At 37.6% G+C, this 62,559-nt stretch overlaps 3 protein-coding genes across 4 annotated transcripts; 2 read left to right on the plus strand and 1 right to left on the minus strand.

Annotated features, from left to right (window-relative positions):
- The first annotated feature begins 21,400 nt into the window (after window positions 1-21,400).
- On the plus strand, window positions 21,401-25,126 carry LOC116267755 (pentatricopeptide repeat-containing protein At1g08070, chloroplastic-like). 2 transcript variants are annotated; one of them, XM_031649645.2, is made up of 3 exons: window positions 21,401-21,447; window positions 22,352-22,606; window positions 23,344-25,126. In XM_031649645.2, the coding sequence occupies exons 2-3, from the start codon at window positions 22,604-22,606 to the stop codon at window positions 25,120-25,122; spliced, it is 1,782 nt and encodes a 593-aa protein (XP_031505505.1). In that variant the 5' UTR covers window positions 21,401-21,447; window positions 22,352-22,603; the 3' UTR covers window positions 25,123-25,126. The 2 variants fall into 2 exon arrangements, with proteins under 2 accessions (XP_031505505.1, XP_031505506.1); XM_031649646.2 differs by lacking the exons at window positions 21,401-21,447; window positions 22,352-22,606 and adding an exon at window positions 22,699-22,964.
- On the minus strand, window positions 25,127-38,642 carry LOC116267754 (pentatricopeptide repeat-containing protein At3g59040). The gene is made up of 7 exons (XM_050075163.1): window positions 38,362-38,642; window positions 37,888-38,203; window positions 32,935-33,225; window positions 31,975-32,220; window positions 27,213-27,337; window positions 26,110-26,208; window positions 25,127-26,034 (listed from the first exon to the last, which is right to left on the minus strand). The coding sequence occupies exons 1-7, from the start codon at window positions 38,409-38,411 to the stop codon at window positions 25,362-25,364; spliced, it is 1,800 nt and encodes a 599-aa protein (XP_049931120.1). The 5' UTR covers window positions 38,412-38,642; the 3' UTR covers window positions 25,127-25,361.
- LOC126409217 (uncharacterized) lies at window positions 33,232-35,675 on the plus strand. The gene is made up of 2 exons (XM_050075164.1): window positions 33,232-35,181; window positions 35,296-35,675. The coding sequence occupies exons 1-2, from the start codon at window positions 34,727-34,729 to the stop codon at window positions 35,435-35,437; spliced, it is 597 nt and encodes a 198-aa protein (XP_049931121.1). The 5' UTR covers window positions 33,232-34,726; the 3' UTR covers window positions 35,438-35,675.
- Window positions 38,643-62,559: the final 23,917 nt, after the last annotated feature.

Consider the following 62,559-nt stretch of genomic DNA (forward strand, 5'->3'; position numbering starts at 1 on the left):
GCTCAGATATGCAATCTGCTTTGCTTTGGCTCCAAATCTTAATTTTAAATCTCCAAATCTAAAATTCTCAATCTGGACTTTTGATCCAAGTCTTAGATCAAAATTCTTACTCAGAACCCATCCAAATCTCTCCAAATCCAAATAGCAATATGAACCTATATCTGAATCCAAGGTTTAGATCCAAGCTGACCAGATGCTGACACATGTCATAGTCCTATTGACCTCTCTACTCTCAATGACAGATATCATCATCCTATTAAATCTTCCACCATCCAAGGACACATGTCTCCTTCTCCCACTCTCCATGGGACACATGACATTCATGTACGACTTAGGAGAACTTGAAGGGATCTACGCTTAGAAGGGGGACACTTGTCCCTCATCTCTCATTTTCTAAGGACATGTGGTGATTTCATATACACTTAGAGTCCATTAGGGTTAGAGTTCTCTTTGTTATTTTATTTGTATTTTGTTCGATCATCTCTCTAACTTTGTGTTTTGCTTTAAGGAAACTCATGAAGACCTCTACATCCCACGTCTAACCCTAAGAAACATAGGGAACAAGAAGAGAAGCAAGGAAGAAGAAGAAGAAGAAAAAACAAATTCAAAAAGGTCAAGCGCACGATTCTTTCTTTCTTTCTTTCTTTTCTTCCTTGCTTTTGTTCATAATCTTTTCTTGTGAATACTCTACGTTCTCATCCTCTCATTTCTTCTCTTTCTCTTCTCATCTCCACATATATATAGGAGAAGCTCTGCTTAGCATCTTTATGAGAAATTGTCTCTCTTTTGCTTTCATTGTTCCGGTTTTTGTGTATGTGTATGTGATTCATGATTGTTTTCTCTTCACCTTTGGTTTAAGCATGTTTAAATTAATGGTTTGCAAGTTTTAAGTCATAACATATGGGATTTTTACATGTTCTCTAGTTTTAGAGATGTATCTTCTTGAGTTCACGCAAAATTGCGAATTGCACAAATTTTAAATTTAGTCTAACTTTGAGAAGCTATCTCCCTCTAACCATAAATCATAATTAACAATCCATAAAATGGACGTGTTTTTCTTATGTTTCTGGTTTGTTTTCCTAAAATTCATACAATTCTAGGCTCTTTTGGTCCTCCATTTGGTCATTTTTCTAAAGTTTATTTTCTGCAACTTTTAAATTGAAAAAATCAGGTCTTGAAATTTTTATAATTTTTTATTGGGAACTGTGATTTACGTTCTGTATAAGTCAGAAGTTAAATATATGTGTCTAGATTCTCCTACCAACTTTCCACCAATTTCAAGTTTATTTGTCTAGTCAATTAGGTGATTTATCCTGAACTATTTTCTTTTTACAACTTTCTAAAGAATTCTACAAAATCATTGTTTTTCATCAACTTCATGAGTTTGTTTCTCTGCCTCTATTTAATCCTTTTTGAAACCTTTAACTCAGGTTCATTCTCTTTATGCAAAGAACTTAAGACCAAAATTTAGGAAATTTAAAGTTGATTTGATACCATTTTCTTCGTTCTAAATATGGTCAAGGAGTAGTCAGTTTTGTTTCTGCTATTTTTTGTTGTTTCTATTTCTACTTTAAGTTCCTGATGTCATAACTTTTTACTTCATGTGTGGTTTCTTGATTTGTAAAGCATAATTGATTCTCTGTTATGCACAAAGTCTGCAGTCCAATTTTCACCAAGAGAAGGTGGGATGCCAAGTCCGATACCATTCGGGAGCCAAAGGTTGAGACTCAAGAGAAATGTAGGTGGATCGTTTGGGACCTTCCCCAAAGAGGATGTGATCATAAGGGAATGTGACACCACGTTGGAAAGAATACATCTTGAATGATGACTCTAAAAGATAAAGATGGAATTAATGGAAAACATTGACTATGTTGACAAAGACAATATGAGGTAGATGTGCGGAATGAGGTTGCAAATCATCACATAAGGTTTCACGCACATAAACATCTATCATTAATTTTTTTTTTTTTTTTTTTTTTTTTTAGAAAATTGGGTATAGGAACCTAATTGAGATCATTTTATATCACGATAATCCGATATCAAGTTATGCTTATATACCTTACCCAAATAGCTTAGTACGAGCATAGATTCTTCCTTAGGCAACTAAAGGTATAGCTCATCAACTTCTTCTTGATCACTCGTCGATATACCATAAATTACCACTCATGGTACTAACGAGGGGGCATTCCCGCCCAAGGTGTGGTCTAGTTGTAAGGCTTAGTCTTGTGCTACCGCCAAAGACCAAGCCCGGCAACATGATGACCGGGACAAATAGGTATGAGGAATTTTGAAATATAAGAAATCATATAAAATGAGTTGTCTCTAATGCAATGTTGCCTAAGTTTGAAGATTAAAATAGAAGAGCAAACATGGTTTTCAAACAACTCCTAAATTGAGAAGGGTGGTATGTGATCATAGATATGTGTGAACATGATTGATCCTTCTCAATTAGTCTTATGTGCAAGAAAACAATCACAATCACAATCACCAAACAATACAATGAAATGCCAATGGGGTCGAGGCCAAAAGAGGGGACATGCTTTATCATTGGCAATGTATGAGATGTTCAAATTATTGAAAATGCATCAATTATAATCATAGCCAAACGATAACGGGTCCCATCACGGTCGCCATCTGTTTGCATCCCAAAATTTTCATTGGTTTTGGAGTGCTCCAGAAAAATAAGGTTTTTGTTTTGAAAGAGGAAAGAAAGGGACTCGCCCGTCGGTACGAGGATCGACCATTCCCGGCGCCTTTACCGGGGGTAATCAACCCAAGAACTATGTTTATCATTGATGCATTTCGTTTTAACTTAAACATCTTTTTGATTCTATATGCGGTGTAGAAAATATTGAAAGTTTGGAGTTTCAAACTTTTGAAAAGGTTCTTGAAGAATTGCTTGAAAAAGTGAAATGTTTTGAGGAAAAAGTGAAACTAGTAAATATCATTTGAAAAACTTGTGAAAACATTTTGAAATCACTTTAGTGTTCTCTTAAGACTTTAAGTAGGTTTGAGATTTTGCTCTAATTCGGTTACCACCTAGCTAGAGCTCCATCCCTTCTTGCTTAAGTTCTTTTAGAGAGGTGCTTGTGATCATAAGTGAAATAAAGTGGGTGAGAATGCATGAATGCATTTACTCTATATGATTGAAAAAAAGTAAAACATTCCTACCACAACATTCATCTAATATCATTCCTACCACAACATACATCTAAGATTTCGTTGTTATAATTATTATATATTGGGTCATTACTTGATTTGTGGTCTTATTGAAGTTGGTAAATAGAAAGTTCATAAGATGAGAATGTTAAGAAGAATACAAGAGATAAAACACTCTTATGAAAGGAAAGAAAGAGATATAGAGAAAGACATGCATATTTGTGTACATATCATCACATATAAAGAGAAAAAGATGTATTGATTCGAAGAGAAAGAGAGATTTTAGTGGAAAAGAAAAATATCATATGCATATATGGGTATGAGAAATGTTATAAGAGAAGATATTTGTCTTGAAAAGAGGAATAAATATTTGAAAGAGAGGAGATGGAACACATGTACATACGTATTCATGCATATATGAAAATTTATAAAATATAAAGTGAAAGCATAGAGAGAGAAAGATGGGGGTCATCATGTTGGCATAAATGTATATAACATGTGTATACATCCATACCTTCACAAGATTAAAAAAAATCAAGGAACAACTTAAAATTACCAACTTCAAATTTAATGTGGGCCGGAGGGGAGCTTGGACTCATGCAAGAGTCTGAGCTAAGTCCCTAAGGCCATATTAGAAGGTTCTTTTTGAAAATGTTTTGGAAAATATGATTTATATAAGTATAGAATGTTATTATTTAGTTTGTTGTAAGGGCTATATTTCTTCCACCGTTGGGTATGAAAGAAAACAAGCAACATAACGAAGCACTCGTTAGGGTTCCTAATGTGATGATTAAAAAAGAATCTAGCGCAAAATGTCATGAAAATGCATATTAATATGTACATTTTCGTGAGGGTTTATCCCGGGTTGGACAAGTCCCAACCTCAAAAATTAATATGAAAATAAAGAGTCCCCAAACCACACTCTCATTCCCGCCATACATTCACATGTAAGTAAAGAACCAAGCAATCATGCGTGCATAATTTATAGATAACATTCAAGGAATGAAAGAAAGAAAGAGAATGATGGAAAAAGCAAAGTTCAATTAGGAGGGAAGACATGATGTAACTATGAATTGATATACCACTTCATCTTCTCATGTTCCCGGTGCACTTTAGTATAGCCTCTTGACTCTAAAATAGAAATTGAGAGCTATCTCTTTTGGCCATGGAGAAATGAGGAAGAGAGGAAAATAAGAGGAAACAAAAAAAAAACAATAAGAATGTATTCATGAAAAGAAAGAACATGATTAAAATGAAAGATCATCTCATCTTTCCATGCTCCCGGTGCACTTTGAGTATAGCCTCTTGTCTCTAAAAAGAGATTGAGAGCTACCTTTTTTAGCCGTGGGGAGATGAAGATGAGAAGAAAATATAGAAAGAGATACAATGTTATATTTAATAAAAGAGAAAACATGATTCAATCATGAAACGAAAGATCTTCTCATCTTTTCACACTCTCAATGCACTTGAGCATAGCCTCTTGTCTCTAAAAAGAGATTGAGGGCTATCTCCTTTGGTCATGGGAAGAGGAAGAAGAAAGAAAAAAAAAAAAGAAAATAACAAGGACAAGACTATTGAAGAAATGAAATAACAATAACAACAAAAATATATTCATTAAGGAAAAGAATAACAACAACAAGAATATATTATTGAAGAGAAGAAAGAGCAATAAGATATTAATATAGAGAAAGAACAAGAACAACAAGAATATTTGAAACAACATGATTTAATCATAAAATAAGATATCATCTCATCTTCTCATGCTCCCGGTGCATTTGAGCATAGCCTCTTGTCTCTAAAAAGAGGTTGAGTGCTATCTCCTTTGGCCATGGGGAGATGAAGATGAGAAGAGAAAATGAAAACAACAACAACACTATGTTTAAGAGAAAGAAATAACATAATAATAAGAACATTAATGAAAAGAAAGAAGAGAGAAATGAGAGAGATGAAGATTACATACCTCTAATAGGAAATGACTTAAGGAAGATGAACACCTTCACTTGAAGATCCCCTTTTGAATGAAGCTCCAAAAGTGCTTGCTCTAAGTTTGAGAAGGAAATGAAAAGAGGAAGAGGGAGAGAGAGAGAGAGCTCAAGAGAAACTCTAAGTCTTCAAGTGAGAATACACTAGAGTTTCTCCCAAGGACCAATCTTGCTCAAGAGGGGGGATATGGGGGGGTATTTATAGAGGATTTTGGAGCCAAAACCCAAAATTTGAATTTTTTGACCTAAAAAGGCTAAAATCACCCTCCAAAAGGAGATTTTTTGGCCAAAAGGAAGGGCAAATGAGTCTTGTCCACCCAAAAAGACTAAAACTACCCTCTAAAAGGATGTTTTTTTGGTCAAAAGGAGGGGTAAATTGGTCTTGTTTACCAAAAAGACTAAAATCACCCTCTAAAAGGAGGTTTTTTTGGTCAAAAAGAGAGGCAAATCGGTCTTGTTTAAAAAAGACTAAAATCACCCTCTAAAAGGAAGGTTTTTTGGTCAAAAGGAGGGGCAAATCGGTCTTGTTTGAAAAAGACTAAAATCACCCTCTAAAAGAAGGTTTTTTGGTCAAAAGGAGGGGCAAATCGGTCTTGTTTGAAAAAGACTAAAATCACCCTCTAAAGGAGGTTTTTTGGTCAAAAGGAGGGGCAAATCGGTCTTGTTTAAAAAAAAGACTAAAATCACCCTCTAAAAGAGGTTTTTTGGTCAAAAGGAGGGGCAAATCGGTCTTGTTTAAAAAAAGACTAAAATCACCCTCTAAAAGAAGGTTTTTTTGTCAAAAGAAGGGGCAAATCGGTCTTGTTTAAAAAAAACTAAAATCACCCTCTAAAAGAAGGTTTTTTGGTCAAAAGGAGGGGCAAATCGGTCTTAAATGATTGATTTGGATCTGAACTTGGGTTTTGGATCTAAAAGTAGTATTTTGGATTTAATTTGGGTCTGAGAGTTCTATTTTGGATTTAATTTGGATCTGAGAGTAGTATTTTGGAAATCTTGTGCCTAAATTTGAATTTCGCATTTGGATAAAACATCATAGTCCTTTAGAAAAATTTGGGGTGATTACAGATGCCCCTCTTTGTTAATAAGCCGGTGTTAGCCGTGCTTAGTGACAAAGATAAACGCCACAAATTTTTCAAGCAAGATATTTTCATAGAGATGTTTCAGGCTTTACCCCTTACTTGAATGGGTTGTTTGAGCTTAAATTGCAGGTTTAACCTCTTACCTGCATGGGTTTGCCGATTTCAAATTCAGGATTAACCCCCCTGAATGGGTTGCCTTGACTTGCATCACAAGTTGAACCCTTTAACTGTGTGGGTTGCTTTGGCTTGTAGCACAGGTTTAACCCCTTTGCCTGCATGGGTTGCTTTGGCTAGCATTGCAGGTTTAACCCCTTGCCTGCATGGGTTGCCCTCATATTGCGGGTTTAACCCTTTACCTGCACGGGTTGCTCTCAAGCCCTGAGCGATAAAAATAAAAATGCCCCAATGTAATTGTCATGTTTTACAACTGGGAAGAATGTAGATTGAATAGTCGATGTGGAAACACAAATGTTTGACATTGATTGGAAAATGAATACAAGAGAACTAGGCATAAAATTTCTTGAGGTGAAGGGCATTAACAGGATCGGCAAATTCCACCCCATCAGCATCAATTAGTCGGTATGAATTGTGGGGCAAAACTTCCTTAATGACATATGGGCCTTCCCAATTTGGTGCCCACTTGCCTCGTGGTCGTCCTCTCAGGTACACTACAGATCGTAGGACCGAATCATTCACTTTGAACTGTCTCTCGATAACTGACTTGGCAAATTGTCTGGCTACCCTTTGGCGATAAGCTTCAGCATGTTCAGCCGCTTTTAGCCTCTTTTCATCTAGCAAATCGAGTTGCATTAGCCTTTTTTGTTGATATTGAGTAAGAGGGAGCTCTATGAGAGAAGCGAACTTCAAAGCAGGTTTCAACACATGTAATGGTAGAACCACTTCTGTTCCATAGACTAGCTCTGCTGGAGTGGCATTTGTTGGAGTTCTCATAGTGGTGCGATATGCCCATAGAGCATTGTGCATCTTTTCATGCCAATCTCTTCCTGTTTCTACTGTCTGTTCCAAGATGCGGATCAGGATCTTGTTGGTAGCCTCTGCTTGTCCATTGCCTTGGGGGTAATAAGGAGCTGAAAAATGGTGCGTGATGTGGTATTTGCTGCACAACTGCCTCATCTTTTCATTCTTGAAATGAGTTCCATTGTCTGATACTATATCATGAGGGACTCCAAATCTGCAAAGAAGATTTTTGTGAATGAAGGACACTACATGACGTCCTTCCACCGTTCTAAGTGTGACGACTTCTACCCACTTGGTAAAATAATCTGTTGCAGCAAGAAAATACTTATGGCCGTTAGAAGCTGCAGGGGATATCGGTCCGACTACGTCAAAGGCCCACATTGAAAACGGCCAAGGAGATGTCACAGAATGCAAGTGAGATGCTGGGGCATGAATTACTAGAGCATGCAGTTGACATTCTTTGCATCTTTTGACAAATTGGTGACAATCTTTTTGCATGGTAGGCCAATAATACCCTGCTCGAATTATTTGTTTGGTGAGGGTTTAGTAACCAACATGGCCTCCACAATCTCCTCGATGTGATTCTTCGATTACTTTCTTTGCCTCATCTTCATCAAGGCACCGAGAGTATTCAGTGCTAAATCCACGTCTGTATAATACCCCTGCTAGGATAAAGTACCTTGCTGACATACGTTGTATTGCTTTTTGTTCATTTTTAGACATTTCAGTCGGGAATTCTCCGCTTTCAATATACCTTTTGATGTCATGGTACCAAGGCGTATCCCCCCCTTGAATATGATGAACATGCGCCATCGTTTCAAAAGCAGGGTGTTCTAATCTTCCAATCTCAAAAGAGCGGATTGCTTCATTGGTTCGAAAAGTGATGATTGATCCTAAGCTCGCGAGGCCATCCGCAATAGGGTTACCTTCTCTCTTTACGTGAGCCAATTGTACTTCTTCGAATTGACAGATTAAGGAGGTAGCAATTTCTTGATATGGCACCAACTTTTCATCTTTGACTTGTCATTCTCCATTCACTTGGTTTATAATAAGCTGAGAGTCGCCGAAGGCATGCACTCTTTTCACTTGAAAACTCAATAAAAAACGAAGTCCTTGTATGAGGGCTTCATATTCAGCCATGTTATGGGTACATGGAAAATCAAGTTTCAAAGAGTACGGGATCATTTCGCATTCTGGAGTGATGAGTAAGATGCCTATGCCTGCTCCCATCACATTTCTGGACCCATCAAAGTACATCTTCCATGTCGAAACCGTTTCCAATCTTAGTACATGTTCATCTGGAAACTCATCATTTGTTCTGATTTCTTCGTACTGAGGGAAGTCTGCTAACTGATCCGCAATTGTTTGTCTTTTGATTGACTTTTGAGACACATATTCAAGATCATATTGCATCAACAGAACTTGCCATTTTGCGATACGCCCATTAAGGAATGGTTGTTCCAAGATGTACTTGAGAGGATTTAGTTTGGAGAGTATCTTGACCTCACAAGCCAATAAGTAATGTCTCAACTTCTGACACATCCAAACCAATGCCAGACAAGTTTTCTCTATTGGAGAGTACTTCTTTTCGTACTGAACAAAAGTCTTGCTAATGTAATAGATTGCATATTCGATGCAACTTCCTTCCTCATATTGTGCCAAAAAGCCGCCACATGCTGACTCATTCACTGTGATGTAAAGCAGCAGTGGTCTTCCCAACGTTGGTGGTTTTAGAATTGGTGGATTTAGAAGGTATTTCTTGATCCTTTCGAATGACTGTTGGCATTCAAAACCCCATTCAAACTTGACACCTTTCCTCAGTAGCTGGTTGAATGGCTCGCATCTCATGGCCAGATTGGAAATGAATCATCTGATGGATTGGATTCGTCCTTGCAAGCTTCGCAACTCCTTGATATTGGTAGGTGGTGGCATATCGATTATTGCCTTGGCTTTTGTAAGATCCATTTCAATTCCCTTCTTACTGACCATGAAACCCAACAGTTTGCCTGACTCAACCCCAAACACACATTTTTGAGGATTCAGGCGAAGCTTGTACTGTAAAAGCCTCTCGAATACTTGGGCAAGAGTTTCAATGTGATCTTCTCTTGTCTTGGATTTGATCAATATGTCATCGATATATGCATCCATGATTTTATGCATCTGGTCATGGAAGATGGCGGCCATGGCTCTTTGATAGGTTGCTCCAGCATTCTTCAACCCAAATGGCATTACCGTGTAACAAAAAGTACCCCATGGTGTAGTAAAAGCGGTCTTAGGTTGATCTTTGACTGCTAATTTGATTTGATTATATCCCGAATATCCATCCATGAAAGAAAACATTGCATGGCCTGCAGTACTGTCTACCAATAGATCAATGTTTGGAAGAGGATAATCATCCTTCGGTGTGGCTTTGTTCAAGTCTCGAAAGTCGATGCACAACCTAACTTTGCCATTTTTCTTGGGGACCACCACGATGTTCGCCAACCATTCGGGGTAATCGATGGCACGAATGAATTTTGCCTTTAGCAAGTCCTCTAGTCCTTCTTTTACAGGGCCTTCTAGTCGAGGGTCAAGCTTGCGCAATTTTTGCTTAATCGGCTTGCAATTAGGATTTAAGGGCAAACGATGTTCAACCAATTGGGGGTCTAAGCCTGGCATATCTTCATAAGTCCAAGCAAAAGCTTCTTGGTTACTTATAAGAAAGTCCACCAATCTTTTCTTCTCATTCGCTGACAAACTGGTGCCAATTTGAAGAATTTTAGGATCTTCACTGGTTCCAATATTAATTTCTTCAATTGGATCATTCACCAAAGATGAGGGATGCTCTTGTTTCTGAATCTGAGTGAATTCTGGTAATTCTGACTCGGGTATTGCCATAGGTTCCATTTCACCGACTGCTTGTTCGATAAATGCTTTCTGGGGGGACTTTCGTGGAAAAAGAATAAATTGAGACATATTGAGTTCTGACATCCTGTAAAGAGGATAAAGGAAAGAGTTGGACGAAATTGACAACAAAAAAATTACTTGCATTTGCATATATATAAAAAAAAGTTCTTAGTTCATAGAATGGGTTCTCTCATGAGACGAGACAAAAAGATGTTCAAAATTACAAAATTCATGGGAGGATTTTGAAACAAAATTGAATACTATCAGCCCCCAAGATCTTCTTCAAATTCCTTCATGATATCCCAGTCCTCTCATGTTCATCTGAAAAGATATGCTAATTGGTTGCAAGATGCCATCTTCATTTTTCCCAAGGCCAGTGAATGGACGGTAGCCACCTTTCAGAAGCAACTGAAAACCCTTGGGGTTTTTCATGAAATGAACATACAATAGGTGTTCTTGGTAACTTGCACGATTGCTTGCAATAGCATAAGCATTCCCGGATGGTTCCTCTATCTCCATGTTCTGCATCCATTCTTCCAAAGGTCTGTCCTTTGTTGTTCTTATGCTCGGTACATCTACCGGATCAATTGGCCTAGGGAGCATAGGTTGCATCAACCTCTTGACCGGATCCTCAGCACGGACAGTGATGACTGATGGACCAAAATTCCATTTTAGGCATTGATGAAGAGTGGATGGGATCGCTCGTACTTGATGGATCCAAGGTCGTCCCAAAAGCAGGTTGTATGATGGTGGTACGTCTACCACATGAAATACAATGCAATGGCTAGTATTTTCAATGATCACATTCATGTCGAGGGTACCTTTGCTGTTCATGCCTCGGCCATCGTATCCGTAGATCTTGGTATTATCAGAACGATATTCGTTTTCACGAAACCCCAATGTTTTAGCCGTGAGATCAGGACAAATATTCAAACCACTTCCTCCATCAATCAAAACATGTGGCACCGTCATCCCATTGACCTGAACAACGATGTAAAGAGCATCTTCATGGAAATATCCCCATTTTGAGAGGTCTTTTTCTGAGAAGGTAATTGACTGATTTTTAGAAGCTTGAATCGAGTCTCCCTCATCCATACGCTCTTCCAAGGGGAGAACGTCCAAATAGCATGGATCTTCATCTGAGGAGTCATTTGATGATTCGTCGCCTTGTAAGATAAAAGTCTTTGGAATCATAGGAAGTTTCTTGGGCAAACTTTCTATCCTGCCTTTCATCATAGCAATGAAATCTAGAGGTTCCTTACCTTGGTCTACCACCATGATTTTGTGTGAGCTGCTCCCAATATAAGGTCGAATGTGCTCTTGTGGATGGTACGGAAGTGGAGTGACTGTAGTGATCATGGCTACTACCGCCTTTCCGTGGTCAGGGAATGGATTCCTTAGTATTTCAGGGGTACTATCATCACAAATCTTGAGATCTTTGTTGATGAAGTCTTGAATAATATTTTTGAGAACAAAACAATCCTCAGTGTCATGACCAGGGGTACGATGAAACTTGCACAGTTTTTCTTTATTTCCTCCCATCATTTTCAGAGGCTCTGACACTTTTGGCAAGACGATAGTTCCTTTGGCGAGAAGGTATTCCAGGATCTTCTCCCGAGACTGGCTCAGAGGAGTGAATTTTCGGTCGTAGCTCCAACCTGGGTGTTTGTTCTTCCTTTCATCGTCGCCTTTGAGAATCTGTGTGTTCTTCTTGAAACTGACTCCCTTGTCATGCTTGTAGTTATTATCATGGTCCTTTCTAATGCCAGCATTGGCTATGAATTGTGCAGGCAGTTGTGTCCTTCCTCCTTTCTTTCCATCTTCTTTGTACTTAGGAGCAATAATTCCATCAAAATCTCCTTCATCAATCCCTTCTTCTATCGAGTTTGCTTGTTCAATTAACTCAGCAAAGGTTTTGATCGGGGCATTGCGGATGAGACTTTTCAAGGGTTGGGCAAGATTTTTTCTAATGAGTGACAAGGCTTGTGTCTCAGAAATGGGCTCCTTCATCTTATTGCATTGCATTCTCCATTTTTGGATGAATTCTCGAGCCTTTTCTCCTTGTTTCTGACGAAGACTGCAAATGGTACTGAGGGTTGGAGCCATGGGAGCATTTTGTTCAAATCTTTCAACAAACATGTTAATCAACTTGTCAAACTCCTTTAGCTCGATTGGATTGATATTTTCTTTATACCATTGTGCGGCAATGCCTTCAAGACTTCTTGAAAAATATCGGAACAAACCTCTGTTATTTGTCCGAATTTTGTAGCAATCATTGAAAAAGGTTGAAAGATGAACGTGTGGACAGGTGGTTCCATCATATCTGATGAATTCTCTGGGCAAGCCTTTCACGTCTTCGTCTCCTTCAATGCCAAGGTAGTAGTCCTCACATGAGTATGAACGTTTCCCCTTCCCCCTAAGCTCAAGATTGTTCATTCTTTTCTCCATTTCGTAGAATCTGCGCTTAGTCGGACTTTCATCATCACTTGATTCGACCAATTCTGGCTTGGTCTTTTTCTTTTTGCCCTTGATCTCCTTTACTTTTTCTTCAGAACTCTCACTGTCTGAGCTGCTGCTAGTGATGTATTTCTTTGTCTTTTTTACTTTCTTGGTAGGTTTTCTCTTCCTTTTGGGCTTCTCTTCCGAACTTTCAGTGGTGATAGGACTGGGTGAGCTGTTTTTTATCATAACATCTTTTCCCTTTTTATTTTTCTTTGTTGTCTTTTTCTTTTTGAGAGAAGACAGTTCGGGTTTTTCTTCCTTACTAGTTGTCGAATCTGAACTCAAATGGCCTTCATCCTCAACAAAAGACTTGTTTTTCTTCTTTCTTTTCTGCTTGGCAGTCTTTTCATTATCCGTCTCTGGAGTAACCATCAAAGCCTTTTGCTCTTCTTGCTCCTTCATAAATCGCTCCATGAACAAACGAAACATATAGTAAGCTTCTGGCTCGATTGCTGGGAGGCCAAGTGTTTCTGGACGGAGTTCAGAGGATGAAGCCTCGTTTTGAGGAGTCTGCTTAGCTTGCGATCTAGTTTCAACCATCTTGTTGGCTTTCAAGTATTCACCTTATGACATAAGAAAATAGAGTTATTGGATGGAAATGATGACAAAATGAAGGTTCATATTGCATTACAAGTTTTAAAAGTTACATCCATAGACACTAATAAAGATGACAACGACAGAAGGAATACAAAGTTGACAACATAAAACTTTTAGGGAAGGATGGATGGTGGTCGGTTGGCATCCCACCACTCAGCATATTCCTTCTTCACCACTGGGCCTATGAACCAAGTGTATGATATTTGTGTCTTCCATTCTTGTCGAGCTACTGCAAACAATGCCGTCCATTGAGGAGAACTAAGGTCAAATTCAGGAATAGCTCCAATTGGTGCATGCACAGAGACCATCTTTTGCCTTTGAGAGAACTGTCTCATACATCTATCAGCACAATAATCAACTATGAAGTAAGGGCCCAAGAGTGTGGTACGCCCATGATGATGGTGAGTGTATCGAGGTAGGCTCTACCGACGATCACAATAATCCCAAATGATCTCTCCTTCATTCAATTGCTCGATCAAACGACGGTATTGCTCCAAGGTTGTTAATGATCCATCAGTGTTTCTGAATAGACTGGCTTGGGGTCCCGCATGCTTGAGGAACCACAATTGTAAAGCATATGTGCATCCTTCTATGAAGTCGATATCTCCAATGGTAAAGCGAGTGAGTCCTCGGTAAAGGAAGGCTAAAGCTGTCATTGCTACTGACAAGTGTCGGGTCCCTCTATGCCCCCATACTCGAAAAAGTTGGGCAATACGGACATCTAAAAGGTCACTTCCATTGGTAAAAAGGGTCACTCCTACTGTGCAGAGTATCATACAATGTTTAATTCTCCCTATGGCTTTTCGAGGTAGGGTAGAAGGTTCAACATAGGTTCCAAATTCTTCATACAAATTTTTCATGTTGATGCTTTGATTTTCATGGTTTTCTACTAAAGGCCAAGTTCTCCGTCCAGTAAAGTGAGCAATGAGGTCATTTGCATTGACCTTGGTTGGGTTCATAAGGAATTGTTTTTCCAATAGATCATTTGGGTCATAAGTTGGGGTAGGGAGGTCTAGTATTTCGGCAAATTCATCTAGTAATATTGTCATTTCTCCCCATGGAAACCAAAAAGAGGAGGTCCTTGGGTTCCAACGCTCGGCGATTGCATGTACCAAATTTCCATCAACTGACTGCATTCCTCCAGCTGCCACTGTCTCTAGCCCACATTCTTCAAAGTAAGAAGGAAACATCCGAGAGAAGGTGGGATGCCAAGTCCGATACCATTCGGGAGCCAAAGGTTGAGACTCAAGAGAAATGTAGGTGGATCGTTTGGGACCTTCCCCAAAGAGGATGTGATCATAAGGGAATGTGACACCACGTTGGAAAGAATACATCTTGAATGATGACTCTAAAAGATAAAGATGGAATTAATGGAAAACATTGACTATGTTGACAAAGACAATATGAGGTAGATGTGCGGAATGAGGTTGCAAATCATCACATAAGGTTTCACGCACATAAACATCTATCATTAATTTTTTTTTTTTTTTTTTTTTTTTTTTAGAAAATTGGGTATAGGAACCTAATTGAGATCATTTTATATCACGATAATCTGATATCAAGTTATGCTTATATACCTTACCCAAATGGCTTAGTACGAGCATAGATTCTTCCTTAGGCAACTAAAGGTATAGCTCATCAACTTATTCTTGATCACTCGTCGATATACCATAAATTACCACTCATGGTACTAACGAGGGGGCATTCCCGCCTAAGGTGTGGTCTAGTTTTAAGGCTTAGTCTTGTGCTACCGCCAAAGACCAAGCCCGGCAACATGATGACCGGGACAAATAGGTATGAGGAATTTTGAAATATAAGAAATCATATAAAATGAGTTGTCTCTAATGCAATGTTGCCTAAGTTTGAAGATTAAAATAGAAGAGCAAACATGGTTTTCAAACAACTCCTAAATTGAGAAGGGTGGTATGTGATCATAGATATGTGTGAACATGATTGATCCTTCTCAATTAGTCTTATGTGCAAGAAAACAATCACAATCACAATCACCAAACAATACAATGAAATGCCAATGGGGTCGAAGCCAAAAGAGGGGACATGCTTTATCATTAGCAATGTATGAGATGTTCAAATTATTGAAAATGCATCAATTATAATCATAGCCAAACGATAACGGGTCCCATCACGGTCGCCATCTGTTTGCATCCCAAAATTTTCATTGGTTTTGGAGTGCTCCAGAAAAATAAGGTTTTTGTTTTGAAAGAGGAAAGAAAGGGACTCGCCCGTCGGTACGAGGATCGACCATTCCCGGCGCCTTTACCGGGGGTAATCAACCCAATGACTATGTTTATCATTGATGCATTTCGTTTTAACTTAAACATCTTTTTGATTCTATATGCGGTGTAGAAAATATTGAAAGTTTGGAGTTTCAAACTTTTGAAAAGGTTCTTGAAGAATTGCTTGAAAAAGTGAAATGTTTTGAGGAAAAAGTGAAACTAGTAAATATCATTTGAAAAACTTGTGAAAACATTTTGAAATCACTTTAGTGTTCGCTTAAGACTTTAAGTAGGTTTGAGATTTTGCTCTAATTCGGTTACCACCTAGCTAGAGCTCCATCCCTTCTTGCTTAAGTTCTTTTAGAGAGGTGCTTGTGATCATAAGTGAAATAAAGTGGGTGAGAATGCATGAATGCATTTACCCTATATGATTGAAAAAAAGTAAAACATTCCTACCACAACATTCATCTAATATCATTCCTACCACAACATACATCTAAGATTTCGTTGTTATAATTATTATATATTGGGTCATTACTTGATTTGTGGTCTTATTGAAGTTGGTAAATAGAAAGTTCATAAGATGAGAATGTTAAGAAGAATACAAGAGATAAAACACTCTTATGAAAGGAAAGAGAGAGATATAGAGAAAGACATGCATATTTGTGTACATATCATCACATATAAAGAGAAAAAGATGTATTGATTCGAAGAGAAAGAGAGATTTTAGAGGAAAAGAAAAATATCATACGCATATATGGGTATGAGAAATGTTATAAGAGAAGATATTTGTCTTGAAAAGAGGAATAAATATTTGAAAGAGAGGAGATTGAACACATGTACATACATATTCATGCATATATGAAAATTTATAAAATATAAAGTGAAAGCATAGAGAGAGAAAGATGGGGGTCATCATGTTGGCATAAATGTATATAACATGTGTATACATCCATACCTTCACAAGATTAAAAAAAATCAAGGAACAACTTAAAATTACCAACTTCAAATTTAATGTGGGCCGGAGGGGAGCTTGGACTCATGCAAGAGTCTGAGCTAAGTCCCTAAGGCCATATTAGAAGGTTCTTTTTGAAAATGTTTTGGAAAATATGATTTATATAAGTATAGAATGTTATTATTTAGTTTGTTGTAAGGGCTATATTTCTTCCACCGTTGGGTATGAAAGAAAACAAGCAACATAACGAAGCACTCGTTAGGGTTCTTAATGTGATGATTAAAAAAGAATCTAGCGCAAAATGTCATGAAAATGCATATTAATATGTACATTTTCGTGAGGGTTTATCCCGGGTTGGACAAGTCCCAACCTCAAAAATTAATATGAAAATAAAGAGTCTCCAAACCACACTCTCATTCCCGCCATACATTCACATGTAAGTAAAGAACCAAACAATCATGCATGCATAATTTATAGATAACATTCAAGGAATGAAAGAAAGAAAGAGAATGATGGAAAAAGCAAAGTTCAATTAGGAGGGAAGACATGATGTAACTATGAATTGATATACCACTTCATCTTCTCATGTTCCCGGTGCACTTTAGTATAGCCTCTTGACTCTAAAATAGAAATTGAGAGCTATCTCTTTTGGCCATGGAGAAATGAGGAAGAGAGGAAAATAAGAGGAAACAAAAAAAAACAATAAGAATGTATTCATGAAAAGAAAGAACATGATTAAAATGAAAGATCATCTCATCTTTCCATGCTCCCGGTGCACTTTGAGTATAGTCTCTTGTCTCTAAAAAGAGATTGAGAGCTACCTTTTTTAGCCGTGGGGAGATGAAGATGAGAAGAAAATATAGAAAGAGATACAATGTTATATTTAATAAAAGAGAAAACATGATTCAATCATGAAACGAAAGATCTTCTCATCTTTTCACACTCCCAATGCACTTGAGCATAGCCTCTTGTCTATAAAAAGAGATTGAGGGCTATCTCCTTTGGTCATGGGAAGAGGAAGAAGAAAGAAAAAAAAAAGAAAATAACAAGGACAAGACTATTGAAGAAATGAAATAACAATAACAACAAAAATATATTCATTAAGGAAAAGAATAACAACAACAAGAATATATTATTGAAGAGAAGAAAGAGCAATAAGATATTAATATAGAGAAAGAACAAGAACAACAGGAATATTAGAAAGAACATGATTTAATCATAAAATAAGATATCATCTCATCTTCTCATGCTCCCGGTGCATTTGAGCATAGCCTCTTGTCTCTAAAAAGAGGTTGAGTGCTATCTCCTTTGGCCATGGGGAGATGAAGATGAGAAGAGAAAATGAAAACAACAACAACACTATGTTTAAGAGAAAGAAATAACATAATAATAAGAACATTAATGAAAAGAAAGAAGAGAGAAATGAGAGAGATGAAGATTACATACCTCTAATAGGAAATGACTTAAGGAAGATGAACACCTTCAATCCCCTTTTGAATGAAGCTCCAAAAGTGCTTGCTCTAAGTTTGAGAAGGAAATGAAAAGAGGAAGAGGGAGAGAGAGAGAGAGGTCAAGAGAAACTCTAAGTCTTCAAGTGAGAATACACTAGAGTTTCTCCCAAGGACCAATCTTGCCCAAGAGGGGGATATGGGGGGGTATTTATAGAGGATTTTGGAGCCAAAACCCAAAATTTGAATTTTTTGACCTAAAAAGACTAAAATCACCCTCCAAAAGGAGATTTTTTGGCCAAAAGGAAGGGCAAATGAGTTTTGTCCACCCAAAAAGACTAAAACTACCCTCTAAAAGGATGTTTTTTGGTCAAAAGGAGGGGTAAATTGGTCTTGTTTACCAAAAAGACTAAAATCACCCTCTAAAAGGAGGTTTTTTTGGTCAAAAAGAGAGGCAAATCGGTCTTGTTTAAAAAAGACTAAAATCACCCTCTAAAAGGAAGGTTTTTTGGTCAAAAGGAGGGGCAAATCGGTCTTGTTTGAAAAAGACTAAAATCACCCTCTAAAAGAAGGTTTTTTGGTCAAAAGGAGGGGCAAATCGGTCTTGTTTGAAAAAGACTAAAATCACCCTCTAAAGGAGGTTTTTTGGTCAAAAGGAGGGGCAAATCGGTCTTGTTTAAAAAAAAGACTAAAATCACCCTCTAAAAGAGGTTTTTTGGTCAAAAGGAGGGGCAAATCGGTCTTGCTTAAAAAAGACTAAAATCACCCTCTAAAAGAAGGTTTTTTTGTCAAAAGGAGGGGCAAATCGGTCTTGTTTAAAAAAGACTAAAATCACCCTCTAAAAGAAGGTTTTTTGGTCAAAAGGAGGCGCAAATCGGTCTTAAATGATTGATTTGGATCTGAACTTGGGTTTTGGATCTAAAAGTAGTATTTTGGATTTAATTTGGATCTGAGAGTTCTATTTTGGATTTAATTTGGATCTGAGAGTAGTATTTTGGAAATCTTGTGCCCAAATTTGAATTTCGCATTTGGATAAAATGCGAAATACTACTTAGTCCTTTAGAAAAATTTGGGGTGATTACAAAACCCTAGATTGAACCTACCTAAAACATATTTGGTTTACTCAATGCCTTAGTCTAGACCTGGCATCAAGCCCACTACAATAAACCCAAACCTATCCCATGTTGGAATGCAGTTGAGACCCTAACCCTAGTCAGGATTACTTTAGTTCCCTTTGAAACCTAAGTAGGTCATATGAACCTAAAACGAACCTAGATCTTGTGGGTTGGATTTTAGATCTTTGAATTTGAATTTGGATATAATTAAATATGGAGTAAGAAAGTTGGTTTTTGATTTGGATATTAAATTTGGAGTATTAGATTTATATTTCAACTAACTTGAATCTTGTACAGAATTGAATTCCAATTTGGATCTTTGACATTATATCTGAAACTTTAAGCCTCAGATCTTAGAATTTGGCTCATACCCTATAGGATTAGATCCTAACTTGAATTTTGGACTTCATATCCCTCTTCTATTTGAACCAAGATCTTAAGTCTTACAAGTTTGAATTTTCATAATCAAATTCAAAGCTTAACCTCAATCGACCCTTGGATCCAAACCCCAATTTCAAGTCAACTTGTTTAGATCTTCAATTTGGATCACCAAGAACAAATTTGGTTGTTTCTGAATCAAATCTTGAACTCAAATTTGGATTTTAATATTTTGGATTTCATATCATAGATATTTTTAGGTCTACGTCCCGAAACCTTAGAAACTTTTCAACTCTAATTGGACCAAGTTTTCATGCATTCATATTAGATCAACCAACAAACTAGTACATGGATTGATGATGATATGGATCTTGAACTATGCTTCTTAGGTTCCAAATATATATTCCTTTCATTTCCTATGCTCTGATTTCTAATGATCCACTTAGATCTTCCAAAATCTCATCTTTTTCAAATTCATGGCATGTTAGGATTTGGATGACAATCATAACTTAGGAATTGGTATACCTAGTCTAGTCCTTGATCTAATTACCCCTAGTCAAGGCATTAGAAAAGGTCAGATATCATGCTAACAGTTCAAGTCCTATCTTTTGTATTTTTTGGCAAGAGATAAAGAGGTGAGTACATTTTCTTTGAACTTTCCTATATGAATGGTCATTTGCAAGATTGAAAAAATTTGTATGTTAATGCCAGCCTTAAAAGTAGAATACAGGTACTCATATTTTAATGTGAGATTTTCCATGTTTTGGTGCACAAAAGTGCAGGATTCAAATTTGTAGAAAGACCAAAGGTTTTGCACATTGCACATAAAATTAGGTAACTGAACCAAGTAAAGACAATTGCTATTTTTCTTTTTGTTATATTGTACCACAGCCAGGAAGCCGCAGCAGAATTTATATTGGCAAAAAATAATGGTAATTAGTTGACCTAATTTGTTATTGCCTATTATGCTTGGTCCTGTTATATTTTGTTTTAGCAATAATAGCGTAGACTATAACCTATCTCATTTCTTCTATTTCAGGTTCGATTGCTGTAGTGTTATGGTTATGTTGAATGCAAAGCAAGATGCTGAGAAAGTCCTTTTACATCGGTTTTTTACTTTTCTTTATCACTTAATAATTGTAAACATGATGTTATTTAGTGCTATTAGACATCTCACAAGTGCAAGATTATGATTATACTTATGGCATTATGATATGTGTTAAAAATGTGAATATGAGTCTCCCTTAATGTTAGCTATATGGTTTACTGGCTCGCATTATGAGATTCTTGTCCAACGGTGGGAGAAATATGTCACTGTCTTGAATATAGTCAAAAGCACAAGGTATCTAAACTTGTACTGTAGTGAAACATTCCTATGTGATAACTCCTTTTGAAACGTTGTGCTTCTCTTTCCTCCATCTTTGTGACATCCCTGTAATTCAAGGATCTCCATTAGTTTTAAGATTTACATTTTCTCAGCTTATCATCTATACCTCTTACAAAATCTGCTTAGGAAGGAATTTCATCATATCAGACCAGATCTAAGGTTATCAAATGTCTATTTCTTGTTAAAGAAGGATCTGCTCCTTAGCAATAATTTTTCACTCTATAAAATCAATTTACATCACAAAATTTTCAGATTTTTAAGACACCATCATAAAGGACTCCCACGAATACAAGCACTCCACATTTTCTTGAGGGCGAGACTCAATGACAACGAGCTATTGTACTTCTCTACAAACCCATTCAGGAGCAACACTATCATCTTCCCTCAAATTTTCTTGTGCAGGTGAGAGAAAGATCTCATCCTTACAAGGCCATCTTCTAGAAGTGGAGGATCTACAGAAAAGTAACCTGAAGCCATCCCTCCATGCCCAGATTATTGGACCGAGGAAGATTCTTTTGTTCTTGCTCACAAAAGAAGGAACATCTATGCCTTGCCTCCCATACGCAAGCTTACCTAGAGGCCACTCTAATGGTCCTCAACTTGGAGGCCTCGGTACTCAATCTGCAGCACCGATAAATCAGTAGCACATTGACAACGAGGTCGGCTAGACCAAGCAATCAACCATCCACAGAAGCCGGAAGCAGTCACTCGAGTGTTTCACCAGCCAAAGCATCATTTAAGTCCAAAGTACTTCAGGAAAACGGTGAAAGAGAGATGGCTCGACTTTCTTTTTTCAATTATGATCGGCTGTTTATAGCCCCGTTCGCGAGATGTGTCCTTGTGCTCCATCCATTATGCCCGAAAATTGTACGGTGACTTTAACCTTTTAACATCATTCATGATTCAACCATCGAATATGTACCATCTGATCCAGGATGAACATAATGAATGGTTAAAAATAAATAAAAAGGAAAAAGTGTAAAGCATTTTCGTTATTTAATATTAATTTTTTTTTTTAACCATCAATCTATTTTAGATGAAGTACTTTGATTAGATGGCTAAATGACTCTAAATAACTAGATTCATTGTTCACTCACTATATATATATATAAACCTTATATATGGCCAGTGGCTTTCTCATTTTCCTTTACTCAAATAAATGGGGACTCTGCTGCTTCTTGTGGTGTTGCTGGAGTTTAATGCAATTCATATCTCTGGATGGCAGTGTATATTTGGTCCTTTTTTTTTTTGTAATGGCTGGTAACGTTCTGTTTGTGGGTGGGATAATTTTAAAATTTTATCCAGCAATTTTTTGATACTCATGAAATACTAGAATTATTTTCCAGGTTCATCAAACACAACTTAAAATTGGAATGGGTGGAAAAAAAAAAACCCTTCTGCCCTCTTTCAGGACTTTTTTTTCCATAATAAAAACATAATTCTTTTTCCCGTGGGCATCAAAAGTATGCTTTGGACAGTATACAGGAGTGGGATTGGCTGGATGGAATTTCCAATGTAGCTACCACATAGGCTCAGTAACGGCAATGGAAAAATTCTACCCAGCCCCTCGCCATTCCGACATCTTGTAGGAAGATTATTCTGTTTTAGCGTTACAAGACCGGATATTAAATTTCATTAATTTTCTTGACAGATTCGTACAACAACCTTGGCGACCGCATCTGCAAGGCGCTCGAGTTTTTCATTTTCTCAAAAGCAAATATTGGACAAGGAATGATATTGTCAAGCAAATGACTGATCGGGGGCATGTCTTGAGACAACGCATTCTGTCTGAATATTGTGTTTTTCCTGAATCAAGCCCAATTTCCTGAACAAGAAGAAGAAGACGAAGAGATAAGAACAAACGCCAGCATCTAGATCCTCAACAAAATCTGAATACAGGGCCATGGTAAATGCTGCATGCAAAATCAAATGTTCCTCCTGTTGCTAAAATATTTACACGTTCATTTTTTTCCCGTCATCTTATACTGCGACAAACAAGTTGCAGTATGTATGACAAGATCCATGAACTAACAAACCAAACATATTGATATTAACTTAACTCTAGTTTAATTTGTGAGCATGTATCCGAAGTCTAATTCCTAGAAACTTGATTATGAGTGAGAGAGAGATTAACAACCCACTGTCTCAAAAAGAGATTTAAAGGGCTCCCCATTCCCCCTCCCTCTCAGATCCTGTGCTGTGTTGGTGTCGGTGAGGTACCAGGCCCCACCACTTACAAATGCAGAGACAGATTCAAAATTAAGGTAAGATGTTGGATGAGACATCTTTAAACATTTGGTCGACAAACTCTGCATAAAACATTTGGTCGACAAACTCTGCATAAAACATTTGGTCGACAAACTCTGCATTTACTGGTTTGAGGGTGAGTGTTGAAATTGGAAAGGCAATCTTCAACCCTCGGAGGAGAGATAGTATGGGAAGAACTATTGAGTGTTGTCAACAGAGCTTTTGTTGGCACGCTGCATTTGTTTCTTCCTCGCTCGAAAGTTTATCTTCATGAGCTCTATAGATTTACTAGACCTAATACAATATCCAGTGGAGAGGTGCTGCTTGTTGAATAACGTCGTTTGAATACTTTGTGTGAGTAATATAATGTTGTTGTGAACCCAATGCATCATGCAGGCCAGATTGCTAGAGGACAAGCTCAGTTCTTTTTTGCAGGCATGTGGAGATTTCAGGCAGGTCTTTCAGATCCACGCCCAGATGATCATCAATTACCTCAGCCAGAGCCACTACCTCTTGCCTAAGATCGTCGCTCAGTGTGGTACTTACAGCCGAATGTCCTACGCACACCAAGTGTTCAGCCAAACGCATCGACCGAACGTGGTTCTCTGGAACACCATGTTCAAAGGGTACGCCGAGAATGAGTTCTACAGGGAAACCGTGGAATTGTATGCTCGGATGCACAGGCAAGGTATTCCGCCCAACAACTTCACGTTTCCGTTCGTCCTTAAGTCTTGCGCCAAGCTCTCTGCCTTCAGGGAAGGGACGGAGGTGCACTCTATTGCTCTAAAGATGGGGCTTATTGCCAATGTGTTTGTGGCCACCACACTGGTTGATGTATATGTTAGTTGCAGGGCAACTACGAGTGCACGACGTGTTTTTGATGAGATGTCCGTAAGAAATGTCATCTCTTGGACTGCAATTATTGCTGGATACATCTCGGTTGGGGATCTGGCTTTGGCACGAAATCTGTTTAATCAAGCTCCGGAGCATGACATGGTTTTGTGGAACACCATGCTAGTTGGTTATCGAGACTCGGGCGATATGGTGAAAGCACGAATGTTGTTCGAGGAAATGCCAGTGAGAGATGTGATATCTTGGAACTCCTTGCTAATTGGATATGCTAACGATGAAGATCTGAGCTCATGCTTGAAGGTGTTCGAGGCAATGCCTGAGAGAAATCTGTTCTCTTGGAATGGCATGCTTGGTGCTTATGCAAATAGTAATCGGTTCCAAGATGTATTAAACTTGTTCAGACAAATGTTGGAATCAAAACTTCAGCCCAATGATGCAAGTTTGGTGATCGTCTTATCAGCCTGTGCAAGATTGGGTGCTCTTGATACTGGCAAGTGGGTTCATTCTTATGCGAACAACAATGGTTTCAAGAATAACTTATATGTCGACAATGGGTTAGTGGATATGTATGCAAAATGTGGAAGCCTTGAAACTGCTATCTGCATATTTGATGAAATGCCCAAGAGAGATGCGATTTCGTGGAATGCAATGATAGGAGGGCTAGCTATGCACGGCCAGGGTATCGAGGCACTGGGGTTCTTTGAGAAGATGCTAAAGAGCAGAGAAATTCCAGATCATGTAACTTTTGTTGGTGTTTTATCAGCTTGTGCACACAGCGGCCTTGTAGACGAAGGTCTTCAATACTTCTGTTTGATGTCTAATGAGTATGGCATTCAACCGATGATAGAACATTGTGGTTGCATGGTTGATCTTCTTGGTCGTGCAGGGTTACTTGTGGAGGCAGCTGATTTCATAAGCAGGATGGCAATGGAAGCTGACTCCATCATCTGGAGTTCCCTTCTAGGTGCATGTAGGTTATATGGTAACATTCGGCTGGCAGAGTACTGCATAGAGAAACTGATTGAACTTGAGCCATCAAATGCAGCAAATTATGTTCTGATGTCCAACATATATGGAGCTGCAGATAAGTGGGAAAACTTTGCGGAGGTAAAACTGACAATGAAGGAAAAGCGGATTCGAAAGAAACCAGGACGAAGTTCCATAGAGGTGAACAACTCCGTCCGTGATTTCTATTCATCAGATGATAGGCATCTAATGGCAGAAGTCTATGACATTCTGAAGGGACTAACAGAAGTTCTGAAATCAGCAGGATATGAACCAAGTATTGATTCACTAACTTCTCCACAAGGAGAGGAAAGCTGAAATAGGAGACTGAAATACAAGCAGGATCCTACATAAAATATGCTGTACAAGTTGCAGAACAGGGTAGGCCTTGTTAACCTGTTGTACAAGCAAGTGATCTATATGACACAAGCTACCCCCATGTGCACTTCTAACTGCACACATTCTTTTCGACACTCTTGAACAGCAGCCTCTGGTGCTTGATAAAGTAATAGCAAAAAACACAGCAACACCGTGATTTTGATCAATCAATCAATAAATCAAGCATGTTCATCATTATCTACATTATCAAAATTCTCTCTGCTGTCATTATATTTGAAAGATACGTTGTTGAGATTTTCTTGACACCGACTGCTATCACCAGCAGCTGAGCTAGCTTCCTCTTGTCCATTTGAAGATGGAACTGCATTACTTCTCTCGTGAGTTGCTTTGAGGATAGAAAATTCCATTTCATCCTCGTCATCACTCTCTTCGCCTTCATCTAACTGTAGGGTTCCATCGAGTTGTTTTTTTTTATTTAGAGTTGCATGTCCAACAAGCTCTTTTGCTTCTTCTTGTTCCTCAGCTGTCTTGGCCAAAGACAGAAGGATATTCTTTGCTTTGTGATCTGCTTTACATCCAGATGACTCCATCTCCTTAAACCAGAAGACGCCACTGCCAAAATCAGCATTCCTTGCATAGGCATCCATCAGAATTGTGAAGATGGTCTGGTTCGGCTTCATTCCTTGCATCCGCATCTCCTCATAGATGCTCATCAGTTTCTCCATATTGTTCAACTTAGCATATCCTTTCATAAGTGCACCATATGTCACAACATTAGGGGAAAGATTGTTCAATTTCAAGCGTCCGAAAATTTTCTCTGCACCATCCATATCAGATGCATTGACATATGCTAGTAACATTGTAGTATAGGAGCACAAATCTGGGTAGCACCTGCAAAACCGTATCTCAGTTAACTTAATAGCAAGAAAGAGAGCGATTTTGTTGGATTCATGAGAAACAAAATACCTGTTCCTTGACATGCTCTTCAAAACAGTTTTAGCTTCCTCCACCATCCCAGATATAGCAAATGCATCAAGAAGAATATTATAAGCTTTCCGTGTCGGCCTGAATATTCAAAAGTTTTATTATATTCAGAAATGAATGCTTCTGTACAAATTTGTCGTGTTCTCATGCAAACAGCATTCAAGCATTTTTAAGCCTCCAAAAGTGTCTACACGGAAATATGAGCATCCGTCCAGTTTCCCTTTTTGAAATGCCATGCAAGGATCTATTATCACCTCTAAATGCGCAGGCTGTTTTTCATGTTAAATTTTGATATAAATCCAGTAAACATATTGATATAGGTACAATAATTCTGTCACTCATGTAGTTGGCAAACTAGTGAATAGGACTCAGATTGCCAGACAGTTGACTCAGGGATCAATAAGTTCATCAGTTACGTGGACGAGTTACAGACCTAAAATTTAAATAAGACAAACAATCAACAATGGTATAAATAGCATAATATCAGCAATTAAGCTATATGAACACAACTGTGCATTATGACAAATTTTTATGATTAACAAGGTTTCATCATTCATCACAAGTAACTGCAAACATTGTGCATTAAATGATAAATCATAAATGCATGACATGAAGGATTGTAGGAGGCACAACAGAATGCTTACTTTGACCTCAATGCACAGGACCTCTGTTACAAGGATAAGGCCGAAGACACAGTGATAATATGATTTTTATCTAACTAAATTTCTATAGATAAAGGACATAATAGAAACCAAAATGGAGTCTCCCTGTGATATAGCATCCACAGGCATTTCTGTACCCCACCTGGAAACAAGAATTGAAACCACACGGCTTCATGCAAAGGAATAAAAGTGCATCTGGATCCATGACTTTCGATCACTGATCTGCATCATGTCCAATCTGGGTTGGCAAACAATTTTCTGGTCAACCCACTGGGTTGGCAGTGACTGGAAATAGAGCTTTTATCTTCCAAACAATAAGACCAACCAGAGCAGCAGAAACAGTACCGTGTTTGAGTTCAAACATGGATCATCCAAAGCATATGCAAGCACAAAAATAAATGGAAATTTTTAGTATCAGCACACCTAACACCTGCATCCAGCATCTCCTCAAAAACTGCCAGAGCTTCATCTTCCCTTCTAGCCTTCCCATAGGCTCTAATCAACAGTGAGTAGCTTGTGACATCAGGATTTGCACCTGCTCTTTGCATCTAGAGTGATTTTGATTTAGCATTTCCACAATGAAGACTAACAAAAAGAATCGAACCCTGGAACAATAAACATCTAAATTGCAGAAGACAGGTTCTTAACCTATGTTGTCAAGGTGACCAGGCGCTGCCTAGGCGCCAGGCAGAGCCTAGGCGCCAGGCAGAGCCTAGGCTGGCGTAGGGCAAGGCCGCAAGGTCTAGTAAACAAGGCAACCAATCTTTTTTTTTTTAACTTTTTTTAGTTACGTTAATATGTCAAGTTATTTTAATTAACTATTACTAATATTTGAAATGTGGAGAGTAGTAATATAACAAGGATAATCAACTTAAACAATCAAAATTTAATTGTTTACCTCATTGAATATGCAAAATCAATATAAGAAGTTTAACATAACTCATTAAATGTAATCTAATACAAACAACAAAAAAACTAGATCTAATCTCTAGAAGAAGAAATGTAAATCTGCAAGAAGGATTTAATCCATACTTAAAGAAAGACATAACCATACTAATGTATACATATAACAGGTATGAGGTATTCCAATACTATATGACAGACAAAGTCACTAACAGTAAATACATATAACAGTATACATATAACAACATAATCAACGTAACAATACATAAAAATACGTAATCAATACGACATAAAGTACATAACAATATATACTCAATTAAGAAACTTTAATTGAAAGGGAATGTGACTTCACTTTCCCATGGACTAGGCATGTTGGAGCCTAGACCAGCCTAGGTGAGCTTAGGTGACAGCCTAGGTGCCAACACATATATCATCGCCTAAGTGGTGGATTTAGGCAATGGGTGTGGAGTCACACTTAGTCCATGCCTAGGCGAGGCCTTAACAACATAGTTCTGAACCAGTAATTTTGAATGCCAAATTTAAGACATGTAAATATCAATTTGTAGCAAGACCCTCTGAACAATTCCAAGAAAGAAAATATACTTTTGCCATGACTGAACCAGCAGAATACACTTCATAAGTAAAGACATCCATTTCATATGGTTCATTTCTGACCCAGTCAGCAAGAAGCAGTAGACCTACTGCATGCGAAATTATCTAAATGCGTCTTTGGAATGGAATAGCTCTCATATCTAGGGCACATGATCAACCAAGGCATCATCAAAATGGAGGCAGACAAAGTAGAGGCAGTGAGAGGATGGCAACCTTCACAGACGATCAAGGAGTTACGTTCCTTCTTGGAACTGGTGGGGTATTACCGCAAGTTCGTGCAGGGTTACGGGCTGATTGCGGCACCATTGATGGAGTTGACGAAGAAAGATGGATTCAGGTGGGGCGAATCACAGGAGGACGCCTTCAAAAAACTGAAACAAGCTATTACATCGGCCCCAGTTCTAAGGATGCCCCATTTCCAAACTCTTTTTATAGTAGAGGCTGATGCTTCCGACCATCGCGTACGTGCAGTCCTCAGTCAAGAGTGCCTCCCTGTTGCATTTTTTAGCAACGCATTGGGACCCGCATTTAAGACCAAGTCGGCCTACGAATGGGAACTAATAGCTATTGTGCTGGTAGTAGTGAAATGGAAGCAATATCTGATGGGGCAGCGGTTTAGGGTGATGACTGATCACCACAGTCTCAAATACTCCCTACTGCAACAGTCTCTATCTCCGTCTTTAGAGCGCTGGATTATGAAACTCATGGCCTTCGATTTTGAAATACAGTTTAGGAAAGGGAAGGAAAACCAGGTGGCCGACGGGCTGTCCCAAGCAGGGAATCATCTAACTGAAACCTAAATGACCTTGTCTCTGGTGCAGGTGGAACTCTGGGGAAAAATTCAACAGCTGCATCAAAGATCAGCCTCAGCTTAGACTATTGAGGAGCAGCTTGACAGCAGCACAAAGAGGAGGTAAGGTTATTCATGGCGTGAGACATATTTGTATTACTAGGGGCGGGTATTGATACCCCCTAAATCCGACCTGATTCCAATATTGCTAGAGTACTTCCATAACTCTCCAGCAGCTGGCCATGAGGGCGTGGAGAGTACGTACAGAAGGGTGAGGACCTCTTTTTGTTCGCCAGGCATGAAGAGGATGATCACAGATTATTATATCAAGAGCTGTGAAATATGCCAACAGAATAAATCGGAAACCAGAAAGCTAGCAGGCCTCTTGCAGCCATTACCCATTCCGGACTGGATTTGGGAAGATATTTCAATGGATTTTGTAGAAGGCTTACCTATGTTCCGTGGAAAATCAGCCATACTAGTTGTGGTGGATCGTTTGTCTAAACATGCTCACTTCATAGCTTTGGCTCATCCCTTCACTGCCAAGATGGCTGCTAAAACATTCCATGACTGCATGGGAAAACTTCAGGGAATGCCTCGGTCAATAGTCAGTGATAAAGACTCCCTATTTTTCAGCTCATTCTGAAAGGAATACTTCCAAATACAGGGCACCAAACTTCAAATATCCACAGCCTACCACCCTCAGTCAGATGACCAGACTGAGATAGTAAACAAGAGTCTTGAAACGTATATCTGTTGCTTTACGGAACAGCGCCCAAAATTGTGGGCAGAATATGCATACAATACAGGCAGGCACTCTTCAACGGGGATCACACCCTTCGAAGCTGTGTACAGCCAGGCACAGCGAGAGAAGAACAAGTAGATGTGCAGCTCAGATGCAGGACGCTGTCCTCAAGGATTTAAAACAGCATCTAATAGCAGCCAAAAATAGGATGGTGATCCAATAGAATAGGAAGCACAGGGATTTACAGCTGCAAATAGGGACTGGGTCTTCCTTCGACGCCCTCCCCATCGACTGGGTCCACCACTTAAAAAAGGAACTGCTAAACTAGCACCAAGGTTCGTTAGCCCTATCAAATCAAGAGGAGAATAGGAACAGTGGCTTATGAATTAAACTTACCGGAAGGGAGTTTGATTCATCCTGTGTTTCACATTTCCAAGTTAAAACCTTGCTTCAGTCCTCCCACAATAAAAGAGAGGAATGCAGTGCCCATATTAGCTGAGCCAGCAGAGCTGTATCCTTACCAAAGGCTGGGCACACGCAAGGTGAGCCAGGGAAAAAATCTTCATACTGAATGGCTCATCGAATGGAATACTTATGAAGATCTACCAGCCACATGGGAGCCCACAGAGGAGATACAAACTCGATTCCTTGATTTCACACCTTGAGGACAAGGTGTAATTGTAAGGGGGGAGTGTTGTTAGGTGTGAAGTTAGTGGGTTGGGAAAGTCTGTTATTGGGTCCATAGAGTCGGGTCAGCAAAGGCAGAATCTGCCCTGCATTGAGTTAGTTTAGGAACTGGGTCGGGTGGATGGTAGGCCTCAATAACCCACCCCATGTTATAGGAACGCAGTATATAAGGTCTTTGAGGGAGTTAACCGTAAGAAGGAATAGAATTACCAATCTTAAGGTGTGAAGGCTGGGCTTTCGCAAGAGCAGTGTGCGTGAGTAATTGCCCTCTGTTAGCGGAAGGCTAACAACCTTAAACATGTTTAAAATCATATGACCATTGTCAATACTAGCCAAGTATTGAACCATCAGACCAGACTTGCTGGAAGGATTTTGGAACTCCTTTTATTCTCATGAAATCTTCACAGTTCTGCGAGAGGTTGAGCTCTTCACATTTTTTCACTGTTGGGAAACTTTAAAGCACTAGAACTTCCATCTCTTGCGTACCTAAAATTACTGCAGTACTTGCCAGACGCTTTCACAATATCCTTTGAAATTTGAATCTTCAGAAATTTTGGCAATGCTTTTATTTTGCAAACCCATTACAGGAAGCTATTCTATTGAACGAGAAAAATGTCTGAGTTCCTTAGGCCAAAAAACGTGTTGAAACATAGAAAGAAACAATATTGTCTAAACTCATTTGAAGAACATATTGCAAGAACAAACCAAAATAGATGACTACAAATGAGTATTAGAATTTCATTCCAAACTTATTTGTTTATTTCAAAACAGTGTCAAAATGTGGACACCAATGACCACGGAACTTCGGGATTCAAATTCAAATATAAATTTGACAGTGGTATTGCAAATCTTCTCTAGAGTTTCTTTCTTTCTCAGGTACTCTAAGAGAGTGTTTGATAGCATGGAAAAGGTTGCCAGCACAGAGGGTCAAATTTTCCCCAAAAAAAGGTCAGATTCTCCTTGGGGCTGACCTTTTTCTGAAATCTTTGGAGTAAAGCAGGTGAAATTTGCTGAAAATTTTCTTAGCGCTTGAGTTAAGGACATACATATAGGTGAAACTTCACCCATCTAAACATTTTCTGGGTGTGTCATGTACCCCCTAAAATCAAATTTCCTTGTTATCATTTTTTTGGAAGAGAAGTGCTTTAGACTCAGTATCGTCATGTATGATGTTGGCGACCATCACCTGTTGATGGACATTTTACTAGGGTTCCCCAACTACAAAAGGAAATGGTCTAATCTGTTTCAGCACCTTACATCATATTACCCATGAAGTTGCCCAAGCCTGTCACAGTCCACAAATTAAAGCATGTACGAGATCAGTGCAGCAACACTGACACAAGGTCCATGTATCATGCTGAATTGTGAGCCTGGGTTTAAGGCTCCAAAGTATTTATACACATCCTGGAGACAAGGAAAACAAGAAAGGATTCAGCATGACATTGTACCTGGTCATAGATGCTTGAAACCTCCTTGTAATTAGTTTCAAACGACATTAGGCTATTAAATGTGACTGTAGATTGTGGCACTCCTCTAGCAGCCATGAGTCCAAACATTTTTCGAGCTTGATCATAGTTCCCTAATTTCCTGTACATGTAAATCATCATATGAAACATCTTCTGGTCTGGCTTGAATGGTGACTTGTCATCTAAAAGGGCATCAAAAATAGTTTCAGCTTCTTTATATTTGTCTCCCTGCAACAATCGGAAACCAAACTAAACAAATTAGGAAGATTACTAGAAAATATAACAGGAATGTCTAAGTTAAGATCACTTGTGCAGACATTACTACTGAGGCATGTTAACTTCTAACATGACCTTTAAAGCCCAAAACTTTCAGTAAAAGGAAGACGAGGAGAGAGAGGACAACAATGTGAGAAAGAGCATCCAGACCCCAAATGCATCTACAGCACACATATCTTGCAACATGCCTTGATAAACCTCTTTACCTTAATATTGAAACTTATATTTTTTGCTGGACTGATCTCTTTACTATATATAGTAGTATGAACATGACAAAATACTAACATTGCTGATATAAAACCTGGCCACATTGATGCTTCTATTTACGTTCTTCTTATAACGATGTATTCTTGTAGTGGAGGATATACTGCATCAACTATTCAAATGATTAAGCATAAGAGTTCTATCCCAGACCTACCAGTCAGCAAAACAACTGTCTCCATCACATCCTCTAACTTGTGTAGATTTGCTTATTAACAATTCCAGAATGTCAAATAACCCATCTAACTGACATATTTGTACAGCAATAAAAAAAATCCAAATGTCAGATTTTGAAAATGTGTAGGAAGTTAGGAACCACTACTTACCAAAAGATCAAGCAAGAACCTAGAAATTGCCAACCCAAATCAGTAAATCACAATAAGCAGCAGAAAAATGAGATATTACCTGAACAAACATTTTAAGAATTAATTGATACGTCAATAATGAGGGCTCAGGTCCATTTAACTGCATCCTACGGAATACTGTCTCAGCCTTGTTGTATTGGCCTGCTCTCCCATATGCTTCCATCAAAGCTGTGTGACACATCACATTTGGGGCATAACCATTCTCGTTCATGTATTTTAACAATATTTCGGCTTTGTTGAATTGCCCTTGTTTCCCATACGCTGTCATAAGCATAAAAAAGTCCATCTCACTGAAGTTCCACCAGTGCTGAAATCTGAGCCATTCAAGCACCTGACAGCTAAAAGTTAATGCACAAAATCTGTATAAATCATGGTCCTGGAAAACTTATCTAGAGTGCCAAAGAAAAAATACTGGCATAGCCTGTAAGAAATGTCATTGAGCATCAATAGAGACATTTTCCCTGCTTCTCTGTACGATACACCTATGATACACTTTTTTTGTGTGTATCATAGGTGTATGAGGCATATCATATGATATGCCCACCATATTGCACAGTACACCTGATATGCCCCATATCTTACAATATGGCGCCAGGGCCACAAAATGCATATCAATCCCCTTTTATTCAATATTTTTTTTTTAAATTGCCCCTCCCCTTCATTCCAAACATTTTTAGGAGCTTTGGGAAGGTGCTTTTATCGGTTTTTGAGAGAAATCACCTATTTGGTTGATAAATCAACAAGTTGAGAGAAAAAAAAAACGTCAGTTTGAAGGAAGATTTGCATGCTGGAGACCAATCATGTTTGGAGGAAAAAGGCTTTTGCATTTCTTTACAAAAGGTATTAAATTTCTCACTTACATTGTAGTTTTTCATTTTTTCTAAAGTTCACCATAGATTTTTATTTGTTTTATAAAGATGAGGCTTCCATATGGCAAGGTGAGTGCGATTGATCAGCTAAAAGTTAAATGCTATGTCACACGGACTCTTCAAAAAAGGGGCCACACCCATGTCGACACGACGCTGGTGTTGGTGCTGGTGCTGATACATGTGCGGTTCCAACACACATCCCAACCACATCCTTTTTTATGCATGTTCAAAATATTTTCTGTATTTTTTTTCTCTTTGTCCCTTTCTTTCTTTATGTACAATAATAAAAGTAAAAAGAAAGGCTAGACTAAGCTAAGAAAAAAGCTCTGTAAAAAGGAGGAGTACCCGTCCGGTACCAGTACGACACTGTACCGGTACCGGTACAAGCTTCGGTACGCCATTGGTGCGGCGTTGACCGTACGGGGTACGGTCAATGCACCAGAGGCCGTATCCGTCCTTTTATGGACACGGTCAAAGTTGACCGAATCCAAATATGTCCATTTTTTAATTTTAACGATTATTTGATTTTATCTTTTAAAACTATTTTAACGTTAAAAAAAACGTAAGTTCGAAACCCTTAAAACTTAAAACATGTTTTCGTTTTAAGTTTTAAGGGTTTTCTCACCTCTTACCGAGCGACGTCCGGCAACAGCAGCGGCAGCGAATGCAGGGGCGGCGAACGCAAGGGCGGAACGGCGATGGCAGCAGCGGAACGGCAACGGCGATGGCAGCGGCGATTGTCACGGGTATTTTTCATTTTTCTTTTCATTTTCATCGGCTCCACCCCTGCCTTCACCGCCGGCGACGACAGTCGGCGATCTTGAGTCTGTTTTTTGTGTTCCCTTTGTTTGTGTTTGTGTTCCCTTTGCATTGTATGTTGCACTTGATGATTCTGAGTTTTTCGATCATGTGCATAGAATTTTATTAAGAAGATGGAACAGAAGCAATAACCCTTTGCATTGTATGACACACTCCTTAAATCTCAAATATTATGGACAAACATGGTTGGCAGGAGGTACTGGTCGTGTTCCTCCTAATCGAGATCCAGAAATATCAAAAAATAGGGAGATATGTTTGGGAAGACTATATTTTGATTCTCATCGGTTGAAGATAATAAATAATGAGTTTGCGACCTTCTCTGGTGGAAGAAATGATTCAATACAAGCTGTAATGGCAAGAGATGAAGAAGATCCTGTTAATTGGTGGTTATGTTTTGGAGCATCGACACCAAATCTCCAACAACTTGCATTGAAGTTATTATCTCAACCTGCAACCTCTTCATGTTGTGAAAGAAATTGGAGCACTTATTCTCAAATTCACAACATCAAGAGAAATAAGCTAACTAGTAAGCGAGCAGAAGATTTAGTTTATGTCCACTCCAACCTACACTTACTTTCACGTACTTCAAGTGATTACAGGTATTTCTTTCTTTTTGTATCTTTGATATGTATACATATTACATATGTATATTATGTTGGTTGTTAAAGTTAATATTAACTTAAATCATATTTTGATTTTCTTGCAACTTGCAGTTCAGGATCATCCAAGTATTGGGATGTTAATCCAGAAGACATTGACGTAGAACTTGAAGGAGAACATGATTTGCATGCTCTTAATATGGATCTTATAGAACCTGTTGTTCCTTATAATCTTGATGATGCAACTGAGGAGTGAGAATGAAAATCAACAAAGTTAATGTATTTTGAATGTTAATTATGAGACTGAGGAGAATGAGAATCAAGACTGATAAATTTTGGATTATGATTTATGAATATGTTATTCGGTTTGTAATTTTTGATATATATATGTGCAAATATGTTATTTTGTTTGAAATTTTTTGACATATATATGTATATGTGCATGTGTGTTTACGGCCGTACCCCCGCACCCAAGTTTTTTAAAAATGGTCCGCACCCGTACCAGCACCGGCTCCCATACCTATGTGACATAGGAAAAAAGCTAAAATTATATATATTATGAATATATATATATATATATATATATATATATATATATATAATAAGTATATATACACCTTCGCCACACCCTCACACCCAAATTTTTTGGGATACGCCACGCTGGCACCTGCACCCCGCACTCATGTGACATAGGTTAAATGTAGCTTCTATAAAACACTTTAAATATTTATTTAATCATAGACATATTTTCAATTGTCATTTGCCATGAACAAGTTCATCTTGTAATGTAAAACACTTTAAAGTTTAAAATTTTAAACTATAAAACTTTAAACTTATTTATTGATGTGATATTGACTTATCATGGCTTATGGATACTGAATATGAATCTTCATTATGCATGATGTATTTTTTATAGAGAACACATTTTTCTTTATTTTTCATGATTTTCCTGTATTTTGTCTTTATTTATTCTATTTGTCATTTTTATATGAATTAAAAAATAATTTTACAATACATTTATGATATGCTAGGATACATTATAATACGATGTATCTATTGGCCCGGCTGATACACATTATGATTGTTTTTCACAACATTGGCTAGAACCTATGTTGCATAAACACTTTAAAAATATGAAGTGTCAGTGCTTGGTCATGTGACACCAACACTCATTGACACTTCTGAGATACTCCATTTGTCCTATGAAAGTATCCAGCAGCCGTGTTAGTCTTTTCCCTCTTCATTTCCTTTTTCCCCCCTTTCCCTCACTTCTTGTTTCTTTTATTCTCATTTTCCCCCTCCCTCTTTCGTCAAGTCACACTCCTCTCTCTCTCTCCAACTCCATATCATCCTTTTACAAATGGATAACAGAAGCACCACCCTCTCGTCCCTTAAAAAGGATGAAGGGGGTCTGTCATCCTTTAAAAAAGATGACCAGTTGTCATCTTTTAACAATGGTCTTTTTAAAAAAATTATTTTATTTAATCAAATTTCCCATTAGACTAAAGTTGTCATCACATAAGTGTAAGCATATAAAGCCATTAAACAGTTAATTAATTAATGCTATAACAGATTTTAGATAAGCATTTCGTCATTTTTACTAGTAAATTTGTTATTTCTTTATATGTGTGTGTGTGTGTGTGTGTGTGTGCAGGCATGTCCAAGTGTCTAATTTTTTAAGGTTTACATTGTGTCCAACACTTGTACATGTGTCTGACGCTGACAACTTTGTCTGTGTTCATGCAACATAGGCGACAACACTTGGGTACCCCTACCACCGCAAATCAAATATCAATAGTGGGTGAAATTTTCTCACCCAATATACCCTTAAAAATGCAAATCTTCAAGGGAAAATACCCACCAATGCACGAGAAGAAATTCTTCCTAAAACTGTAAAACATATTTCAGGCTATCAAACACCAGTAATTGAATCAATAAGTCCTCAGAATATCATATTAATGGAAAACAACATCGTCGTAAATTCAATAACATCATAATCAATAGGTTCTCATATTAATGGAAAGCTACATAGGTGTCCCTTCAATAACATCATATGCATATCGAATTTGAATTTATGTTTTCAGAACATCCATTCAACGTGTCAGCCCACAGTTGCTAGAATGGACATTGAAATTGGGAGGTCGCTGCTTAGTTTTAAAGGATATTGAGTATCGGAAGCAAGAAGCAGGATGCACGTAGAGCCATAACAAACTATGTGTAAATTATACGAGCAGATGTATTAGCATCTAGTTAGAAACATATATATTCTTGTGAAAATCATCATACCTGAACTGTAATTAACAGTCGTAAAGGACTGACACTTGCAACTATAAGAATCGACATCTTAGGTATAGGACTTATGAGGGATTTAAAAATCCGATGGTAGGATTATGGAATCCTAACATTGGGACAAAGGAATCCCTAGTAAGGGAATCAGCATACTTAACCCATAAGGCTAGAAATTTGTCAAAAGGCAGAGGATTTCCTCTCCATGTTTGGTTGCTTGAATTCCGTTGTGAATTTCAGCCTACAACTTCGAGACGGTTCAGTTTTATGGTTTGTCTAATAGTCACCCTCGAAAACCAATATATGGATAGCTCTAGCGATAGGTTCAGGGAAAATGATTCACTCTCACTAGCCATTGAATCATTTGAACCACATATAAGGAAAAACTCCTAGAAAGGACAAAATAAGAAGAACTGGTACCTCACAAACAATTTCCCATTTCTTCATCTGCTTGAATCTCAAAACGGTACCCAATACCACGTCTCGGGAGAGATCCTCGCCACATATCCTCCGGCGCCGGAGAACGGAGACCGCGGATCCGGACTCCTCTATGTCGCTCATCAGCTTCCTCCAATTCTGCTGCTGCAATCCGTCCTCTTTGTCCTTGAAGACTTCCTTCTTCTTCTTCTTCGACCACAAGAACCTTCTCGGCGCCAGCATTGAAATGCAGATCACGTCTCTCTTCCTTCGCACCTTAGTCAAGGAAATCGTCGATTTAACGAAATCCTTGGACTTTCTGCAGAGCAGAAACAACGTCAAACACAAAAAAAAGTGCACCTTTAAACGAAAAAAGAGAAAAGGACCAAATCGGAGACAAATCAAAGCAAGATAACCATGACAAATGAAACCCCAAAAGGAAACCCCAGAGAAAAGAGAGAGAGAGAGAGAGAGAACCTTAGGTCGGTCGAGAAAGAAAGGTTCCAGTGCCACTGAATCGTCTCCATTCTTCCTTTCTCGTATGGGAAGGATAAAGAGAAGAAGAAATTGCATGCGAAAGCGATATCCCAATCCTGAACAGCAGTAATTTATTTTATTGCATCTTAAGAAGGGAAAAAGAGACGATGCGAAGGAAGAAAGACAAACAGCGGCCACTGCGGAGACGCCGATATTTTCCGCCTTATCGACTGGACGACAAGAGGCCCTCTTACAAACCTCAACAGGAATTGAAGACGACGATCGTCGTGAATAAACCCAATCCGAACGACCCCAACTGACGTCACGTGCGGGTTCCGGAGAAAGGACCCGCCAACCTGACCCCGAACGTGGACGTGTGGACGACCCTGTCCTTCTTCCCAAAACCACCAATGAAAGGAGATTTTACCCCTAGTTGCATCTGTCCAAGAATGTCAAATATCGAATCACGGTTCTACCTGAACCTTAAAATTTAGGTCGTCGCGATTATGCCCCCAGGCCCCAACCCTGACCCTTTTGAAGACTTGAAGTTGAATAATCGCAACCTCTCTCTTCATATTCGATCTTTGATGCTTTGTGAGGGTTCCCCTATTCCTTGTAGCCATCACTAATGAGAGGAACAGACCACCATCAGTGGAAGAGCTTTACGTAAATGCTATAAATAAGAGTTACGGCAAACCGTGTGAATAAGAATTTCTGGTGAATCATCTTGACCTCTCGGTTGAAGTTTCCTTGTTCCAAGTAATAATCAACAGTGAAAGGAGCTCAAGGGACAGAGGTAGGACTTTTTTATAAGGGGGACCAAATTATAGTTTGAAAATTTTAATAAGTGCTAAAATATAATTTTTTAAAAATTTTTATATGAGACAAATAAAATTTTAAAAATATATATATGTATATTGAGGGGGAGGCAGAGGCCCAGAGCTCCTACCGTCCCCTCCCCCCCCACGCCTCCTCCCCTAGAGCAAACCATATTAGCAATGAAGACCTTTTGGTGAACGTTGTAAAGAAGAGTTTCAAGCAAACTCTGTGAAGAACTCCCAAGGAGCACTTTGAAGACCTTTCTTTCTATAGGTTGGGAGATATTCCTACTATTTGTTCGTGTACATTCTTGATCAGGTTGTTTGCTCATTTTGGTGTTAACAAGGAGAATAAAAAAAAATAATGAACCACCCCTTAGTACAAAAACGAAGAAGAATCCTCCAAACCAAAACAACCAAAGAAGTTGTCAAAGAAGAAGGGAGATGTGGGCATTATTGGTGAATACAATGGCCACACCCTTTGTAATATGAACCAAACAACTATGGTGCAAATGTTAACTACTACCAAACCATACTTAGAAGTCATAGGTTTGTAGTTGGTGATCAAGACATCCCCTTCCTCTAAAGCAGAGAAAAAAAAACTGGTAGAAGGTCTTATAATCGATGATAATGCTTCGAGAAGTATCATTTGTTGGGGTTCAGCAGACACAAGAAGGGATGTATACCACAAAACATGTTGTTTAGTCACATAAATCGGCGGAGGATTAGATCTACTCTTTGTCACTGGCAATAGTAGATTCACAACAACCCTTGAGCAAGATAATCAAATGTTACCAGTGATTGAGGCTCAGAAGCAAGTAGAGGAGCATAGGTGCTCTCCATCACTAGCTATAATCGACTCACAACAACCCATTGGGTAGGAGAAGCGTCACTGGCACATGAAAGCATACAGAGAACTGGAGATGCTTCTATAATTGGTAGTTAATAACTCACAACAACCTCCCAAGCTAGAGAAACAACCTAGCAAGTCCCCAACCATCAAACTGATTGTAGCACATGTCAAAGACGATGTGACAGATGATGGACATCAAGAAAAGGAGGTTCTCTCCATCGTTAGCAAGCGAGAAGTTGTCATCTCTTGAGTAAGACATACAACTGACTGTTAAGATGCAATTGGAAGAGGTACAATCATCTACATACATAAGAAAGGAACAATCCAATCATTCCTTGGAGTTGGTGAGAGAAAACAAATAGTTGACCATGGTGGAAATTTTGCATAAAGAAGCTATTGGATGGTTGAGTGAAACTATGACAAGAGCAAAGTTTTGCGTGGAGAAAAGAAAACTAAATGAAAGGGAAGAAGAAGAAGAAGAAGAAGAAGAAGAAGAAAAAGAAGCATGATAGAACTGGAAGATGCATTCTGTGTTTGGATGAGGAAGAACATAAGAATGAGGAAGATGAGTAGTAGGTGAAAAAGATGTGCATGATGAGGCTGAAGAGACAGAGCTGCGGGAGGAAGATGACAAATTCATAGTTTCAAGACATGATCTAAGAAGAACAACAGTTAGAGTGGAGAAAAAGAGGATGAAGAACATGTATGATGATTTCTTTCTAATAGTTCTGTTGTTTGTTTCACTTGTCATTGTTGTTAAGTGTCTCTTATCCTCAGTTGTCGACATTTTCCTCTTTTGGTGTTTCTTATCCTCAGCTATTGACAGTTTGGATCATCTCTTCATCATTATTCGCTATAGTTTCCATTTTTTTGTTTCTTATCCTCATTTGCCATTATTTTTCTTTTGATTTTATTCTTAGTGACTGTGTTGTTTTTTTTGTTGTTTATTATCCCCTATTGCTCATAGGAATTCATTATCTAATTCCCTTTGCCTTGTTGTGGTTGCAAGTGCAGGATCCTTTTAAAATCCAATTCCCTGACAATCTTAAAACAGTTCATTGGTAAGCGTAGGACATGACTGTAAAGGCCCATCTTCATAACTAAATATGTAAGGTGCAGAGCAATAAAAATGCAGTTGGTTTCCAGTTAATTGCATAGGTAAATTGACATGCTACTTTGTTTTTAATTTTATGTTCTTGCAACTTATTGTCATGTTATTATGTCATTATGAAATTTGTTCTTCTGGTTGTTATGTTATGCCTCTTCCAAGTGCAGGTGGCCTAACATCCTATTAGTTTGTAGGCCAATACTATGTGGAGGAAGTTTTGCGAGCGAAGAGTCAATTACATGGAATATTTGCCTCCTTTACATAAATACTTTGAAGCAGCAGTATAATAAGATAGGTGCTTAGACAAGTGAGGCTTGGTCAACCAATTCTTCAACTAGTGCAACAATTGATCAAGCTAGAGGACACTGGCACACACTAACACCCTATTTGAATGAAAGGAACGGAAAGGATACTAATGGATGGAAAAACAATGAAAGGAAAGAGATTGATGCACAGTTTGCAAACTCAAGAATCTGACTTGGATCGACGGACAATCGGGTCACTTGGTTGTCTCAGAGATTTGGACGAGTAAGGTTTTGGGAATCAAACTTAGATCAGCACACAATTAGGTCATTGGGTCAGCGAGTTGACTCGATGACTCAATCGGGTTAGGTCAATATGAGAATTAAAGTATTAAATATAATTTTAATTATACAACTAATGATTAAGCATTTTACAACATTTTTCTAATAGCAAATACCGTCTTAACAACAATGTACAACAACAGTGAACATACAATAGTGAAAACCTTTTCCTACATAATTGGTTTATGGCTCAACCTGTCCTATATATACAATATAATAGATGCTTGTGTAATTGGTACATAGCATGATCTGTCCTAGGCAAATAATGTGCTCTGCACTAAAAGAGTGGCATAAGTGTATATATGTACAATTGCAAGGTAAAGTCGGAAGAGGCATAATGTATAGATTCATTATCATATATTAAAGTCAAAACATACAATCAATATCAAATTATACCACTAAATTGTTCAGATAAAATGAGTATGACATGAAAGTTAAAACTCAAAACATAATTATAAAAGATGGTTGGGAACTTGAAAGAGGCATGGTGTGTACCTTATGAGGATGATAGAAGCACGTTTAAAACTACAAACTTTGAAGTTTAAACTTAAAGCTGTCAATTCATGATTGATGAAATACATAGTACATTACAACCACAAAGCTTTCTTCAATTCATAGTTTCATAGAAAAAAAAAAGTAAAACTAAAAAATACATTAATTTGAGTTGATCATAATTTTCAGTTTTCATATATGATATATCATCAAATATACAAAATATATAGTATCTCATGTCGTCATAACATATTTAATAAGTTGATTGTCTTACAAAAAAAATTAACAAAATGACAATCAGCAAAAAACGCAACTCCATGCATCCCCCATAAAGGATATTTCCTAATATAAACAAAAAAATATTAGAAAATTAAAAACAAGATGTTTGACTATTTAGCACATGTACAACTATACAAGTGTACATTTCAAAATGTATAACTTCTCCATTCCTATACAATTGGAGTTTTAGTCTCTTAGAATTTTAGAAAGTTTCTATATCATCATAACCAACCGTCCCTATTTCATCGCCATCATTATCATCATCATCATTGAATAAGATTCATATCTACATGGTCTTCTTGCTTATTTTCTTCATCAACATGGTTTGGACTTGCCCTTTCATTTTCTTCATCTTCATTTTGTTCACTACACATTAGTATGTCTATATCTATGTTTTCTTGTTCATCATCCTATATTTAAAAATAAAATATAATGTTGACTTCTCACAAAATAAAATATATACTTGAAAAATAATGATTGATCAATCATGAAGCTAAATTCATAATATAATAAAAAGTAATTACTTCATTATTGACAACATTTTTTTATTTTCCTATTATCCAATTATCAACTAAATTTTCAAGGAAAATATTATCCAATGAGATATAGTTGAAGTCACCTCCACTTGAGGTTTGCATCTCCATTAGCCTCAAGTTATAATGCACATAGACTACTAAGTTTGTTTTGTTGTATTTTATTACATCTTTTTGTGTGAATTTGATCAAACATACTCCAATTATGTTCACATCCACTTGAAGAACATGTTTGACTAAGAATACATATAGCCACTTTTTGCAATTCTAGTGCACAACTTCTATGCTCTTCCCCCGAATTGCAAAACAATGACAAATTATAGTACTAAGTCAACTATATCATTATAATGATTTAAAAGTATATTATTAATTAACAACGTAACAATTGAAAGGGCACCTACTATTTCTTTTTGTCTTGTTTTCACAGCCAAATGATTGCCAAAATCTTATTGAGCTCGTGTGAATTCTTTGATCTAATGAATCCAAGGCCTTCAAAACTGAATGGAACTTAAACTAGGATGAAGGAATTCAAAGCGACTTAAAAGAAGATTGATTTATGCATGATAAACTTGATCCTAGCTCGGTTTCAGCTCACTCTATCGAATTGAGCACAAATCTAGCTCAAACCCATAAAAATAGGCAAGAGAGTGAGCTCTATGGCCTTTGGAACTCAATTGAACCCAAACTAGGATTAACGAACTCAAACTGAATTAAGGGGAGAATGATTTGTACATGATAAACATGATCCTAACTCGGTTTCAGCTCACTCTATTGGGTTGAGCTCAAATTTAGTATAAACCTGTCAAAACAAGAGAAAGAAAGACCTAGTGGAAACATAAAGTTAGTCTATGACTGAAACTTGGGTTAGACAACTCAAAGTAAGTAAAATAATACATTCTTTCCACTAAACATAACCTATTCTGAACTTAGTCAGACTTAAGGATGAGCTATATATTGAAGTTTCAAGTCCCATTGAGCTGATTTGAGTTAAGAGGTGCTGACTTAAGCTGGTAAAAAAAAAAAAAGAGCTAGTGAGCTGATTTCAACTATCATTAGAGATTGAGAGCTAAGAATCACCTCATTTGAGTTTGTTTAAAATCACTATCAAGGTTTTGAAATTCTCTGACATTTAGGGGGAAAATGGTTATTTGACATGATGGCAAAATTTGAGATGTTTACATTTATGAGAATTGTCCTAATTGCTAGGTGTTAGGCAATTCTTGGAGTTGTTGAATGAAATTTCCAATTTTTGGTTTAAAAATGGCAGATCATCTGGGCAAAATTGTCTTTTTCAGGATGGCAACAATATAAGTAGTATGGGTCTAAATCTTTGTTTCCAGGATGAAGTTCTTGGTGTTCTATTGTTACAAATGGTCCCAACTATTGAAATCATGTTTTGAAAACCAGTTTGAAATCACATTATGAAGGGTAAAATGGTTATTTTGACATGTGAGAAAGTTGGGGTGTCTATATATGCTCTTCGTTGATCCTAAGCCGGTGAAAGTATACTTAATGGCAAAGACAAGCCACACTGAAAATTTAAAATAAAATGCCCTAGGGCAAAAGAAGTTCTTAGATTTGAAAACAGCTTAAGATTTGCAGAAATTGAGACACTTCTATTCTATAAAAATAAGTTCCAATTGAAAGTTGAGATATTCTTGTTCATGGTTTTGGAAAATGTGTCAAAATAGGATGAGTTCAAAGAGTTTTTGCTTTTTCTTGAGCTTAGCATCTTGGAGGGACATGTCATTATTGTTCATCATTCTCTTGAGAATTGATGTTTTTCCCAGTCATTACTTGGCAACTTTTTGAATGAGAGATCTCTTCACCCAAATTTTCCCATATAAATTCTAGTTTTAAAATTTTGCAAAATATTTTATGCGAAATCTGAACCCAAATCCAATTCTAGTCTGAGGATTAGGAGTCAATCACAATCTCAGCTCTAATCCAACCTAGAGCTGTGAATTGCGAAATTAAAACCCCTATCAAATTTGAAACATGATTTCAAATTCAAATTCAATTAGAACTAAAATGAAGTTCTAAGATAAATCCATAACCAAAGCCAAGGAGCTAAGACCGAAGTTCAATTTCAATTTAGATTTAAAATCTAATCCAACCTAAGTTAAAAATTTAACTTAGTTTCTCCATTACTGAAATCTTGGACCAGAATAACCATGACAATTCCAAATCACAAAAGTCTTAAATTCAAGGTTTCTTGAGTCAATTTGTGCAATTCAAAGTGCGTGATTGCTTGATCCAACTCAAATGAGTAGCAAAAACTCAAACTACTGAGCAATTAAATACACATAGTAAAAATTTAGTCAATTTGGCATACACTCGTCAAAACAAGTGTTCAAAATTAGTAAAAATACCAAAAACATAATTCAAACTGGAATTAGATAAAATAGATACTCTAGAATGAAAATTATCCAAATTGGAGTCTAGTGAATGGCACAATGGACCTTGACTAAATCTAAACTCACCTTGCCCATGCATGTAGGCTAGGTTGGTTCAATGAATTTCAAAATTTCAAAAAGAATTTGATTCTCTTGCCCTATCATTCAATCCAAGAATTTCTAAGGTGGAAATTAGAATTTTATTTAGTAGGGATTAAAATCCAACTAAAAAAACAATTAATGAGAATTTAAAATTAATTATTTTTTCCAAAAGTAGTTTCAGTAAAAAATAAAGCCAATTCATTTAGAGAAAGCCTATTTAAAGTAATTCTAGTCAACAGGCAAATGATTTAAAACAAGGCCATCTAAGAGAAGCTCGTTTGGGGCATAATTCTCTTCATTTGAAAATCATTTCTTGATTTTAACAAATTTCAAAACCAACTTAAAATTTAGTATATTTTAAAGGGTTGCCTTCTTGAAGCACACCTTTCAATTCTGAAAAATCTAAAACCAGCTTATTGAAATTGGAATTTTCCTAAAGCAGCACATTTTAGGTGTGCCCTAATCTCCTTTTCAAAAATTTTAAATGTCAAGTTTCAAAACTAAGCCACCTCAATTGGTGTTGACATTTTTCAAAAACCCAATTAAGGAGCAGCCCAAATGGGGCATGCTCTTTTTCTTGTTTTCAACATTTTTTGAAAAAAAAATGTCAATTTGGAAAGAAGATAAACTTTAATTAAGCTGATCTCCTTTTTCTAAGAAATTTTAATCAAGAAACCGACCAAATGGGCATGCCTCTTGTCCTTTTCAAATCTCTCTTTGTTTTGAAAAGATTTTAAAGTTAAAAACTAGATCAGCTCAATTAAAGCTGGGCTATTTTTTAAAAAATCAAGGAGCAGTCACTTGGACAGTTTCTTCTTTACTTCTAATCCTTTGAAAATATTTCAAAATCTGAAAAGCAGATCAGCCTAATCAAGGCTGATCTCTGTCCAAGAATAAAATGAAGTGCAACCTCTAGTAGGCATGCTCTTCTTCTCCATCTTTTGAGAAAAGGATTTCAAACAAAAATTAATAAGCCAACTTAATGAAGCTAACTACAAAGAAAAGAATAAAAGAGATAATGTTCCATTGTGAGACTGATTGTTAAATGAGGAAGGCACAACCCACATAGGTGCAACCCTCCTTTTTACATTTTTTTGGGTGAAGATTGATTGAGGATCAATCTGTACAAGCTACTTGCCTGGTTCCAAGATTGAAGGGAATGAGTCCCAAGTGGGAGCATCAATGCTCTTGTTCCCCCACGCCTTATAAACCTTGATTTCAGCTCAAGAAGAGAAGGCTGGCACCATTAGGCACCTACAGCAGGAATCAACTGCAGTAATCCTTGGACGTTCTCCAGCAGCTCACTAGCCAATATCTTCAATCAGCTTTAACCCACCCCACGGAGGGGGGCCGTCTTTGGAGCGTCAACTTGCTGCAACACCAGTTGGTCACCAGGTTGCAGCCTTCTTCAACCGACACTACTACAGTTCATCAGTTGCTGCACCATCAAGCAGCGTCATCATAACATTGCATTTCAAAAAGAAGCAGCAGCTCACTGAGCAGCTTCCCATCCTTCTGCCAATCTCAGCAGCTCCCATCCCTGCAGCTCGCCCAGCAGACCTACAGCTCGTCCTCAATACATCTTCAACCGGCTGCATCTCCAACAGCAATAACCAGTCCATTCCACCAGCTTCATCTCCAGTTGGATCTCTTCAACAGTAATCTCCAACTCACCCCAAGTAAGGAAATACCTCCTTGGAACTGCAGCTTGCGTTCATCTTCAACCGGTGCCTGGTCCAACTACTCCTCTACTCAAGCTAGCCCTTTCTTAACTACAGAATTTATTTCCAAGCTACTCATCATTTCTAGCCACAGCCTCACTGGTCCTTGTTGGTAGACCTGTTGTCACCATGCTTTTAATAGCAGTCTTGCTGTTCTTCGAATCCAAAATCACCGCAGCCTTACCGCTCCTAGTCGACATCCCTGCTGTCACCATGCTCAAAACAACAGTCTTGCTATTCCCTAAATCCAAAAATGCAGTAGCCTAAGCTTTTCGTCATTCTCTAGCTGCAGCCTTGCTGCTTCCTGCCGGCGGTCTTGCAGCATTTTGCTGCAACCACCTGCTGCTCTCCCAATGAGTGGCACTCACTTGCTTTTCAACTAGAAGCCTAGCTGCTCTAGTGTACCAGTACCAGAACCAATGCAGCTCCCAACCGCAGCCTAGATGCTCCAATGACAGCTCCTTTGCTGTCCCAAGCTCACAACAGCAGTCCTGTTGCTACTCCCAATCCACAACAGCCTTGATGGTGCTCCCAATCTGCAGCAGTCTTTTGCTGTCCTAATCCGCAGCCACCTGTTACTGCTCCCAATCAGCAGTCCTGCTGCTGTCTGCCACAGCCACTTGTTTCTCTCAAAATCCAGTAGCATCCTGCTGCTCCTGTGCCACAAGTTGTCATGCTCCAATTCCAGCAGCCCATTGCTGTCCCTATGCCTTCCAATAGTAGCCTTTCGCTGCCCCCAATCAATAGTGATCTGCTATTCTCCCAACCACCAGCCTTGCTGCTCATTATTGCAGCCTATAGCCGGCCCATTTTCCATTGATGTGGTCCAACCGTGACTCTCCCTAAACTCTTTCAATCCCCTTCGTTTAAGTAAGCATTTCAATTAATTTTATTTCATTTCTTGCATTAAATGAAGGGAAGAGCCGACATGGGGTGGGGTTTCATTTCTTTTGTTAAGGCTGAGAATGATGTCAGCAGGGTTGCCAATGCAAACGATGTACATGTATACAAGCGATTTGGTCCAAGAACCCATCCAAGACTCACTTCCAAACCAAGAAAATAGATTTTCTTGATTGGCCTATCCGTTGACTCAAAACCAGATTTTTAAAGTTTTAAATTGTGAGAATCCACAGTAAGAAAATCCAAAATTAGGAAGAGATGTGATTGAATCAATCATATGGCGTAAATATTCTCTTTCCTATTTTATATAGACATGATACGTGAGAAAGGGAGGTGAGAGATGAATGACCGATGATCATGTCTCAAAAGTGTCGCAAATCCAATACAAATACTTAATCCATGAGTCTTGGTTCAATCCATGAATATTGGCCCTCCAAGGATCAGACTTGCTCAAACAAGCAGCCTACTCTACTTTGCATGCAGCTAAAGCAATCAAAACAAGCTTCTTCTAAATCTATATTTCTGATACCTTCACAATTTCATAAATTGATTTTGCCAAATAAATAGTCATATATATATATATATATATATATATATATATATATATATATATATATATATATATATATATATGATGTCCTAAAGATGGATGAAGCTACCAAAATTCATCCGATTTACCAAAGGGGTCAGATCGCCCAAGATGAGATTCCAAGAGATATATAATTATCTCTTTCAAAGCTCCAAATTTTTTGGAAATTTAAAAATCCATATTTCAAACAATCATACCCATGTTTTTGAACAAGAAAGATATTTGAGCCAAATATCCAATCACTTATAAACAACTCCTAAGTTCCAAATGCTTCAAATTCCTCAAATACCACTTTAAGCACAACCAATTTCCAAAAAAATTGAGTTGCTTGACAAATAAAATCTCATTTCAACTGAACTAAGCTGAAATTGAATGTCCAAAGCTAGAGCTCACCAAATCGATCAGATGTTAAAAATCATTATCACTACTACAACTTGATTTAAATCGATCCAATGGGTCTTAGAACTCTACAAGTCATTTTAGAAACAAAGATTTCAAAATCCTGAACTCATAGATTTTGATTTCTAAAATCTAGCCAAGCTCATGAACTATGTGCTAGAGAGCATTCTTGATATAAGATATCAAAAAAGGATCTAGGATCTATCCAACATTCCAATCTCCCAAAAACTAGTCCACATCTCTATCCCATTGAGTTGTGCATGAAGAGATGAGAGAGTGATGTATGAATAAAGCATATAGTTTGTTTTTGCCAAACATGCATTCACCAGTTACACAAACACACAACTCACTAATCACCTAAACATATGCAAATCAATTCAGAGTTGGTATTGTGACCAAGTCACATTGAAATGGAATTTGGATCTCTCGCTTATCTTAAAGCGACATCATTCAATCTAATCTCAAAACGATTTCAAAAACTTGAGGTTTTCAAATTCAATTTTTTTAAAAAGAGAATTCCATTTCAATTTCTCAAAATTCGAGTCTTCCAAAATATGACTCTAAAATTAGCATTTTGCCTCTCAACCTTATCATTTCAGACTTCTAAAGAAGTTAAAAACCCAACAATGTCATCTATTCAATTTCAAATCTCAAAATTGGTCCATAGATTAAACCTTCAATTTCAAAAATTCCTAATTTCAACTATCAAATTCCAATTTTTAATTTCAATTCTGGGAGTGAACCAATAGTCTCGATTCAAATCAATTTCCAAACCAAAACAATTCATATATTTTTTGTTTCTTCACATGGCCTCCTCATTCTCACATGGGAGGTTGTGAACAAATGGCGACCATGATGTGACCCATCATCGTTCGCCTAAATTCTTAAGTACAAAATGTTAGGCATCAGTTGCATATAAACCCTTCATAATCACAACTATTAGCATCATGTATATTTTGTGTTCTAAGAATTGAGGAGATGTTTTGCTTAGTCCTAGAATCAATCTTACCCTTCAATTTAAGCTTTGTTTGAAACCAATGTGTTCTGTGTGAACCTTTCAAATTTATCTCTTACAAATGTATGTAATAGAACCATTTATTTCTGCATTTGATTTTACACAAACAATGCCTCTACCTATTGATCCTTGGTCATCACATTGTCACGCTATTTTTAGCACATAGTTTAAGATATAATTCCTTACAACTAGACCACCCAATTGGGTTGAAAAGTCTCCCCATTAGTACCAAAATGGACAATAGTCCTCAATATGTTGATGGGTGAACAAGGAAAAATGGTGAGACTTTGAACTATAGATGACCTTAGAGAAGTCTATACAAATACAATAATCATGTTATACCAATAATTTGGATTTATTAGTAGGGCCAGCATCGAGCTAGGCCAAACTCGGCCCGATTATATGCCCCACCAAAAGCCCGTTAACACAATTGGGCCAGGCTAGGCTAGGCCGATAAACTATTGGGCCTCAGGCCTGATTCTTTGCCCGAGGCCTGGCCCAGTCTGATTGGTAGTGGGCCAAGCCGGGCCTTGACGTTACATAATGTAAAAGCAATAACTCAGGCAAGCATAATGGAAAACAACCAAAAGATAATTCCCAGAGTTCAGATGCACCAAAGGAAGAATACAACCATTTTAGTGCAAGGAATAATTCCTCCTTAACTTTCAAAATTAGATGAATAACATGGATTGATTCTAGCATCACACGATTCACACCATTATAAACAAAAGGAGCTCATTTAGAAACCATCATACCATAAACATGATAACTTTCATCCCTATCAGTCCTTTTGTTGAGGCCATAAACATGATAAGGTGATAAGAAAGCCAGAAAGCAAGAAAAAATAGTAAAATATGCAGTTCCAAATTTGATATTCAGATATCGAGTTAAACTTAATCAAGAAAGTAACAAATACAAAAAAATATGAATGATAGCATCAAAGAAATTTTACTGTTGCCATGCTAGCATCTCACACAAGTTAACACGTCACCTAAGAGACGTATACACTTTAAATCAACATATCCAAAGTGAAAATAACATCCAAAGTGCAATCCACATGCATCTTTCAATTCTTACACCCATTATTAACACATACGGTTTTACATGTAGAAAATTTGTGTTCCTCAACTGTCAACATTATTTAACATAACACTTTCAAACTTTGAATTTTACCAAGGCTTCTATATATGACTCAATTTCTCAATTTGGCATGCAAAACAATTTCAATGGTTGGTGTAAAAATTACATAAAAATAACGTGTAAAAAATATTAAACAATAAACTAAAACTCCCAAAATACAAAAGGTTTACCATAATCAAATACGAATAATGTATCGAATCATTAGTCATCACCAGAAGATTCCTCTTTTTCTTCAAAACTACAAAAAACACACCATCACGAGCATACAACAATGTTATATATCATGAAAAACAAATGTAATGATTACAATCTAACATTAAAAAATAAACATCTTATGTTTCACCAAAATTGTCTTCATCAAGAATCCAACTTTATGTGCAAATTAATGATTCAACAGTTTAAGAGTGGTTGGACGTTGATAGTCATTACGATTCTTCCAGCTATACTGAACACATACTCAAAAGCAACTGTAGATATAGGAATTGCTAACATATCTCAAGTCATTCTTTATAAAACTATATATTTACTTTCATTTACCTTCCACCAAGATAATATATTGAAGACTTCATTAAACCGAACTTGTTCTATTGGATCAGCTAAATATGCTTTCAAATCTATTCTAGGTACTACTGGAGATACAAAACTCGTGTAATATGTGAGAAAGACATCTCTCAAAAAATCTCTATCTTTGTCATCTTCCACTATAGCACTATCTACGTTTTCATTTTCTCCATTGTTTTACTATAAACACTATTGTACTCAGCATACAATTCGTGAAAGCTACTCTCTGTTTTCTCATATTGTATCAATGTACCAAGTTCATTCAAATTCTCAAGTATATACTTCAAATAACTCAATTTGGACCGAGGTTCTAAAAAAATGCAATTGTAAAGAGGGAATTAAAGTCTTTTCAATATTTGTCAAACTTTTCTTACATTTTACATGCCAATGCCCTTATATAATCACTAGCTACCACATGATGCCTATGCAAATGTTTGTGTACCTTTTGTGCCTCTTCAAAGACTATATTAGCTATTACATGTCTTGTAGCTGAGAACTTATATGTTACATTATAGAATAACTTCAAAAACTGGCACAAAGAAGATGCATAATACCACTCATCATTAGAAGACAAAATTTATGTAATTAGGATCAACAAAAGCCCAATGTTGAATGACATCTTTGTAAAACGATGCATCTCTCAACATGATATATATATATATATAGTTTTATCGAGTAGGAACATCATAGGTTAATTTTTTATACCATTCAAGTCAACTGTTTTCATATAATCTTAAAAGTATGTAATCGTTTTGCTGATCCCTTTATATATTTAACATTTTCATGAATTTTTGAAAATGTATCATGTATATTCTGCATACCATCTTGAACAATGAGATTTAGAATATGTGCACCACATCGAATATGCAAATGCTGCCCCTCTCAATAGAATAAGGTTTCTTCATCCTAGGTTCCCTTTCAATATATTTATTGTACTATCATTCGTCGAACAATTATCGGTAGTAATAAAAAATAACTTTGACTGAATGTTTCATTTAAATATGCATTCTGATAAAACTTCATACAAACTATTTTCATTATGTGGTGGAGGTACATCTTCAAAATTGAACATATGTCAACTTTCAATCTCTATCAACATATCGTTCTATCATGCAAAAATACCCCAGTGCAAGTCCAGATATCAAATGTCAATGAAACTCGATGCAAAGAATAATCAGTCTTGTACATTGACATAATACCTCTTTTAAGTTTTCTTCTAGAAAATGGAACAAACCTTGGATTGAAAGCTTGAAGAAGTTTACCATGATATGTATATTCTGCCAATTTGAGCGAAATCTCATGTGCAATTACACACTTTGACATCAAGTTTCATATAGACTTCACATCAAATTTTTATATACATAAAGAAGTTGCACTAGAATCATCAACTACAAGCAACAAAATTCTTTATTTGCCTTCACTGGTTTACCTTTTAAAAACAAATTTATATGTAGATTTAAGTGACTAGTGAAATAGCTTGCAAAGAGCAAAAAGATCTAACACATGTCTACAAGGTATTTTATTGTTGCTGGAGTTCTCGACAAACAAGAGGCATCAGAAGCCACCCAAATAGCCCACAAAAAAATTTGTAAAGGACATGCAGGGTATCAAACCCTCATCAATAGATAGTTAGAGTAGGGTACTATTGACCTACTATGCAGAAAAACTATCATCAATTTGTCAAAAAGTGCAACAAATGTCAATTGCATACACAATCAATTCATGCTCTTATAGCACACCTACATTCGGTCAGCTCACCCTATCCATTCTCAATGTTTTCCTTCAACATGGTTGGCCCAATCAATCCATATGCCTCAAATGGATAGACATACTTTCTTGTAGCTATTGACTATTTCACTAAATGGTGAAAGCATTTACCCTAAAAGCAATTGAAGGGTAACACGTGGTGTCCATCTACAAAAATATCCTATACAGATTTGGCATACCCTATGACATTATCTTAGACAATGACACTCATTCTATGCATTCTATACTACAAATATTAAATACAACATCATTTTTATTCACCATATTATTCCCATGATCATGGTCAAGCAAAAGCAACAAACAAAATTCTAATTCTAAATTTTAGAAAAGAGCTATTTAAACGTGCTGAGATTGGCACCAAACATTTCATGCCCAAAGGCAAATGGCCACTAAATTGGGAGGAACCTTATGTTATTAAGGAATCCATACTCTACAAATTTTTATAGATTAATTGACACCGATGGAACTGAAATCTTTGATCCAATCAACGAATTACACCTCAAGAAATTTTATGTTTGAGTGTAATCACAAATCAACATTGTAAATAGTTGCACAATAGTCAATAGTTCTCCAACAAATGAACATATTACATTCTTTTCAGACTTTTTAGGAATGTCTTACTTCCTAGCAAAAATTTCAATCCAAATTAATTTTGCGAACCATCTCATCAGATAAATTTCCTAAAAGGAATGTGAACAATATTTTAAAAACCTTTACAAAACAACTTTCAATTTCCCAAAGCTGAGTTCATGGCTTGACTATGAATGAGCAACCGCAAAGGGAATTGGTTTGCATGGTGGGGTATTTCTTCTGGCGGTGAAGGTGGCAAAAGGAAACAAAATTCAATGAAAGCCAAAAAAGGTAACAAAAGCACAAGCAAGCACTTGCCAAAGGACACAAAGCATGAAAGGCCATTTTCTTTGAAGCATCAAGTAAGAAAGCCTTCTAAAATTGCAGGATTTTTTTTAATCAATATCAATTTCTCTACAATGCTTCTTATGAAATTGAGGAAGAACTTTATATTCAAGCTTTTGCTCTTAATTGTTGCTCCTCACAAGGGTAACATGACTCAACACAAAAGCAAAATTTTTTCAAGCTAAATTTGCCAAAACTTGGTGTGCACGTCTTTGCCACTAAGAGAAGTCCAAGGCTTGTGCAACAGCAAAAAGGGATATTTGTTAACACCCTAAATTTTTCCATCTAAATTCTAGTGGCAATTTCATATTTTTGCAAAATATTTCATGCAAAATATGAAGCAATATTCTTTGATGCCTACCCAAATCTAATCACAGACTGAGGTTTTGGAGTCAATCACAATCTCAGCTATAAACAAAGCTATTGATGTGAATTGCAAAATCAAAACTCCTATCGAAATTAAAACAAGATTTCAAATTCAAATTCAATTAGAACTAAAATGAAGTTCTAAGATCAATCTAGACCAAAGCCAAGGAGCTAAGTCTAAATTAGAAATTCAACTTCGTTAGCATTATTTGCTTTATTAGAATTATTTAAATTCTAGTTAAGAAGCAAATGATTGATCATTTGAAATGATTTAAAAAAAAAATCCTTTGGGTTATAATTCTTTTTATTTTAAAATCATTTCAAGTGATTTTGACAAATTTGAAAACCAACTTAAAAATTGGTATGTTTTAAAGGGTTGCCTTCTTGAAATACACCTTTCAATTCCAAAGAATATAAAACCAGCTTACTGAAGCTGTAATTTCCATACAGCAGCCCATTTTGGGTGTTCTTCTTTTCTAAAATTTTGACAAATCTCAAAGTTTTGAAACAAGCTTGCTCAAATTGGAGAAAAGACCCAATTAAGGAGCTGCCAAATGGGCATGCTCTTTTTCTTCTTTTCAAAAGCTTTTGGAAAAGAAATCTCAATTTTGAATTAAGATCAGCTATAATCAAAATTTTAAACAAGGAACCACCCAATTGGGCGTACCCTTCTCCTTTTCAAATCTCTCCTTGTTTTGAAAAGATCTTAAAATTAAAAACTAGATCAGTTCAGTTAAGGTAGTTCTATTTATAAAAAAAAACAATCAAGGAGCAGTCACTTGGACGAATCTTTCTTACTTCAAATCCTTCCAAAATATTTCAAAATCTGAAAAGTAGATCAGCCTAATCAAGGCTAATCTTCTTTCCATGAACACATTGAGGAGCAGCCTCCAGTAGATGTGCTCTTCTTCTCCATCTTTTGAGGAAAGGATTTCAATAAAAAATTAAGAAGCTAACTTAATGAAGCTAAATACTAAGATAAGAATAACAGAGATAATGATCCATCATAAGATGGATCATGGAATGAGGGAGGCACAGCTCAGCTGGGCGCATCCCTCCTTTTTATTTTTTTGGACAAAGATTGATTGAGGATCATTCTGTACCAGCTACTTGCCTGGTTCCTAGATTAAAGGGAATGAGTCCCAAGTTGGAGCATCAATGCTTTTGTTCCCCCATGCCTCATAAATCTTGACTTTAGCTCAAGAACAGGAGGCTAGCACCATTAGGCACCTGTAGCATGAATCAACCGTGGCGATCCTTGTACCTTCTCCAGTTGCTACTTTACCAGTAGCTCACCAGCCAATATCTTCAATTAGCTTCAGCCTAACCCTAGCAGGAGGCCATCTCTTTGGAGCATCAACTTGCGGCAACTCCAATCGGCGTCACCAGGTTGTAGCCTTCTTCAACTGATGCTCCTCCAGTAGTTCATAAGCTGCTGCACCATCAAGAGGCGTCACCATACCGTTGCATTTCCATTCGAAGCAGCAGCTTGCTGAGCAGCTATCCATTCTTCTGCCCATCTCAACAGCTCCCATCTCTGCAGCTCACCCAGCAGACCTGCAGATCGTCCTCAATACATCTTCAACTGGCTGCATCTTCAACAACAACTAACCAGCAGCTGTCCATTTCACTAGCCGACTTCTATAGTTGGATCTCTTCTGCAGCAATCTGCAGCTCACCCTAAGTAAGGAACCCCCTCCTTGGAGCTGTATCCTGAATTTATCTTCAACTGATGCCTATTCTAGAAACTCCTCTACTAGCCCTTTCCTAACTACTGAATTCATTTTCAAGCTGCTCTTCCTTGTTAGAGATAAGGTTGCCGATCCTGCTCATCCATTATTCTTTCCAAATAAATCAAATTGCTTGGATCAAGTCAAATATGGAAGAAATGTGATTGACACTCAAAAGAAGAATCCAACAAAGGCTCCAACGCATGAAGATATCAAAATCAATACCAAAGGGAAAGAAATTCAAATTTGTAGCCAAGATCCAAAATTATGGGATCTTGATAATCCAGCCTAACGTGAATGTAAAGAGAGATATGATTCCAGAGTTGTAAAGGAGAGGATTACTCCATGGACGTAAGTCGAGTTTGACCGAACCATGTCACTCTTTTGTGTGTCGTCTCTCTCTCTCTCTCTCTCTCTCTCTCTCTCTCTCTCTCTCTCTCTTTCTGTCTGCAACTTTTACATGGTTTCAGAGCCATGTTCGCTTCAGCAGTCTACCATGGCAACCATCAGTGCTCAATAGAATGCAATTGCATGTCTCATATATGTCAAGCTAAAAGAAAAAAACTATCTACTCTGGAAATCACAACTCTGAAGTGCCATGTATAGCCAAGATCTATTAAGGTATGTTGATGGCTCTTCCACTTTTCCACCTGAAAAATTGAATGATAACTCCACGGAAATAAATTCAGAGTACATCAAATGGAAGCATTCTGACCAGCTTGCGTTAAGCTGGATATTTTCAACCATTACTGGATCTATGCTCACCCAAATTATCTCCATCATAAGGCTCATGAAGCCTGGGTGGCCCTAGCTAAGGCTCATGCATCTCATTCAAATATTCGTATTCTTCAGTTAAAGAGGGATTTGCAAAATGCCAAAAAGAATGACAAGAGTATGTTAGAATATCTCAACCATGTAAGGTTTCTGGTTTATTTTCTTAGAGTTGTGAATGAGATAATATCTTATTCAGATCTGGTCTTGCATATTCTCAACGGCTTGTCAAGTGAGTATGAGAATTTTATTACAACAGTCACCATGTCCAAAATTCTACCCACCTTTTCTGAGTTACATGATCTCCTACTCAACCAAGAGCATCGACTTCAATTACTTGCTCCTAAAAGTCCTGCACAAGTTGAATCTTTAGCAAATGCCTTTTTTACTCAACGTGGAGGCTATGGTGGTCATGGAAACTATGGTGGTCGTGGGGGAAATAGTGGCTGTAATGGTCGTGGCAGCCGTAATCGTGGAAGGAATTTTTACCCTGCTGGCCGAAGCTCTCAAGGGCAAAAGAATTCTGAAACTCAGTAGGTAGTATGTCAATTTTGTGGGTGCAAAAATCATACTACACGAACATGCTATGACATACCTAAGGCCTTCATGGCCATGGCTCTAAATGGAGGTCGCGACAATGCTTGGTACCATGATAGTGGTGCAACTCACCATATGACTCATAATGATGATTCCATGGAAGACAAAGTCGATTACCAATATAGAGAAGGAGTTCTTATAGGCAATGGTACTAAGGATCCAATCTTTCATATCGGTAATATATCTCTCAACTCAATCTCTTGTTCCTTTCAGTTAAAGAATACATTGCATATGCCAACTATCAGCCAAAATCTTGTATCTATCTTGCGTTTTACCAAAGACAACAATTGCTTGGTGGAATTTGATGCTAATGGGTTTGTTGTTAGAAATTTGCAGACAGGGGCAGCGCTTCACAAGGGGAAAACTAAGGATGGTCTATACATTTGGTCTGATGAATCCAGCAAAGGATCTAAACATGCTCTTATTGCACAACATTCTAGATGTCTTTCAGTCAATCTTTGGCACCAACAACTGTGTCATTGTCATTTGAAGACATTAAATTTACTTAAGTAAAATAAATGTGTGCCTGTGGATGACAGTGAACTTGATTTTTGTTCTAGTTGTGTTTTGGCCAAAATGCATCGATTGCCATTTGATTTTAGTTTAAGTACTAGCATTCATCCACTCCATTTAATTCATGCCGACCTTTGGGGGCCTGCCCCAACGTGCTCTAGAGAACGCTACAAATATTATCTATTGATTGTGGATGATTTTTCATGCTTTAGTTGGATTTTTCCCCTTGTTAGAAAATCAGACACATTGCCATGTTTTCAAAATTTTAAGATGCTTGTCAAAAAACAATTGGAACATGAGATAAAAATTTTTCACAGTGAATTTGGTGGCAAGTTTCTAAGCAATGACTTCTCAAATTTTTCTCAGCTCAAATGGAACAAAGAGATGGCTTTCCTCGCCCCACATGCCTCAACAAAATGGCATTATGGAGAGAAAACATCGCCATGTTGTTGAGACCAGCTTAAGTATGATGGCTCATGCGTCTCTCCCTCAGCGTTTTTTGGGTTGATTCTTTTAGAACAACAGTTCAAGTTATCAACTGGTGCCTATTCCAGAACTTGGAAATAAATCTCCATTTGAAAAAGTTTTCAAAACTGCTCCTAAATATGATTATGCTACCCGTTTCTTGTGCTATATAGAGAGTCCAAATCTCTCCAAAATCCAAAGCATATGTTTTTCTTGGCTATGGCACATGTTATAAAGGATATATATGTTTGGATCCTATTACTAACAAAGTTTTTATTAGCAAACATGTTGTTTTCAACAAGACAAATTTTTTATTTCATGGATATGGTTCTCCAACCACTGAAAGGGACGTTGGAAAATGGATCTCCAATCATCTAGACATGCCTCCAGTTGACACTCAAATAGAAGATAGCTCCAAGAAAGATGTCCAAATGGATCCCAATATATATTCTTACCTGGTCCAAATTCATGGCAAGATGACCATACTCATTACAACCATTTGATCAATTCAATTGATGAAGATCATACTTATGATCATGGGATTCAAAAAAATGCTATTGTCCAATCTCCTCCAAATCTCACCAGTGGTGTCTCAAGTAGGACTCACCCTATGATCACAAGGTCCCAAGATGGAACTAGGCGACCCAAGGTATACATGGCTGCTACATCTCTAGAAGAAAGAGAACCAAAAAGTCTTAAGGAGGCTTTAAAAGATCCATGATGGATTGAAGCCATGCAAAGTTAAATGGATGCCCTTTACAAAAACCAAACTTGGAACCTTGTCGCACCACATGAGGGAGTGAATCTAGTCGGATGTAAGTGAGTTTTTAAAATTAAGAGATGTTTAGATGGGACAATTGCTCGCTACAAGGCCAGACTTGTGGCCAAAGGTTATAGCTAGAGGAAATGAATTGACTATTCTGACACGTATAGTCCAGTGATAAAACCCATCACTATATGGGTCATGCTTTCTATTGTTGTGTCCAAAGGTTGGTTTATCCATCAATTGGATGTTAACGATTTCTTTCTTCATGGAATTCTAAAGGAGGAAGTTTTTATGACTCTTCCACCAGCATTTGAGAATACAGTTAAGCCTCACCAAGTATGTCACCTTAAAAAGGCACTTTATGGCTTAAAGCAAGCACCCCAGGCTTGGATTGAAAGACTCAAAGGATATCTTCTTGAAAATAGGTTTAAGGAGTCATTGGTTCACACTTCACTTTTTGTTAGAACGACTCAAGATAAAATCATCTTTCTACTTATATGTTAGATGATATAATTATTATAGGAAATAATTCTTAGGAAATTCAAAGGATTATACATGGTTTTGGACAAGCTTTTTCTATAAAAGATATTAGAAAAGTACATTTTTTAGAGGCATTGAAGTGACACATCAAAATGACAAAATTCTTCTCTCAGAGGGAAAATATATCAAAAATATTTTAAGGCCAGCAAACATGGAGAATGTAAAATCTTGTGTCACGCCTGCTGGTCCAAATGTTCCTCTATCTAAACTCGGTGGTGAAAAATTAGAAATGAAACTTAGTATAGACAGATTGTGAGAGCACTTTAGTATGTCCCTTTAACATGCCCAGATATTACTTTTGTAGTGAATAAAGCTTGTCAGTTCATGCACCAACTTACTTCAACTCACTGGACTCATGTCAAAAGAATTTTACGATATTTTAAAGGTACAATGTAGCATGGATTTGAAATATCAAAATTTAATTCTTTCATTTTATCTGCTTACTCTGATCCCGATTGGGCTGGGTGCCCAGACGACTGAAGATCCACCAGTGGTTATGTTACAAAAATTGGACATAATGTCATATCTTGGATATCTACTAAACAATAGACAGTGGCAAAATCGTGCACAGAGGCATAGTACAAGGCTATTGCAGGAGCTCTTTTAGAAGTGATATGGCTAAATAACTTGATGAAAGATTTCGGAATTCAGTCTGAGAAAAACCAATTTTGTGGTGCGACAACATTGGAGCAACATATTTGGCAGCAAATCCAGTTTTCCATGCACAAACCAAATGTATAGAAATTGATTATCATTTTGTTACAAAGAAAGTGGCAGACAATAAAATTGAGATTAAATATGTTCAGTCAGAAAAGACTTAGCTTATAATTTTACTAAGCCATTACCAGGACCAAGGTTTCATTATCTCAATGAAATGCTACATGTCCTCAAAATGGAGTTTGGATCGAAAGGGCATGTTAGAGATAAGGTTGCTGATCATGCTCATCCATTATTCTTTCGAAATGAATCAAATTGCTTGGATCAAGTCGAATATAGAAGAAATGTGATTAACACTCAAAAGAAGAAACCAACAAAAGCTCCAACGCACGAAGATATCAAAATACAAAAGGAAAGAAATTCAAATTTATAATCAAGATCCAAAATTATGGGTTCTTGATAATCCAGCCTGAACATTCCCTTTTGGCCTTCATTCCTCCCCTTTAAATATCAACGTGAATGTAAAGAGAGATATGATTCTAGAGTTGTAAAGGAGAGGATTACTCCATGGATGTAGGTCGACTTTGACCGAACCACGTAACTCTTTTGTGTGCCCTCTCTCTCTCTCTCTCTCTCTCTCTCTCTCTCTCTCTCTCTTTTTCTCTTTGCAACTTTTACATTTCTAGCCACAACTTCACCACTCTCAGTCGACATCCTTGCTGTCACCATGTTCAGAATAGCACTCTTGCTGTTCTCCCAATCTAAAATCACAGCAGCCAAAGCTGTTCGCCAATTCACGCCACAGCCTTGCTGCTCCTAGTCGACAGCCCTGCTCTCACCATGCTTGGAACAGCAGTCTTGTTGTTCCCCAAATCCTGAATCGCAGCAGCCTAAGCTGCTCGTCATTCTTTAGTCACAACGTTGCTACTCCCTACCAGCTATCTTGCTTCTCTCTGCTGCAGCCACCTGCTGCTCACCCAACTAACCATCAGCTGCCAGCTTAGCTGCTCTAGTCTACTAGTAGTAAATGCATCGCAGCTCCCAACCACAACCTAGCTGCTCTAACGAGATCGAAAGCCAGCGCCAACCAGAGGCAGAGTCAGGCAGAGAGAGCTCAAGCATAGCCATCTAGGGTGGCCATAGGCAGGGTCAGTAGTGCCACCTTCGGAACGGGTGAGAAGATCAAAGGAACCACTTGACAGTCAGTTACCGAAGAAGATCTTCCTCCTGGCAAGCACGGCCGTGCCGTGAAGGAAACGAGGTTGCTCTTTTGTTCAAAATTTCTTCATTCGTACCGAACCTCTTGCAGAATCAAATCCTGTTCCACGTCTATCAGAGTGATCTGAATCAGCCCTACGCTTTGCGAGTGCGTGCTTTGTGCAATTGAAAGGTCTGCTTCCGGAGGCGCGCCATAGGAAGTGAGTTCCGATTTCCTCTTCTGTGGACGGAGTATGCTATGACCCGGGATGGGATCAGAGACAAAATCTTCGTTTCTCCATATGATCTCATAAAGCCAAAGACGCCCCAAGCAAGACAAGGTAGGTAGGTCAGGTAAGGGAATCAGTTTGTGTTGTCCGTTATTGATAGGACAGGCCAGTCCGTGTTTGAGGAAGCGGTAGAT

This window comes from Nymphaea colorata, chromosome 14 (assembly GCF_008831285.2).
Source record: "Nymphaea colorata isolate Beijing-Zhang1983 chromosome 14, ASM883128v2, whole genome shotgun sequence".
Taxonomy (NCBI): domain Eukaryota; kingdom Viridiplantae; phylum Streptophyta; class Magnoliopsida; order Nymphaeales; family Nymphaeaceae; genus Nymphaea; species Nymphaea colorata.

Bases quoted from the DNA above. Each gene is read 5' to 3' on its own strand.
- LOC126409217 (XM_050075164.1), top strand. From the start codon at position 34,727: ATGACACACTCCTTAAATCTCAAATATTATGGACAAACATGGTTGGCA. The intron at 35,182-35,295 runs GTATTTCTTTCT...TGCAACTTGCAG, and splicing joins CGTACTTCAAGTGATTACAG to TTCAGGATCATCCAAGTATT.
- LOC116267754 (XM_050075163.1), bottom strand. From the start codon at position 38,411: ATGGAGACGATTCAGTGGCACTGGAACCTTTCTTTCTCGACCGACCTA. The intron at 32,221-32,934 runs GTAATATCTCAT...CGATTGTTGCAG, and splicing joins TTCTTAAAATGTTTGTTCAG to GGAGACAAATATAAAGAAGC. The intron at 26,035-26,109 runs GTATTTTGTTTC...ACGGTTTTGCAG, and splicing joins AAGAGCATGTCAAGGAACAG to GTGCTACCCAGATTTGTGCT.